This window comes from Bos indicus, chromosome 13 (assembly GCF_029378745.1).
Source record: "Bos indicus isolate NIAB-ARS_2022 breed Sahiwal x Tharparkar chromosome 13, NIAB-ARS_B.indTharparkar_mat_pri_1.0, whole genome shotgun sequence".
Taxonomy (NCBI): domain Eukaryota; kingdom Metazoa; phylum Chordata; class Mammalia; order Artiodactyla; family Bovidae; genus Bos; species Bos indicus.
The window spans coordinates 40,907,538-40,979,626 of record NC_091772.1 but is presented as its reverse complement, the minus strand read 5'-3'; the positions used below and the strand labels follow the sequence as shown (position 1 = coordinate 40,979,626).

At 46.1% G+C, this 72,089-nt stretch overlaps 1 protein-coding gene across 1 annotated transcript; it reads right to left on the bottom strand.

Annotated features, from left to right (window-relative positions):
* Positions 1-26,840: 26,840 nt before the first annotated feature.
* On the bottom strand, positions 26,841-35,983 carry PAX1 (paired box 1). The gene is made up of 5 exons (XM_070801061.1): positions 35,701-35,983; positions 34,648-35,277; positions 32,975-33,117; positions 32,225-32,447; positions 26,841-27,080 (listed from the first exon to the last, which is right to left on the bottom strand). The coding sequence occupies exons 1-5, from the start codon at positions 35,969-35,971 to the stop codon at positions 26,989-26,991; spliced, it is 1,359 nt and encodes a 452-aa protein (XP_070657162.1). The 5' UTR covers positions 35,972-35,983; the 3' UTR covers positions 26,841-26,988.
* Positions 35,984-72,089: the final 36,106 nt, after the last annotated feature.

Below are 72,089 nucleotides of genomic sequence, written 5' to 3'. Positions count from 1 at the left end.
TTAAGATGGAGGGCCCATCCTGTGACAGTGAGCACAAGTCCTCAGCTTAAGATACAGAACATTAAAAGAAGGGAGCTGAGCACTGACTCCAAGAGGCCCATGCTGGCCCCGGACCACCCACCTCTGCTTTGCTGCTCCTTGAGAAAGTCCTACTCTGATTTACATCTTCTGTTCATGCCACTGAATGGAGTCCCTAATTATTACAGAAAATAGATTCTTTGAGTTTGCATTTTATATTACCAATGTTCCACATATTACAAATAGGGTTTACTGTTTTGAAAAAGTAAACTGGCTCCATAATAATGTGAAAAAATGCTTCTCTCTAAAACAAAAACATCAATTTTAAAAGATATGCATAAAATAAGAAAGATCTTAAACTCAAATTAACAATTACTTTATTTTCATTGCCCCAAAAAAACAACTTTGAAAATGTTCCTTTTAATCTGAATGAAAATTTCATTTCAGGTTAATGTTAATAAAGTATGATAATGACCTCCAGATGAGATGGGTCATGTTTATGGGATTTCTTTGTTAGTTCACTTACTGATCCATAATTAATTTGTAGATAGAATCTTAAAAAAAAAAGACCAAAAAATTTGCAATGAAAAGTGGACGTACAAAGATGACGTTCAAATCAAGATTAAAAATTAATAAAACATTTTCCTAATAAAATTCTTGATTATTTACTGTGACAATATTTGAGTTTTAGTCTCTCTGCTGGAAAAAAAATAGAGTGGATAAAAGAGAATATCATGGACAGCACGGTGACTACAGTTAATAACGTGTGTGTGTGTGTGTGTGTGTGCGCACACACACACGTGCGCTCAGTTGTGTCCGACTCTTTGAGACCCCATGGACTGTAGTCTGCCAGGCTCCTCTATCCATGGAATTTTCCAGGCAAGAATACTGGAGTGGGTCACCATTTCCTACTCCAGGGGATCTTCCCAACCCTGGGATCGAACCCAAGGCTCTTGCGTCTCCTGCATTGGCAGACAGATTCTTTACCATTTGCGCCACCGGGGAAGCCCACAGTTACTAATACTGTACTGCAAGTTTGAAAGTAGCTAACATAGTAAACCTTAAAAGCCCCCATCACGAGAAAAATAAAACAAAAACAACAAAAAAATCTTTGTAACTATGTATGATGACAGGCAGTAACTAGACTTCCTGTGGTCATCAATGTACACAAATATTGAATCATGGTGCTGTCTACCTGAAACTAATATATTTTTATGTGTCAGCTATACCTCAATTAAAAAAACTCAGTACAAAAAACTCATTAAAGCACTTCTCAAATATATAAAAATGTTTTTGTAATAGAAATATAAATAATAAACCAATCATTTTCTTTTAAAAGCTGATTTTCTAAATCATCAGCTGGTTTTTAAACATGCCCATTTTATAATACTGCCTTTGAATATTTTTTAATCTAATAATTTTCATTACTAACAAAATGCAGTGCTTATTAGGCATCTTTTCCAGATCATACACCTTGTACCAGCCTTTCACTGTCTCCTCCAAAGAACTTTGTAGTGAAACCATCTACCTGAAGCATGCAAGACTGACCTATTAATAGAAGATCACAGGACACCTATCGGCTGGTCCCATCCATTTGGTATCATCAAAAAAATATCAGATGCTCAATTGCACTGACCCGCTTCAACCAGTGGTCAGAAGGTCACATTCCAGGGACCAAGGAGGCTTAACCAAAAGATAATGTAACCAGTGGTGGCCAGCACACCAGCCCTTAAGCCTGGATGTCAGCTGCCCCTGTGATGAGCACTTTCTGCCACAAAGGAAATCCAGGTAAGTGTGTTCAGATGGAAGGCTCACTCAGCAGGCGTGTGAAACACTCTCTGTTCTAGTGTGGTCCTCATTCTGCACTTTTTAAAAATTGAAACATGGTAGATTTACAAAATCTAGCTGTGGCAAAAGTGATTCAGCTATATGTATATATATATATATATATATATATATGGGGCTTCCCAGATGGTGCTAGTGGTAAAAAAAAATTCTCCTGCAAATGCAGGAGACACAAGAGATGTGGGTCTAATCCCTGGATTGGGAAGATCCCCTGGAGGAGGAAATGACAACACACTCCAGTATTATTGCTTGGAAAATTCCATGGCCAGAGGAGCCTGGTGAGTCCATGGGGTTGTACAGCGTGAGACACAACTGAGTGACTGAGCATATGTATATATTCTTTTTCAGATTATTTTCCATTATAGGTTATTACAAGATATTGACCACAGTTCCCTGTGCTGTAATAGTAGACCCTTGTTGTTTTAAAATTTTTTTAGATTCCACATATAGGTGATACCATATGATATTTGTCTTTCCCTGTTTGACTTATTTTATTTAGTATGAAAATTTCTGGGTCCATCCATGTTGCTGCCAGTGGCGTTATTTCATTCATTTTTATGGTGGAGTGGTATTCCATTATATAAACGTTCCACATCTTCTTTATCCATTCATCTGTTGACAGGCATTTAGGTTGCTTCCATATCTTAGCTATTGTAAATAGTGCTGCTATGATTATTGGGATGTATGTATCTTTTTGAATTATAGTTTTGTCTGGATATATACCCAAGAGTGGAATTGCTGGATCATGTGGTAGTTCTATTTTTCATTTTTCAAGGAACTTATATACTGTAGTATATATGCATCAGTTTACATTCCATCAGGAATGTAGGAGAGTTCTCTTTACTCCACACACTCTCCAGCATTTATCATTTGTAAACTTTTTAAAGACAGTCAGATGACTGGAGTGAAATGTAGCATCTGCTACAAGTACCCTTCTCCTGGACTATTAGGGAACCGTCTCCCCATCTCTAGGCTCACCTTAGTAAGATTAAGAACCTTAAGAAGATTCACCCTATACACTGCTGCATTCCATGAAGGAAGGAGTCCAACGTAGTCCACACTCAAAGAGAGAGGACTTCAGCTCCATCTTTTGAAGGAACGTCAAAGGATTCGTGGATATACCCTAAACTCGCCTAACAACCATCTTTTGCTTCCACCCTCTTTAACCCTGTACTTCCGTAGTAGCTCAGATGGTAAAGCATCTGCCTGCAATGCAGGAGACCCAGGTTTGATCCCTGGGTCAGGAAGATCCCCTAGAGAAGGAAATGGCAACCCACTGCGGTATTCTTACCTGGAGAATTTCTTGGACATAGGAACCTGGCAGGCTACAGTCCATGGTGTTGCAAAGAGTCAGACATGACTGAGCAACTAACTCACACAGCTTTCTTTAAGCTACCAAACAAACACTTCATTCTCAGCCCACATTCAGATCCCCCAGCCCCGTCATCCCGAACGTACCCACCCCAGCCACTCGTTCATACTCCCTCGTACTACCCCAAGTGATCTGCTTGTGGGTCCCCACATGTGCACAGGGCTTTCCTATCTCTGAACCTTTCTTGCCTCTCTTCTTTAAACAAGAATATTGTGCAGACACTTTGGCATCGTCCATCACCTGCCACCCATCCATCAAACTGAACTTGGCCTTCATCTTCTCCTTGATGCCTTACCAGTGCCCCCATGGAAATCCTAAAGCATGCCATACCCTCTATGGCACTAGTCATTTTCTTATGCTTAAAACTGTATTAATGTCCACGCCTTCTCTTTCACAATTAGACTGTAAGTTCCTTGAGGTAAAGCCCAGGCACATCACAGTATGTTCAAGAGCGACTGTCCCGATAATCTAATCTTTATCAGGTGGACAAGAGCAGGAGTCAGCAAATGCTTTCTGAAAAGAGCCAGGTGGCAAATATTTTAGGCTCTTCATGCCATGTGGTCTCTGTCACAGTTACTCACCTCTGCGGTGTGGTTCCCAAGCAGCCAGAGACAGTCTGTAAACATACTGTTGTATGTTTGTGTTGTGTTTCAATCAAACCTTACCTACAAACAGGCGGCCAGCTGAATTTAGCCCATGGGCCATAGTTTGCCAACTCCTAAACTAAATATTGCCTATGGATTGTTAATTTCTACAATTCTAAAATTCAAATATAGGGATTACTATGACTATTTTTACATAAAATTTTTTAAAATAATTTTTATATTGTGGAATTTTGTATATTCCCTACTGTTTCTATAATCTGGGTATAACTTCTTTCATAACAACAACAAAAAAAAAGATATTTTAACCTTACAAATCTTTCACAGTTTTTGAGAGAATAGAGGCTGGAGGAGGTATGCACACACAATTATATGTTAACCATTTTCTTCCCACTCTTCTAATGCAAAGTCTCTAATTGTTTTATAGTTTTACTATCTCATCTGAAAAGCAACTTTTCATCCCAGTTATAGCAAAACTACAATTCGGCAATGGGTGAACAGTAATTTCTATTTGAACCTGAGTTTTAGATCCTTGTTCTGAAGATTTGTCTTAATTTCATCTTTGACATATATTTAAATTATTAGTTTCCTATGTAAAAAGAGAGATGCATGAATAGCATTCATTTAAGAATTAGTGATTCACAATCACATACATGGATATAATATGATTACTTAAGCAGTGAGGTAGAGCTCAATAAATATATAACACAGAAATAAATAATTGTCAAGTGGTATTGAGACAGCAAGAGGATGTGAAGGGATGCTAGTCTGAAAAGTCTACTTTTGGGTTTTCACGAGAAAGTTACAGAGCTCAAGAGAACCACTCCTAAAAGACTCAGCTCACCTCTACAACAGTGGATATGAAGCTTGGAAACCACCCCAGTGATAAAAGAAATTTGCTGTTTTCAGGGAAATGTCAGGAGGCAAACGTTACTCTTGTTTGAACAGAGCTAAAAGAGAGGCCACTGTGTGTGCTTGACAGTGACAAACGGCTTCCAAAGTAAACGGCACTGTCTGCCCTCTCCCGCCATCCCCGAACCTGTTTTGCCGGCTGTCAAACCTTTGGCCTCCATTCTATCTGTCTCTAGTGATCATGGGAAATGATCATGAATTACTTACTGTCCTAAATGGTAGACAGACCTCTTCATTTCAAATATTTCACATCACCTCAAACTCTGATTACAAGAGGAGACAAATATTGATGTAATTTACAAATAAATGTAAAAGACTTTAAGACCAGCTTTTGACTGTCTTCTCTGCCTTTTCAGAGCACAAGCCTTCTCGAGTTGTCTGCTGAACTTTGAGGAGAATGTTTTTAAGCCTCAGCATTTCAGAAAATACTCAGAAGAAAAAGAAAGTGGAAAAGATCCTTATCTCGCAAGTCAGAAGGTAATACTTAGGGCAGATTCTCTGACCATTTATTTCAAAGGATGGTCCAAATTTGCTGAGTTAGATCTGGAAAATGATGGAAGGATCTAGAAAGTCTTTTTTTATACTGTGCAAAGACCTCTATCTCAATTAATTATGAGACATTATTTATAGGTAATAAGATTTACTAAGTAGTTATTCAAGAATATGCTTGTCCCAATTCAATGATGGTTCAGTGGTTAAGACTGCACTTTCACTGCTGAGGGTTGGGGTTCAATCCCTGATCAGGAAACTAACATCCCACAAGCTGTGTTGTGTGGCCCAAAAAAAAGTTATTGTAAAATGTTGGCCATATTCCCTGTGCTATACATTTATCATTTTATCTTATCTATTCTATAGCTAGTAGCCTGGACATAGGAGGGCAAGTGGGTGGTGCAGTCAGAGGAGGCCGCCTCCCAGGGAGAAGCACCCCTATGGCCCACTGTCCTTTTATCCCTTCAAAATGTAAATTCCCCTTCTTTCCTGCGTATCAACGTAGGTGGCATCTGGTAGGTAAATTGCTCATGCCTTCATTCAGCAAATAGAATTGCGTGCCTGTTACCTGCCAGGTGCCGAGGACTCAGTGCCCAGATAGACCCTTGTGCTCAGCAGAACAGGTAGTAAGCCTCGTATGTGGGCAGAGCTTCAGAATCACTTAGCATCATCAATGAAGAATCCACTCAACCACTACAGTTTAAGTTAGAGGAATGGGGGAACTTCCCTGGTGGCCTTGTGGTTGGGAATCTGCCTTCCAATGCAGGGAATGTGGGTTCAACCCCTAATTAGGGAACTAAGATCCCACACGCCAGAGGGCAACTAAGCCCATGAGCCATGACTAGAAAGAAGCCTGACCACTGCAATGAAAGATCTTATATGCTGTAATGAAGACTCCACGGACTGCAGCTCACACCAATTCAGCCAAATAAATAAATATTTTCTAATTTAGAAATTAAAATAAATTAAAGGAATGCAGTCCAGTTTTCCAAGAACAAGTAATTTCCATTACCATGACTGTAGACATATGTCCCAGGATAAGGTAATGTTTCAAGTCTCTGCCCTAAATGAGGCCATTTGACAACGCTGTGTGCGTGCTCAACTGCTTCAGTCCTATCCGACTCGTTTCAACCCTATAGACCATAGTCCATCAGACTCCTCTGTCCATAGGATTATCCCAGCAAGAATGCTGGAGTGGGGTGCCATTTCCTACTCCAGAGGATCTTCCTGACCCAGGGATCAAACCTCTGTCTCTTGTGTCTCCTGCATTGGAAAGCAGATTCTATGCCACTAATCCACCTGGAAAACCCCTTTGACAAAGATGCAATGTGGCGTATAGTCTTGAAGTTCCTCCTCCATAAACCCCCAAAGTCACTTTCTGAAGTTCCAGTCCTTGGGCCTGATGGAAAAACAAGGTGGTTTTAGGAGATCCCAGGGGATCTGCCCCGAGTTCCCCCAGAGGAACTATTTTCAAGTCTCCCATAATAAAATTTGGTTGAACGGTAACCTAAAGCCCTATACATTTTGTGCCCAAGACCGGAAAAAGGAAATGAGGAGTGTGGGGAAGTTTTCTATTTTTATTTCTATTTCAGGTAGCCCCTTTCTCCAAGGAGCTCCAGCGGCTGCTTGAACCCTGGTCAACTTTATATATGGTGCTTCTGTTCACACATGCTTTCCTAGATTGTCCAGTCTGGCTTCTGCTGTGGTTACCTTTTTTTCCTTTCTTCCTCTTATTGCCACTCACAGTTGTAATGTTCTGGTTTATTCATTTACTTAAGTGACCTGAGACTTCTGTTTTAGAAATCTAGAATACCAAAACGATGTGCTTAAAAATAGAATCGTTTTTACGATCGCAACACGTTGATCCGGGCTTTTATATATTACATGGTGAATAAATGCATCAACACACGAAGAAATATTAACAGCGTGTCCTGCTTCTGTCAAAGGGCCAGTGAATGCATATCCAGCCACGGGAAACAGAGCGCCTGCAAAAGTAGGGACAGATGTTCTTCCTGTGAAGGATTGGGTTCAAGGTGATTCTCCCCAGAGGATGGATCAAAATAATAGCTTTCATAGGAGATTTGGCAGTAGTCAGACAGGAGGCTATAGCTTGGATGTGTGGCCATGGTGGGTTCCTAGGTTTACCATGAAGTGAGAAAACCAACCCACCACAGCTCTGTCATCAGCTCCAGGCGGGGACTGGGTCCCCTGCCCAGGGCTTCAGAAGTGTGGAAGGAGGAGCAGAACTTGTTCTGAGCTGCTCATGACACGGAAAACTGGATGTCCGGGCATGTTTTCCTGATCCATGAGAGGCAGCCCAAGAGACAAGGAGAAGGCGGGGCTTTGGCTTTGTTTTCTTGTTGCTTCTTTTTAAATTTTTATTTATTTCTTAATTGGTGGAAAATTGCTTTACAACTTTGGTTTGATTTCTGCTATACAGCAACACAACTCAGTCGTAATCATGTATATAGATGTAGATAACCCTTCCCTCCTTCTTATTGTTTTGTCAAGTTTTTGCCATTTAGGCCCAGTCACCACACCCTGAGGCCCAGTCACCCCACCCTTGGACAGTGCAGACCTAAAATACCAACAAGCTGTCACCAGTCTTGTGAGCTCCTTCTTTGGGGAAGAGGAAGCAAGACAGAGGCTGAAAGTTTCCTTTCCATGTTGCTCCCCCTGAAAAGTAAGGAGAGAAAATGTGAGGCTAGAAGAAAGGACCCATCTCACATGTGTTGTTCAGAAGACAGGGTCATCAAAAAGACTACTCTGAGTCTGGACGATGCTATTAATAATATTCCTTAATCTCGAGGCTGTGGAGGGAAGGAGCTTGAGCAAGACCCTCACCCCAGCCTCCATCTTGACACCATGAGTCAATTGCCATGGCTTTGAGGAAGAAAGAAGGGAAATAACCATTACTGTGTCATCCCCAGCCTCGAGGCATGCTGCTGCTGCTACTGCTGCTAAGTCGTTTCAGTCGTGTCCGACTCTGTGCGACCTCATAGACAGCAGCCCATTAGGCTCCTCTGTCCCTGGGATTCTCCAGGCAAGAATACTGGAGTGGGTTGCCATTTCCTTCTCCAATGCATTAAAGTAAATAGTGAAAGTGAAGTCGCTCGAGGCATGCAGGGGACACTAAAAGCAGGCTTATACTGTAACCTCCTCCACAGAATAGCAGACTGGCTCCGCTCGTCAGCCCCCTGCTGCCTTCCTATCCACACCAGCCCTGGGTGGCATTTTATGTTCAGTGAGGGTCAGACTTGGAAGCTTCTCAGTGAATCCTGCCAGCTTATTTCCTCCAGAAAGAGAGCTGGTAACTGCGGAGGTTTCTGCCTAGGACTTCCTGGTGTTCTGAATAAAGCAATTTATGCACTCAATTCCTTTGAGGCCAAGCCAACGGTCTTCAGCCCCAAGGTGAGATTGGCCTTGCTACATACATGTCCCTGGGACAATAAAGATCCTTGCCCAGTTCTCTAAATCAGCTGACCACGGGAGACAAACATAGACTGAGAAGCCTTCCTACTGTACGTATCCATGAGGCTGCCAGTTGTAGGCTGTGTCCCTGAACGATGGATGAAGGTGACAGTCTCCATCACAAGTGAGGCTGCAGCCAAGCTCAGGATGAGAAGAGCGACCAGCAAGGTGAGCGGACAAGCTGGCTGACCCTTCACTCTGTTCTTCAGCTCACTTCTTCCCTCCAGCCATGTCCAAACACTCTCTCTAGAGCCTCGACTAAGGTATCAACTCTTAAATGTGGCTGCTACAGGGTGGCATCTTGAGAGGAGCCTGGACAAAGATTGGGCTCAGATCCTGGTTCTTCTCTCAACTAGAGAGTTCACTTTGGGAAATCATTCAGTCCTCTTAGTCCCAGATTTGTGACCAGCAACATGAGGATAAGCAAGAACTTTTTATGAAAATATTATGTATATGTGATTCCAGCTATGGTAGACTAGCTGATGATAAACCAAACCTCTCTCTCAGATGGAATGATTTAAAAGTTTGGATAGAGAATTAAAAATACCTGAACTCAGAGGCATCAGAGAGTTGAGAAGGCAGCAGGAATTTGAGGGGCCATGATCCAAGACAGAAGAAAAATAGAAGTGTGCCTGCATTTGGTCCAGCCGTTCTCCCTGAGAGATTTCTGGTTTCCAAAGCAGAAGTTCTAAGGGCTTGGAAGCCTAGAAACTGGGTGTGGCGTGGGGTGGGATGGGGGAGCGGTGGAAACTAGGAGAAAGTGACTATCTGAGATATGCTAGATGCAGCTTTAAGTGGCCTTGCACAGTCTCATGAAGCTGGATGGAGGGAACACAGATCCCAGCAAAGCGGAGGAGCCCTGGACGAAGACACAGGCTATGGGATGACCCATGTCAGGGGCACACCCCGGAAGTGAAGGCAAACCAGGCACAGACCAGCTGGGACAGATGCTGTGCTCAGCTCCTGCCTGGATGAGGACCGTCTCCACCTCCTTCAGCAACCCGCAGTAAGAGAGGAAGGTAAGACTGTCCAATCCCCCAAATTACCTCTGACGTTTATCAATGTCTGGTATTTAAGAAAAATTACTTAGCACACCAAGGGTCCAGACGACATGACAGGACACACATCTGAAAAAACAGACCCAGACGAAACAGGTAACAGAGTTGCCAGCAAAGGACTTTAAAACAACTGGGATAAATATGTTCCAGAAAATAGAAGAGGGAAATTTTCAGTAGATAATTAAAATCAATTTAAGGAAGAATTAAATGCCGATTCTATACTGAAAAATAACCTGGAAAGAAATACTAAATAGTTGGGTTCAAAAGCAGGTAAGATTTGACATGTTGGAAGAAAGGTTAGTAAAAATTAAGTAAACTGAGGCACAAAGAAGAAAAAGATGGAAAATATGAAAAAGAGCATAGAAATATGGGACACAGGGAAAAAGTGTAACATCATATAATTGGAATCCCAGAAGCAGAGGTGAGAGAGAAGGTGGCAGAAACATTACTTCAAAAAAAAACTAATAATGACCAAAAACTTTCCAAAAGTGATGTAAGACATCGAATCTTAGATTTAGGAAGAGTTATGCACTCTAACGGAGAAGGCAATGGCACCCCACTCCAGTACTTTTGCCTAGAAAATTCTAGACTAGCCCTGGTGGGCTGCCGTCTATGGGGTCGCAGAGAGTCGGACACTACTGAAGTGACTTCGCAGCAGCATGCACTCTAAGGGGCTTTCCTGGTAGCTCAGACGGTAAAGCATCTGCCTACAATGTGGGAGACCTGGGTTCGATCCCTGGGTGGGAAAGATCCCCTGGAGAAGGAAATGGCAACCCACTCCAGTATTCATGCCTGGAAAATCCCATGGACCAAGGAGCCTGGTGGGCTACAGTCCATGGGGTTGCAAAGAGTCGGACATGACTCAGCGACTTCACTTCACTTCATGCACTCCAAGAGAAAAATCGTGCAAATAAAACCACATCTATGCTTATCACAGTGCTGTTAAAGAAAGCAAATAGAAAAAAAAAAAAAAATAGAACAGAGGATACAGAAGTTTCAAATGAGAAAATTAGCAAACTTAACTTATTCAGTATATACAGAACACTGCAGGATATGCACTCTTTCTGAGCCCTTGTGGAAAGCAGAAAAGTAAATGTAAATGCGAAAGGAAGTATGGGATCTTTAAGAGAAGTTTTAAAGCACTTCAGAGGTTTTATTTTTATTTTTTTTCTTTTTAGCATATACATTTTATTTTTTTTTTGTTTGTTTGTTTTTAATTTTATTTTATTTTTAAACTTTACATAATTGTATTAGTTTGAGAGGGATATGTTCTGATGAGAGTGGAATTAAGCTAATAATCAGTACAGAAAAGACAACTCTCGAAATTCCCTTATGTTTTCAAATTAAGTAATACATTCCTAGGTTCCTTATAGACCAAAGAAGAGGTCACAGTGGAAATCTGAAATTACGTAGAACTGGATAGTCATAAACGTATAACATACTGAAAGTTGCAGGATTTAGCAAAAGTCATAGTCGGAGGAAAATATATGGCCTCAAATGAATATTTTAGAAAAAAAGGAGAAAATTAATGAGCAACTCTGGAAGTTAAGTAAAAAAGAGCAAATTAAACCCCAGAAAAAAGACAGAGCTGGGTGGGAATTAAAAAGGTGATAACAGAAATTGGTCAAATGAACAAATGACACAAAAATCTAGAAACCAAAGAGTTGTTTCTAGAAAAGAGGAAGAAAGAAGGACAGAGAGTACCAATATCAGGAATGAAACAGAGAGCGTAACTGCAGAGCTTAGGACTTTTTTAGAAGTGAGAGGATGGTATAAACAGCAAATTTTCAAACACCTTGCAAATAAAAATCTGAATAGTTTTATAACAATTAAAGAAAATATTAAATAAATTGACTACATAATAACAAATTTCCTCAGGGAAAATATAGACTGAAACAGCTTCACTGGTGAAATCTACCAAATACTAAATAAAGATATAACATCAATCTTATACAAATGCTTTCAGTACACAGATAAAGAAAGATTTGTTGTTCAGTGGCTCAGTTGTGTCCAACTCTTTGCAACCCCATGGACTGCAGCACTCCAGGCTTCCCTATCCTTCACTATCTCCTGGAGTTTGCTCAAACTCATGTCTATTGAGTCAGTGATGCCATCCAACCATCTCATCCTCTGTCCCTACTTCTCCTCCTGCCCTCAATCTTTCCCAGAATCAGGGACTTTTCCAATGAATCAGCTGTTCACATCAGGTAGCCAAAGTAGTGGAGCTTCAGCTTCAACACAAACGCTATCAATACACAGATAAAGAAATATGAGTCCCTAAATAATTTTATGAAGCCAGGGTAATCTTGATACCAAAATCTGAAAAATCCATTACTAAGAAGGAAATTTTCAGGTCAATTTTACTTGTAAATATCAGTGCAAACTTTTTAACAAAATATCAGAAAACCAATTCAAGTTACATGTAGAGAGAATAATGTATCAAGACAAACTTGCATTTATTTCTGAAATGCAATGTTAATTAACATAGAAAATTTAGCAAATGTAATTCAGCACATTGTGAGAATAAAGGTATAATCATATGACTATACAATAGAAGCAGAAAAAATTCAATACCCTTATGATAGAAAACAAAAATGGTGTGCACATTGGAAATATAAGGCAGATTCTTTTACAGTCTGAGCCACCAGGGAAGCCCCAATAAAAACAGAATATAATATAAAAACAGTACATATGAAAATCTAGAACAAACATGATTCATAATGCTAAAATACTGGACATTTTCACCTGAGATCAGATGCCCATTATTAACTATTATTCTTGGAGCACATGTATACCTGTGATGGATTCATTTTGATATTTGGCAAAACTAATACAATTATGTAAAGTTTAAAAATAAAATAAAATTTAAAAAAAATAAAATAAGATAAAAAAGATTTTAGCTTATCTCTTTGGGCGACACATTTGGGTAACCCATTCCACAACATGCAGGTTTCAGTAAACAAATTTGGTCATTTCCTCTGGGAACTTAAATCTTCCTAAGGAGAAGACAACATTGGTACATTTTTAGGTTTGTTTTCCATGATGTAAATAAGACTTTATGATTTGAAGGGCATATTTCTGGGTTTCGGAGACAGTTTAAGTGCAATACCTGCCCCGTTATGTGGACTGAAAGGGGCCAGTTGAGAGGGGTGCCATGTGGGGGTCTCAAGGACTTTCAGATATGTTATCACTGATGCTAATATCTGTGCTGTAGACTAGAAAGGGAGACTTCCGGAAAGAGAGAAAAGGAGAAAGGAGACTGTAATTGATAGGGTGGGCGACCTAGTCCCACACCCAATCATCCTTTCTCCAGTCCCTGATGCACACATGGGGCTTCTGCAGACAGATTCCCTTTGGAGAAAACAAAAACTGTTCTCCCACTCAAAGCATTTGAAAACCAATGGCTTAGATTGTTGGGAAATTTTTCATCATAGCTAAATTTCTTTCCAACTGGTAATGTTTTTCTTCCCTCTTGTCATCCCAATCAAATTAAGCTGGTCAATTATTTACTTTCTAGTTTAAATTATATTTTCCATCCTGTTGTTTTCTCTATCCTGGGTGAATAAAATGCTATTGTCGTAGGTCCTACTGATGGCAAAATGTTGAATAGTGGAAGACTATAACATTTTGCCTTGATTTTTTTAACAAAAAAATTCTTAAATATACTTCTTTAAAAAAATCAATAACTGACTTTTAAAAATGCAAATTCCAGAGTTGATTAAAACGTTACTAACATTGATGTGTGAAATTCTTTGATTCACTTTCTTTCTCATTCTAAATACCTTCTCAATAACTTTAGCCTTCAAAGATAACCTTCTGTTTCACAGAAGAAAAATTGTATTAATAAAGAAAGTTATTCTTCTCAACATAATTCTCTATATACTTTCTTTTTCTTATTTCACCTTTTTTATATCCTCCTTTATTCTTTTGCTGATCTCTTCTATCACAGTTGTGCTTCTTTAGTTTTTACTTCCTTTTTGTTGCAGACCTTCTTTATTCTTAATGGCATTATTCCACATTTTTTTAATCTCATAATTTGATTTGGCAATTTTTCTTTATTTCTTAGTACTTCACTTTTGGTAGAAATTAAAATATGTTAATACTTTGTCTTAGTAAATGAACATGATCTTTATTGGAAAATTTTCAAAATGCAAATAAAGATTTCTAAAAAAAACTCCTGGGCTATCACCGTGGACAATGTGCTGTGTGTGCTGACTGACTCTTTGTGACCCCATGGCATGTTAGCCCACCAGGCCCCTGGGTCCATGGAATTTTCCAGGCAAGAATACTGGAGTGGGCTCCATTTCCTACTCCAGGGTATCTTCCTGACCCAAGGATTGCACCCTCATCTCTTGCATCTTCTGCACTGGCAGGCAGAGTCCTTACCACTACACCACATGGGAAGCCCCTTAACCAAGCATGAAGTCCTTCGAAGCACAAGACCCTGTGTGACCACACAGGTCAAAAGCCTATGAACACTCTGCCCAGAACATATAGCCTAGTCCTTCCAAATAAACACCTGTGACCAGTTAGATCAACCAAGTCAGTCCAAAATGTTTCATCATTTCATGAGCTTCTCACTTGAGTTGCTAAATGGTCGTGACTATTTTGGGATTTTTTTTGTTTTTTTTCTTTTTTGGATGTGGACCATTCTTCAGAGTCTTTATTGAATTTGTTACAAATTGTCTCTGTTTCACGGTTTGGTTTTTTGGCTGCAAGTCATGTGGGATCCCGGCCTTCCAACCAGGAATTGAACCCACACCCCCTACATTGGAACGTGAAGTCCCAACTACTGAACCGCCAGAGAAGTTCCATGACTGTGTTCTTTTTGACCAAATTAACTGAATCTACTAGGATGAGGGGGTGGAGAGGTAGGGGGGGTGCGGGGGGAGGGGTGGTGGGCGTTACGTAAGAAGGACAATATCAGGCTAAAATTTACACAGACAATTGGAGGGTTATATCTGAAGTCTGTTGTCTCATGATCTGAAAGACATTGCTCTAAAAATAAATAATAACTGCCAATGATGACCATCCTCTAAGATGCTGGGCATCTCCTTCCAAAGGGCACACTTACAGGGAAAGTCAGTTGTAGGCCTCAAGGCAGCCCCATGGGGTGGGCACTGTACAGACCCAATTTACAGATGAGGAACCAGTCCTGGGGAGAGATAGATGGAGTAAATTCTCCAGGTAATACAGTCTGTTAGCAGTGGTATTGTTAGTTGCTAAGTCATGTCTGACTCTTTGTGACCCCAAGGACTGTGGCCCTCCAGGCTCCTCTGTCCATGGGATTCTCCGGGCAAGAATACTGGAATGGATTGCCATTCCCTTCTCCAGAGGATCTTCCCCACCCAGGGATCAAACCTGGGTCTCCTGCATTGCAGGCAGATTCTTTACCATCTGAGCCACAGCGAACAGGGGCTAAAATCAGGTCTGAATCACCAACCCCCTCTTGGCCTCCACGTGATTCCAGTACCGTGATCCCAGTCCCCATCTTCTAGACACAAGCAAAGATCTGGATTTGGGAAGGCGGTGGGAAGGCTCATGTGGTGGTCCTGCACTTCACTCTCCCTGAAAGTGGGCCTCCTGCTTGTAAAAGACCCCGAACTCTAGAATAAACCTGAACTTGCAAGCCCACATCTCAGGGCTGAGGGAGGTAAAGCTACTCTGTTTTCAGCCACAGACAAGGATTTTTTTTCTCTTCTCTGTATAAACAGCAGGTTGTTTTTCTAGTTCTTAGCTGAATGCCAAGCCTCCATAAAAAAAAAGAAAAGAAAAAGGAAATTCTTGCCTAGAACATGAAGGATTCAGCAAAACGAATCTCAAAAACCTAGGTGTTCAGGCTCTGTGGACATAGCCGGCATTTTGCGGACACACTTAAGCCCTACCTCCACCTGTTTAAAGGCTGGAATTAAGGGCTTTGGAATTTGATGAACCCTCTGTTTTCAGTCCTCCTAGAAACAAAGCTAAAATGACCTGTCTGCAGCACTAGGTGTTCCTTATCTGTTTTCATGGCTGCCTTCAGGCTCAGGGTAAAGTCTGAAAGCAAGAATTGAACTGACTACAAGAGTGAAGTCCAAACCAGGAGGTCTGTGTGTATATAGTCATGTACATATCTATATGACTTCCTCTGTTCTCCAGTTTTGGAGAAGGCAATGGCACCCCACTCCAGTACTCTTGCCTGGAAAATCCCATGGATGGAGGAGCCTAGTAGGCTGCAGTCCATGGGGTCGCTAAGAGTCAGACACGACTGAGCGACTTCACTTTGACTTTTCACTTTGATGCATTGGAGAAGGAAATGGCAACCCACTCCAGTGTTCTTGCCTGGAGAATCCCAGGGACAGGGGAACCCGGTGGGCTGCCGTCTATGGGGTCGCACAAAGTCGCACACGACTGAGGTGACTTAGCAGCAGCAGTAGCAGTTCTCCAGTTTACTGTCTGTATATAGATACTAAGATAAAACACCAAACATCACTAACTTTTCATACTTACCATGTTCCCTCCAGGATTCAGATAACTGGACAGAAGGTTTTTTTAAAAAATTATTTATTCTTCTCATTCAGATTTAATTTGGTTACAATCCAGGTGTGTATTCCCCAATTCCATATCTCATGTTTGTTTTAAACAATCATTATCAACGCTCTTAATGAGAACCCTGCAACATGTCAAAGTGACTTCCAAGTGATTAAAGATAGCATTGCCAGTATAACATTGCAAAACCTATATTTTCTTATCATTACTTAGGAATTGGTAATCCTTTTAATATATAGCATATATTAATATAAGTGGGCTTCCCAGGTGATGCTAGTGGTAAAAAAAAAAAAAAACAAAAAAACCTACTTGCCAACGCAGGACATGTAAGAGATGAGGGTTTGATCCCTGGGTAGGGAGGATCCCCTGAAGGAGGGCTCAGTAACCCACTCCAGTATTCTTGTCTGGAGAATCCTATGGACAGAGGAGCCTCGCATGCTATAGTACATGGGATTGCAAAGAATCAGAAATGACTGGAGTGACTTATCACAGCACATTAATATAAACATATAATATACATTATTTATAATAAATCTTTATGATACATATTACATAAAAGTATTATTATATATAGGCTTCCCTGGTGGCTCAGATGGTAATGAATCTGCCTGCCTACAGATTCATTGGTGGGACCAATATTTACCGCCGTTATAGCAACTGATAACATCACAACCAAAAGCAGAGCTTGCAAGAAAAAAACTTATCAAAGCAGGAGACCCGGTTCGATCTCTGGGTCTGGAAGATCCCCTGGAGAAAGGAATAGCTACCCACTCCAGTATTCTTGCTTGGAGAATTCCATGGACAGAGGAGCCTGGTATGCTGCAGTCCATGGGGTCGAAAAGAGTCAGACATGACTGAAGCAATTTACTATGCATGCATATGTCATAAACATACATGTAATGTATATTGTACATGTAATGACTACATACATAAATATATGTACATAAATGGTGTCTGCTGTGGTAGACTGCAGTAGTTGATCATAAATTGCTCCCACCCAGGTATGCAGGCCCCTTTGCAATTGACTTGGCTGTTCTTAAAGAGGTAGAGACTATTTTATCATCTCGAGTACCTGAGTTGGCCTTGTGACTTGCTTTGACCCATAGAAGGCTATGGAAGTGATATTATTCAACTTTGAAGGCTAGACTTTGAGAGACCTTGCAGTTTCCACTCGTGCTCTCTTGGACTGCTGCCCGGGAACTGCTGGGTAAGGAAGCTGATCAGATGTGCTACATGCTGGCTTTAAAAATTATGGTCTCCACATTAGTGTCATCAATGCTGAGTCTTTCTGTCTCTGCTAGAAAAGCTGGTAACAAACATGGGACTCCATGTTTCCACTTATACCAGAGTGTCCCATTAAAAAATGATGGTTCTTTCAAGACTAGAACTTTTTCTCCCAATACTACCTCTTTTTTTCCCAACCATAATACTTATTTTGAAACAAGAATACTTCCCAGGGTCTGGGAATTTTACTTTTATCCAAGGAACCCTAAGTCTCCACACTGATAAAAACAGATGGAAGTTAACTAGACCATTTACCATTTTCATGTGTATTAAACCTTCAAAAGAAATCTCTTAAGGGACCAATACTTAGCAACGTTACAGCAACTGATAACATCACAACCAAAAGCAGAGCTTGCAAGAAAAAACCTATGCTAATTTGTTTTCATTTAACTCAATGGAATGAAATTCTTGCAGCCAAAATTTCTTCTGATGCTGAGCCTAGGACAACCTGAATAATTCTCAGAGGTTAGGTTATCATGACAATTCAAAATAAACTATGAGCTACATTCTTGACAGAACTGATAGATCTTTGATTCTAAGCCCGACTCAGGTATAAATGTTATTTTACATTCTTGAAAGAATTGATTCCGTGGAACCATAGGAACCCAGATATTGCTTTCTTTCACTTTTTCCCTCGCTCACACCTCTTCTGCCTCAGGGAAAACATGATCAAGAAACCTCAGTTGCTGTGATGATGGTGTTCAGCTCAGTTCAATTCAGTTCAGTCGTGCAGTCATGTCTGACTCTTTGCGACCCCATGAATTGCAGCATGCCAGGCCTCCCTGTCCATCACCAACTCCCGGAGTTCACCCAAACTCATGTCCATCGAGTCAGTGATGCCATCCAGCCATCTCATCCTCTGTCGTCCCCTTCTCCTCCTGCCCCCAATCCCTCCCAGCATCAGAGTCAACTCTTTGCATGAGGTGGCCAAATATTGGAGTTTAAGCTTTAGCATCATTCCTTCCAAAGAACATCCAGGACTGATCTCCTTTAGAATGGACTGGTTGGATCTCCTTGCAGTCCAAGGGACTCTCAAGAGTCTTCTCCAACACCACAGTTCAAAAGCATCAATTCTTCAGTGCTCAGCTTTCTTCACAGTCCAACTCTCATATCTATACATGGCTACTGGAAAAACCATAGCCTTGACTAGACGGACCTTTGTTGGCAAAGTAATGTCTCTGCTTTTCAATATGCTATCTAGGTTGGTCATAACCTTCCTCCCAAGGAGTAAGCGTCTTTTAATTTCATGGCTGCGATTACCATCTGCAGTGATTTTGGAGCCCCCAAAAAATAAAGTCTGACACTGTTTCCACTGTTTCTCCATCTATTTTCCATGAAGTCATGGGACCAGATGCCATGATCTTCGTTTTCTGAATGTTGAGCTTTAAGCCAACTTTTTCACTCTCCTCTTTTACTCTCATCAAGAGGCTTTTAGTTCCTCTTCACTTTCTGCCATAAGGGTGGTGTCATCTGCATATCTGAGGTTATTGATATTTCTCCCGGCAATCTTGATTCCAGCTTGTGCTTCTTCCAGCCCAACGTTTCTCATGGTGTACTCTGCATATAAGTTAAATAAGCAGAGTGACAATATACAGCTTTGATGTACTCCTTTTCCTATTTGGAACCAGTCTGTTGTTCCATGTCCAGTTCTAACTGTTGCTTCCTGACCTGCATATAGGTTTCTCAAGAGGCAGGTCAGGTGGTCTGGTATTCCCATCTCTTTCAGAATTTTCCACAGTTTATTGTGATCCATACAGTCAAAGGCTTTGGCATAGTCAGTAAAGCAGAAATAGATGTTTTTCTGGAACTCTCTTGCTTTTTCCATGATCCAATTTAAAAGAGAGTGACAGTGTGCTGAGCAGAGGAACCCGAAAGTTTGTATAGGAAGAAATGAGTCGAATTCAAATGGCAAGTGCCACTCTGGAGCTTCTTTCAAAAAAGCACTCTTGGCAGGAGGGTGGCCACATTGATCACTATCCCATGGCTCAAATGACATGATAAGATGCAGGCGTATGCTTGGTTTTGAATATTTCAGGCATCTCTGATTATTTTTCAAGTTTCAGTGAGAACTAAAAACACATTGTTACCAGCACATTTTCTTTTAATTTTTATATTCATGCATATTGTAAGAAAAATGAAATCCATACGCTTATAAAAATTAATTTACACTTTGCACTTCACAATGTGTGACCGAGTCTTTTTATAAATCTTTTAATGTCTTTGTTTACTTTGGAAAGCATCCGGTTTGTGAGAAAAAAAAATGTCCAAAGAAACACATCAGAACCCAACTGCTGTATTCCATTCACGTGCACTCTGACACACAACCAATGAGGCTACAGACTTGAGAATCACCCTCTAGAGCAAAAAAGCATTGCTAGGTAAGAAGACCTGGACAGATGGATGGATGGAGGCGAATGTCACTAAAATACTTGATCCTACAGCTACCTTTTAAATATTACTTTGTCACACAAACTTGGTGTGTGTTTTCCTGAGGCTCTGAGCATTTGTGGATTTCCTTTAACTAAACCTCAGCAGTAGATGAAGACTTTACACTTCCAACTCCAAAGTGGACTCCTGAGTTGGACAGGGCATTTCCTCTCCTAAAAGTCTGATGGGATCTTCCAAAGGAGAAGACCTTCCATGTAACTCTTCCTGAAGATACCGAGTTGAAGGCTTTAGTGCTCTTTATGTCCCAGCCCAAAGGATGGAGTCGAGAATGGGGTGACTTTGTCTCCAAATTCATTTACTCAGCAAAGAGCAGGAAGACACAGCCAAAGTCCACCATGGCTGCCATAGTCAGTGTGCCGAAGTGGGCAGCTGAGACAACAGGCTGTATAATCAACCCCTTTGAGGGGAACAGAGTAGGTTGAGGTCTCTCTGCATCAATTTCTAGCTTCCTAACATGAGGACACGTGGTCACATAACATCAACGTAAGTGGACTTGTCACAAAAATCTTCTTCAGTGCAGTCATGATGGCTCCTGGGCTGTCATTGATCCCACAAGTCTAGCTATAGATTCATTAAGTATTTCTAAGGTCTTGGTGAATGTCTCAGGACTGTCGGATTTGATAAGTAGCAGACAACAGTGGCTCCTTCTGAGGTTATATAAAGTTCTGGTCAGTTCAGAGACTTGCGTGAGCAGTCTCAATGGCCTCTGCGCCTTTCACAAACCTGAGAGATAGCAAATATGTTCTGCAGGGCTGTGACGTGATTAAATTCACCCTAGAATGTTGATGGGAAGTGCATGGGGAACAAAGGAGGAAAATGATGATAACAGCCCTAACAACAAATGAGCATGACCCAAATCAAGTCTCTGTTCTTTACATATGATCCAACTGAATCCTCACAACTGCCCAGGGAGGGAGCTACCAGTCCCATTAAACAGACAAGGAAATGAAGGCTGTTGAGTTTTGCCAAAACTTGCCCAAAGTGACACTGCTGCTAAATGGTAAAACCAAGATTTGAACCAAGCCAAATCTGCCAGCTTCTAAGCCCCTGAATACCCCCCATCTCTTCCTAGATCATCTCCTTCAGGAAGCTGTCCCACAGCTTATAGTCTGAATTTAATATCTATAAAAGCACAAGGTAAAGACAGAGACCCCCACCCCCACCTTGTTTAATCTAAGGAAAAAACCCTCTTTACCCCACCTGTAAGGGACCTTTCAGGATTTTATCATAAAACAAATGCAAAAGTGAGGAAACAGTCAATTTCTACCTCTCTACAAAAGATCAGCCCTTCTTTAAATGTGAATCATGATTTTTAAATAATTAAAAAATTCAAAAAGATGACTAAAATGCTTAAAATTGGGAAGATTGAAACCCAAACTAAAGTATCAAAACTACAAAAACACAGATAAAGTTTATTTCCTCAAGACATCAGTTTTGACTAGGTTGCTTTTTAAAACTCTTCTTTGCTCTAGATTTAAAGCATTGAATATATATGTATCTATTTAGAGTCAAAATTAGACGTGAAATTTATCTCTAAGGTGATCTTGAATCTCATCTAATTTATTTGATAATTCCCACATGGATGAGCCGAGAAAATCTGGTTTTCACTCTATGACCAGCCTTTCCTGTTGTTCCAGAATCAATGCATCTGATTATCAAGTACAACAATAATCACAACAGGAAGAGCACTCTTATTGTAAACAGGTGTTTTTCACAACTGGACAGGTTACCACTTGAAAAGAAAGATGAATTTTTTGTATATTTAGTGTTATCTTTGTATTCATCTTTATCTTCCTGGAACAATGCGTGCTCCCCCTCGTGGCCAGAATGATACCTTCACTTCTTAGATCAAGTTAAACCTATTACAACTCTGCCAAAGCAGCTTTTGCTTGTTTTTTTTGTTTTCTGTTTCACAAGCTTCAAGTTCCAATTCAACTCTTTTAAAAAATCAATTTTCTTTAATTCATTCAAATATCTTTCTCATTTTTTTCATCCAAGAGTTTTGTTGTGAAATTAAAACCATCTAGTTAAAGAATTTTGTTTTGTTATTTGTTGTTTGGGGTAAAATTAAATCTTATAAATCTAAAACCACATCCACCAGTGACTGGGAGAACTTCCCCAAAGGGAAAATTGTATGGCTAATATAAGACACTGGAGATAATCCATTCAGTCAATATATCTCACTAGAGAAAAAGGAAATAGAATGTTACAGGATGGAAATGTAATTTAATAGCTGAGTGAGCACTTGATCAGCTTATTTTATCCTCAAGAAGAAAAAGAGTGAAGGGAACCCAGGTGGTTAAATTGTAAGGCAGTTGAAATTCCATCACCCATGAAAACTGTAATTGGGATTCCACTTTTGGACTTGGCCAGCCCAGAAACAGATGTGTGTTCCAACGAGGATCACAGAATGCTCTCCTGGAGAAGAGCTCTTTAGAGTGAAACAGGGGTTTCAACTGGTTTCAACTCCAAAGAAGAGACTAGACTAAATTGAGTATAATTGTTCCAAGTGTTTATAATTCCCAAGTTGGATTGTTACTAAATGTGTGGTTTTCCTTTTATTGCCTTGGAAAAAGAAGACAGTGCGATTCCTCCTTGCTCTGTCCTTTAAAAAAAAATCCAAAAACAGAAGAATTTTTTTTAAGTTGAGATCTAACAGTTTGGCTAGAAATATCTCAGCCACAGTGAATGAAGGTATAGTTCAAACAGCAAGGTCAAGGTCAAGACCAAATACCATTTGGTGCATAATTCCCGCCCATTAAAAGAAGAGAATCAAACGTTTCTCATTACACAGCTCGCCTGGATGCACAGTCCTTTAGGCGGAGTTCCTTGGGCATTTTCTGGCAAGATTCTAAATTCATATTATCCAAGCCTCACATGGAGCAGGTAGAGTTTCTTTTGGAAAAAAAAAAAAAAACAACCAATGTAATTTTAGCTAGAAAAACTGATGCCAGAAAATCTATAGCAGGCTTTAACCCAGACCACCACTCCATTAAATAAATCTCACCCTCCTTAACAGGAGTCAAGAAACAAGCAAACAGGGAAACACAGTTGTCAGTAAATGGGGTCCACCCAGCAGGAGATTAATGCCACGTAGATTTTGAATTACTTGGGGGAGAAGTAAAAACAATGCCCAGGCCAGTGTTGGATGTTTACATTTTATTGTTATCCAGTATTTCTTCAAACAAGGGTCTTCCCCACTGCTTTGCCTCCATCTCTCTTTTCTGACCTAGAGAGACAGTCTCCTTTAGAAGGAAAGGAAAAGTGCATTCTTCAACTCCTGGCAAGTTTAAGCATCCTTCGGTGACCCGCAGGACAAACCAGAATGTGTTTAGGAAGGATAAAATTCTGTGTCTCCTGCCCTTTTGTTGGCTTTTCTTCTTCCTTGCCCCAAAGCAGCCACCTTTCCCAGGGAAGTTCCATCCATTTTAAGCCCATCCTCCAATCAAGAATGCCACAAAATTCCATCTTTATTCATTTAAAGCACGGAGCTGGCCCTTTTTAAAAATACTCTGTTTCTAATAAAACCCTGTTGATATGCATCCTTTCACAAGAATCAAGTAGATATGCTGGAGCTGGTGATGTGCAAAGATCAGACCTGCAGACCCCACCCGTGTGCACCCAGCACAGCACTAGATGAACCAAGAAAGCACATACACAGAAACAGAGTTCTGTTGTCTGCATTTTTTTTTTCCTGGAAGGAATCATTAAAAAAAAAAAAAAACTGTAACAATGTTGACGTTTAAGGACAGGGATGAGGACTGGAAGAAGCTTTCCCTTTTCATTTCAGTGTTTATGTGCTGCTAGACTTTTCTAACAATGTGCGTGTGTGTATATATATATATATGTATATATATATAACTTTCATTCTTTCGACAAATCAAAGGGTGACTTGAGTGACTGCATATCTTGCTTATTTTATTTTTCAGTACTTCTCTTCATTTAAAAAAATTTTATTCTTAAATTAAAAAATAATAAAAGGCAGGTACTAGTGCAAATTGCCTCCGAGGAGTGATTCTTTCTCAAATTATTCTATCTGATACAGTACTCTGTAATCTTACCATGAGTCCCCAGTACCTCCACAGAGCCATGTGGACAGAGAACAAAAAAAAAAACAAAAATCCAATCCTTAATGGGCTCTTTTGAAAAGCGTTTCAATTCTGGGTCCTTCCATCATTCATAAAAATGACTCTCCTGCCCTTTGGTAACAGTGAAAAGAATAATCATCTTCAAACAGGTGAAGCAACGCCAGGGCCGGGCTTCCAGTGATGTCCCGACCCAACCTGGGAGGGTACATTTCACACTCAGGACAACGAGGCTTGGCAAGGGTACAGGCCCCCTCCCTACCCGGTGAAGTAGAGGCTTCACTTTAGCCCTCTGGGACTTCCCAGGACCCACAGCCTCCAGGAAGGAGACAGGATGGATGTTATAGAGCACACTGGCCCTGCACCTGGATGCTGCGCATCTCCCGTGAATGTGCCCTCAGAGTCAGAGACCCTGGAAGACCCTCCTCCAGCAACACCACAGGAGGAACCACAGGGGACAGACTTGGAAAATGCCACCCTTTGCACGGGGCATCCTCCAGCCTTCCTGGGCTGCATTTTCCAGCTCTTCTCACCCATGATCCCAGTCAACCCAAACACAGAGTGAGAAGTGGCAGAGCGGGGGCGGGGGTGGGGGGTGTGGGGAAAGGATGACAGCAATGAGAGATGGATTCTTCTCATTTCTTCGAAAAAGGTAAGGTGCCTTCTTCCTGGCCCGAGGCAGCCAGTCCTCCAGGCAACAAGGAGGGGTGTGTGAGATGCTTGGATGACTGAGCACATAAGCTCATCTAAATGCTTTATTCCTGTTACCATTATGAGCAGCCTCTCTGCAGAAAATGCTGGTACAGAAGGCTGAGGACCCCAGGCTCCAAGTTCGAACCCCAATCTTGGTTCTCTGATGAGATAATGTCACCCAGTTTCCTTGTCCAGACCTTGTGATCCATAGCTTGCTGCATGTGGTCCCGAGAAATAAACTAGGTCTCTAATCCTTAATACTCCTGTCTATAAAATGGAACTTTTTGTAATAGGCAAGAGACTTTGAAGACCTAGCAATAAAAGCCTCTATATGAAAAAAGGCAGATACTCTTTTCATTGATTTTGATGAATACCTCCAGCACGTACTATTGAAGTAAGACGCATTGAAAATAATTTCCCCACCAGTTCCCTCCAAACAGACAGCTCCTCTTACAAGCAAAACCTTCAATTCAAAAATCTCTGCTGTCAGTTTTAGAGAACCAGGGAGGAAAAATAAAACAAGTAGCGGAGACTTCTCTGCACTGAGAAATCCCTGGGTTATTTGATAGTGTCTTATAATTTTCTTTAGCTTTAGAACTTTTTTTAAAGTGTTCTGAAAAAGTCATTACTGCCTTCTTCCCATTTTTTTTCCCTCCATTCTGCCTTGCTACCTTGAGTTTTCAGGGACCATCCCTGAAAACGGTTGTCTCCTCTTCCTTTCTCTTCTACCTCAATCTAGGTGGCAAGTGCTAAGGAATAAACCAGTAAAAACAATTCCCTCTTAATACTGTTGATGCTGGAAACCCAGAGGCTAAGTCAGTGAGACATACCTACACAATACTCCAGGCTGGACACAGACTGGCTTGCCCTTACAAAGCAGACTTTTAGATGCCTTCCTTTATTCAAAGGTAGCCATGGTTAACAGGTGATGTCAGACTCTCACCAGTGACATTTTTCTGACCACAAAGATTGCAATTTTATGTCCAGGGTCCTGCCTCCAGAGTGCCTGAACTTGGAAGCAGTCAACAGAGCTTGTGTTCTGCTCTAGAGGACACTTTCTGGGTTTTTCCAACCCCATCCCTTTGCAAATCAGAAGTCAGATTGCACCTTTGTACCCAGAAGCAGTTTGTGGTTTAAATTAACAAATGGGCTGACTCCTGAATACAAAAATAAAAAACAAAAAAACAAAAACAAAAACAGTGCAGACATGTCTACCATGTGCTGGACTCCCTCCTGTTGGGTGTGGAGGAGTGGGAGGGGACACTTCCAGGGTAGGAATGGTTTTCTAACCACAGAAAACACCAGTGGCCGCAGGTGCCCCCCTGCCCTCAACCTTATTTGGGGTGACATCACCTCAGAGGAAGCAAAGAGAAACCCAGTCCTTAGGCACTGAGAAGATATCCAGACAAGAATACTTCCAGATAATGTCCTTGGGGGAGGGAGGAGAAGGGACAGTTCACCGAGGCTTTGTTTTGGGTTCATTGTGATAAAATGTGAAATAAATGCTGCAGCTTCTCCAATTCCCAGGTTCGAGCCCCCGCCTCGAGTAGGCATGGGGGCCCCTGAGAGGTGGGGGCTAAAGACCAAAGGATCTGCCCTATTCACCTGTCCAGCGGGTGGTTGGGGGGGGGGGGAGGGGAGCTCTTGGCAAGGTGATAGGGCTGGGGGGAGCAGGGCCAACGAAGAGAGGCGGAGTAGTGACTAAAGGCCCAGGAGACGAGGTGGCCGATGGGGCCGGACACAGGAAAAAGGGACCACGTAGACGGGGAAGACGCAGGGAGAAAAGGAGACGAGAGAGAGGAACATAAAGAGGGCGAAGGTGAGGGAAGAAAGGAGGGTCGATAGGAAGAATTGAAAAGGGAGGGAGAAAGGAGGCGCGGGAGAGCAGGCACGAGGGGGGAGGGAGGCAGGGTGCCGATAGGCCTGGGACGAAGTCGAAAAGACGCTGGAGGCCGGCGGGCGAGGGAGGCCACGTCGGTCGAAAGGTCGAGACGAGGATGTAACACTCCGAAGCCTAAGTTCAGAGAAGCCGAAACCCCGGGAGAATGGAGGACGCGCGGCCTCCGAGCGCGGGGCAGAGCGAGGCCAGGCTGATGGGCACCTCGGCGGCGGCGAATCCTCGGGTGCGCGCTCCGCCGCTGCCTCCGGGCTCGAGCTCGGGCTCGGCTCGCGGAGGCGCAGCCCTAGGAGGTCGAGGCCGGGATGGGTAGTCCGTGTAAGCTCCCGAGGCCGTCTGGGGCCTTGCCGCCGGGGCTGGGCGGCTTCCGGTCGGCCACTGCGGGAGGAAGCACAGGGCGTGGGGTCACTGTCGGGCGCGGCGCGGAGCAGGAGACCCGCGGACCGCGTGCCCAGCTACGCGGTGGGTAGCGCGGGGTCTCGGGGGGAAGGAGCGGCGCGCGCTCCACAGCCGGGCACTGCAAGGAGGCAACGAGACTGAGCATCCCCTGTGCCCTCGACGGCCACCCGCGGGAGCCCCTCGCCCGCCCAGCCCGGGCCGCGGCTCTCCGCTCAGGGCACTCCGGCAGATGCTCCATAACGCAGACCCCCTGCCCTCCGCGAAATGGCCTGGTCCCCGCGCTGCTCAGGAAAAGTGGGCCCGGGGCGCAAGGAAACGCTGCCGAGCGGGACGGCCCCGGCGAGGCGGCTCTCGGATCCCACACGTCGCGGGGAGGGAGCGGGGAGTTGAGATGCTCGCACGCCGCCTCCCAACATTCCCCGCCCCCCAACCCATCCCAGACCCCAGCCGTCACACCGGCTGGAGGGGCTGCCCGCGGCCAGGTCACTATCCTCCAAACAGTGCAGAGCTCGCGATGGGCCGGGGGAAGCGAGTCGGGGCGGGTCACCAAAACGCCCCTCGAGGAGGTCCCGGGCGGCCTGGACCGACGTGGGCGGTGGTTGCGCATGAGGCGGGCGGCAGACCTCGTTCTACCCTCGCGGCCCGGGGACCCAGCTGCGCTCGCCACGGTAGGCACACCGCGTCCTGGGCCGTGGGGCCTCCGGAGTCAGTGACTGTGGTCTTGCCGGATCAGGCGGCATTTTGCTCGTTGCTCTGTTGCTTAGGGTTTTGGGCAGGGACCCAAGTTTTGCTACTGGAAGCCAGAAGAGTGACGCCACTATTGTGCAACCCCTGTTTTTCCTTTTCCCGACGCCCGGCCGCTCGGCTTCTGCACAAGGAGGCACAGGATTGTTTACACCTAAAGACGCCTATTCTCAACTTTCTTTTCCACTCCCCCCCCCCATGTCTTCCTTTAAAGGGGGGACCTGGGGGCGCCTCATTTTGGGGTGAAGGGGAACTCCCCATTATTTACGCCCGCAGCAGCCGTCGCCCGGCGGCAGGCGCACTGCGCCTTTAGCGCGCGGAGCCGGGCCCATACTTCTGCGCGAGGGGCGCGTTCGCGCACCGCTTTGCTCTGAGGTGGCGAAAGGACCTGAAGATCTTTCCAGGACAGAACCCTTGCTTCCCCCTGCCTCTCAGCTCTCTTTCCTAAACACAGTTGCGGCCGCTCAGCCGACTGAGTTTTCAGACTTTTTCATTCCACTCACTACACACACTTGGAGGTGAGGGCCGGTTTAGAAAACATCTCCGGAGTAGGTTTCTCAGCCAAGGGCCGGTTGCCTGAGAGACAAGCGAAAAAAAATGAACTCGTGAAAAACAAACACCCGGGAGGCCAGAGACAGATTGCACTCCACTCTACGGGGGTCGATCCTGCTGAGGTGTTTTTAGCTCTTCCCCGACCAGTCCCTCCCCATAAGACCTCTCCTCCCCTCCGTCCCCACCTCCTGGACCCCGGGCGCCAAGAGCGCGTACGGCGTGCTGGCTTCGCAAGCTCGGGCCGGCGTTAGGCGCGCTGCAAGCTCATTTAATCATAACGGGCAGGATGGAGACAAGCTTTTTTAAAAAATATTGGGACTTCGATTCCAAGGCTACCGGGACCCTGGGGCGGGGCGGGGAGGAGGAGATGTCAAGGGGATTCTGGAAAAGGGTCTCCCAGGTCTGCTGCATCAAAGGAGACGCCGGTTGGCGGCGGTGGCAGGCTCTCAGGCCGATGTCTGCGCCCTAATATTCCTGGCAAAGTTAGCTTTTAGGATCCTTCAAGAACTAATCCGGAGCAGAGATGACTGGGACAAGCGTCGAATTGTCTCTAACAAATACAAAAGACACATTTTCTTTGAGCCTATGCAGTATCTTATAAATGTGATTTCCAAATCTTTAGTCTTTCCAAAAACTGGCTGGGAAGGACCTCAGAGCCGGGAAACTGAGTTTCTGCAAACCCTGTAAATACCATTTGTCTAGTGGGGTCTGTCACCTGTCTGGAGAGGGAAGGAGACGGTCTTGTCTGGATAAGGTGGAGGTTCCTACACAGAATGTCGTCGCCCATTCACATGAGATGAAGTGGAACTTTCCTATGCTCACAGCCCTCAAGAATTAACGTTCCCTTTCACCAATGAGAAATGTTAATCACACATTCTTACCTAAATAATAGGGAACCTAGACCCCCAACCCTTTACCAAGATAAAGTTAATCAATTGCAATCCATAATTTGACATCTGAGTAATCTTATCTTAGCATAATAGCTAATGTTCACCTGTACCTGATTTGAAGGACATACTGAAATATATGTATATACATATATAAAATATAATATATATTATTATGTGTATATTGTCCATGTATGGACTAGATGATCAAATGTATTTGTTTTTTACTGAGCATTCATGACTTTCAGCTAAAAAACTGCTTTCTTACTGAAGAAGTTCAATAAATGTTATTCCTACTGTTCTTATGAACTGAACAATGAATGGTAGTAAACTGTTTTCTGGGATAGATTTCTTTGAAGCTAATTTTGTAAGCTATGATTAGAAAATTAAAGGCAGTGATTTGCATTACTTTGTAATTTTTAAAAGGCCACTTGGAGGATGGGGGGCAATTTTTCAAGGTCCGTTTTTTTCTGCCAATGAGAAGAATAAAAATCCATAACCCAAGTCGGTATGTAATTCTCATTATATGTTCCTGTTCAAACGCAAACACTTGTATGTCAGCTAAAGAAATCATTCTTAATGATGGACCTGATTTATTCGATGACCCTTTACCTGGATCTTTAAAGAACTGTCAGGATCAGGAAATTGTTATTAATTTAATAACGAATGTAGCTGATTATTGCTGCAGATTTGGAAAATGGCTGGGATGCTCCATGATAGGAAGTAAAAATAATGGTTACAGGGACAGGAATGCCAGGGTCAATGGCTCTGGGTTTTTTGTTTGTGTTTGTTTTTGTTTTTCTGGCTGCTCCATGTGGGATCCTTCATGTTTCAATTCTCCAAGCAGGGATTGAACCCATGCCTCCTGCAGTGGAAGTGTGGCATCTTAACCAGGAAAGTCCCGGCGCTGTATTTCTGAAAGGAAGGTATCTTCTAAAGAAAATCAACATCAATGAGTTCCCCCTTCCACTTCAAATTAACTGGATTTAGCAGCTTCCCCTCTGGACTATTACCTACATTTCATAACTTGTTTCTAATGTAGTGCTTGACATGCTCTGCGACAGAGAGGCTCTGTTAGAAAAGGACCTCATTGTTCTGAAGTTAGTGAATCCTTTTTCTAAGTCTTCCTGCTCCTTGGGGTCACTCCAGAGGAGATCATTTAAATTTTTGGCTACACTTTTCTAAATCAAATGAACTTACTTAAATGTTTAATCTCATTAATGTAATTAATGTAATTTGGAGAAGGAAATGGCAATCCACTCCAGTACTATTGCCTGGAAAATCCCATGGACACAGGAGCCTGGTAGGCTACAGTCCATGGGGTCTCAAAGAGTCTGACACGACTGAGCAAAGGCAATTTTGATTTCTAATTCAGCAGAGAACCTCAGGTGTCAAGAAAACAGTGGACTGGAGTCCAAGGACAAGGCTCTGAGCAAAACATTCCCCTGAGACCCTTCATCTGTCCTTAAAGGGAAAGCTTGGAGGAGTTCTGAGTCTGGACTTTTAAAATTCCCTTTACTTGGATCTTCCTGTAAATGAACAGATGGAATTTAAATTATTTAAATTAAATTCAAAACTTAAAGGAGTTCTCATTCTCAATATCTGTAAATTGATATCCCAGAATTTTTGTGCTCCAAGAAAGGTGAAAATATTTTTTAAAAAACTTTTGTTCCTCTGCGTGACTGTTAACAGTGACATCTAGTCTCTGCCCCTTCTCTTTCATGGATTGTGCTATTATGTCTCAATGAAACTATGAAACTACTTGGAAATAAAACTTTTTGCCTGGGTGTCACCAGACACGCCTGTCCTCTACCTATGGATGCCACCTGTCCCCACTTCTGCCTGGGTGAGTATGAGGCAAGTCAGCTGCTAAAGGTCCCTTCGGTCATCTGGAACATCCCTGTGGCCCATGCTGCCCCCAGGTTTGTCTTCAGCCTCCTCTACAGGGAGGCTGGCACACCCCCTCCTGGGGATGACTGCTTCCTTTCTCTAGAGGAGCCGAAGTTGCAATTTTCTGGTGCCCAGAACCTGGAAGAGGCAGCTTCAAAATTGGCAAATCCTGTCATTCTTTTCAGGGTGAGGAAAATGCAGACTCAAGGGCAGGTGTGTTTTTCCCAAGTTGTAGGAAAAACTAGAACCCAAAGATCAGTGTAAGAAGAGGCCCCTCACACTGTTGACTGTCAAATACCTCAAATCTGTTAGTTGGCTTATCAGAGAGCAGATTTATGGAGGAGGGGGAGGGCGAGATGGCAGCAGCAAAAGAGGTAGAAACCCCCAGCCACATTTCCTGCAGAAAAATGGATCCCCAAAACCACCACAGAGTTCAGAGTCTAGCCTGTCTAGCCTTAGAGACTTGTAATTGAAATGCTGTCTCCTTTCCCAAAGGATGTGTTTAAGGAGAGACCAGGGCCTGCTTGGGGGGAAAAAATTAAAAAAAAAAAAAAAAAAAAAACTCGGACCTGGAGGAAAACATGGGCAGGACATGGAAGAGGCCCAGAGCAGGTCCAACCCACCTGCGGGGCTCAGGTGCCACTGGCAGATCCACAGAAAGTACAGCCCTGCAGGCCACAGGAAGCTGCCCCTGGAGGGTGCCTTCTAGACCTTTCTAGGGACAGAGAAATGACACCCAGAGAGGGGTTCCTTTTTTCCTCCATACAAGTTGGGGAGACAGTCCTAGCTCCTCTCCCAACCTCCTCCTGCCTTTCTAGGGACACAGTTTACACCTGTTTAATCTACTCTAAGAAGTTAGAAGTTAACAGACTGAAAGCATAAACCGAGCGAAGAATCTAGGCCAGTACCCACTCCAGCCTCTCGCTGTCGGTCTCGCTGTCTGTCTCCCCCTCCGTCTCCGTCTGTCTCCCCGCTTTTCTTCCAGGAACACTTCCTAGCGCTCCTGCTCCCCGCCCTCCTGCCCGCCGCCCGCCCGGCCGCACCCCTCACCTTCTCGGTTGGGATGCTTGAAGGTCACGGCTGCCGCGAGCTCCCCGCCGTGCACGGTGACGCTGGCGCCGGGGGGCGACAGGGGGGGACCCTGCGCCGGCGGCCACGGCGGGCCCGGAGCGAGGTAGCCGCCGGCCGGCGAGCTGTACACGCCGTGCTGGCTGGAGGCCGGGTAGGCGCAAGCCGGGAGGAAGCCGCCCACCGCGGAAAGGCCGGAGGCCGACTGCGGGGAGAGAGCGCGACAGCCTGTCACCAGCAGGCGACCCCTCAGGCTTCCCCAGCACAGGCAGTTACGGGGGGTCGCGGGGGGATCCTCATTCCCCCTGCTGTCCCAGCCATGACTCCCACACGAAGCCTGGCCTCTAACTGTCCTGGAAAGAACTCCGGCAAAGTGATGCCCACGCCAACTCTTTAAAAGTGCTCATAAAAGGTGAAGGGGTCAAGGTAGTCATCATCCGGAATTTAGAGAAAGGGAGTCAGTCCTCAATCTTTTGTGTTAACTCGTCCCAGCTTTTTTAGCAAAAAATCTTGGCCAAAATGCAAGTCAATCCCCTTGAAAGCCAGCGCTCCTAGGAAAGAGAGAAATTTGCCCGCAGATGCCGGGCCAAACAGCCAGACCCTGACTGTCTCCCCAGCTCGCTTCCCCCAACCCCGGATTGGGTGGGGGGGGTCTGTTTTCTTTCTCTCTAACCAGCCCCCAACTCCTCCGCTCCCCTGATGAAGGACGGCTCCTTCCCCGCGCTCGGTTACCTGCGTGTATTTAATGTCCGTGTCTAAGGCAGGTTTCTCGAGCCCGTTCACAGCGGGACTGGCGGGGAAGGCCGCGCGGTTCACTCCCGCCCAGTCTTCCATCTTCGGGGAGTAGGCGGCGCCTTCGCTCCCCGCCAGGGCCCCTGCGGGGACAGAGGACGAATTAGAAGGACACGTGGGCAGCCCTCCGCCCGAACAGGCGCACTCGGGCCTTCAGGTGACCACCTGGGATCCAAGGGCGAGTCCAGGGCTCCTCTGAACCCCCAAGGGTCAGATGCTCCGAGGCCCCAGGTTTCGCTTTTGCTCCCAGCGGCGCAGAAGGAGGGCGGATGGGCCTACTCCTCCCTCCCCTCAGCCTTCAACCCGCTTCCCGCGAAACAAGGGATCTCCAGCAGGTAGACAGCTGGCAGCCAGAGCTGGCGACCTCGGCCCAGGCAGCCTTTCCGCTGTCCAGAGATGGTGCCCCAAAAGGTCCAAGTTCAAATCCACAGAAGGCTCAAGAAAATTACACGGGGTTTCTCAATGTCTCAAAAAGCGTCTGGAAGGCTAGAAGCTGTTTCTGTGCAGAACTCCCTGCAGAGACATCCTGGGTGTCCCGAAATAAGTGTCAACTCAGCCACCCAAGAGCGTCGGGGCACAGGTCTGCTCCTGGCGCAGAAACGAAACCGAGAGAAAGCTCCAGAACTGAGCTCAGGCCTGGCCAGCTCACCTCCCTGCCAGTTGCCCGTGGGCTGCTCCATACAAAGCTTTGGCCTGAGCCTGAGGCCCAGGCTGAGTTTGAGCCACAAGGAGAAACAAAGCCTGTGCACAGGCCTGGAGATGTGGCCCAAGGCCGCTGGAGCTAAGCCTTCAGTTTTCATCCAGGACGCCCCTCCTCTCTCTCAGGCTACAGTGAATTTTGCCTCTTACCCTCCTGCTGAGTCTGCTCACCTAGGAACACACCATTCTGCTAGGGGCAGGGGACAGTGCAAAGAAACTCAGGGCCCAGTTCTGGCCCCCACCCACTCTCCCGAGCCCCCATGAAAGCTTCCCCTAACCCATCTCCTCTCCTGGTCTCCTCCCTCCACACCCCGACAGATTGCTGACAGATTACTTAGAGTCTCGTTGTAGGTCGAGGGCAAATCCATTGGCGCTTCCACCCTAAGGATGGCCACAGCCTGTAGGCGCCTGTGACCCGAGGACTCAGTCTCAGAACCTGCAAGGCTGTGGGGCCTACTGGAGACTCAAGTCACTGGGCCAGGTGGCCCTTTCACCCTTTACTCAAAGAGTCTTTGGGCCTGGGAGGGACAGAGCCCTTTCAGGAAGAAACTAGTCTTAAAGAAAAGGTCACAGAATTGACTTTGCGGTTTGTTTGGCTTAGATCTGGCGATAGGGGTTTGCATACTTTTTGCAAGAATGAAAAAGCGCAATTTCAGGGCTCTGAATTTGTGGTCGGCGATTGCTCTTCCATTTGGGAAAATATTTTCCATATTTGTCATAAAAAGTTCAAGATGTCCGAGGACTCCCACAGAAGGCCCCAGGACCCTCAGCCTCCCTGGCCAGCCCGGAGCCCTCCCCTGAGCCAAAAGCGGTTGGAGGAGGCCCGGCGAGAGTGACCCCCTCACCCACACTCCTGCCCCCCTCACTCCATTCCGCCCCTTCCATGAAAGCTACCGAAGGCCGGCGCCACTGACCTGTTTGCTCCATAAACGTCCGGATGCCCAAGATGTTGCTGACCGAATGAGCCGAGGGCCATGAACGGGGGATGCTGACGTGGCTGGCTGTGCCCGGGACCCCGTGGTGGCTGCCCATCTTGGCGCCCGTGGACGACACGGGGCTGGGGTAGGGGTACTGGTAGATGTGGTTGTAGGGGAGCGCCGGCTGCGGCGGCGGCTGCTTGCTCGCCTCGTAGGGCCCGGGCTGCGCCAGGCTACCAATCTTATTGCGCAGAATACGGCTGATGGAGCTCACCGAGGGCACGTTGTACTTGTCGCAGACGCCGTCGGCCAGCAGCCGGTCGCGGATCTCCCAGGCGAAGATGCCGGGGTCGCCCTGCTTGTAGTCCCGGATATGCTTGACCACGTTGGGGGTGGTGACGCGGGGTTTGCTGCCCCCGATAGCGCCGGGCAGGATGGAGCCCGTCTCGTTGTAGCGCGCCAGGATCTTGCTCACGCAGCCGTGGGACACACGAAGCTGCCGGCTGATGTCACAGGGTCGGATGCCCAGCTGCGCCAGCTCCACGATGCGCAGGCGGATGGCGTTGGGCAGTGGCCGGCCGTTGACGAACACACCGCCCAGCTGGTTCACCTCGCCGTAGGTCTGCTCTGCGGACGCACCCGGCCAGAGTGAGGGGAGAGGAGAGAACACCGGCGGGTGAGCCGAGAGTGGCCGCGCGGGGACAGGGGCCGCACCCGGGGCGCCTCCGACGGTGACCGGCGGCTCCTCAGAATCCCGGCGAGCGGATCCCGTCCGGTCCCGGGAGTCGGCATGCGCGCAGGGGCAGCGGAGGGGAACGCCGTGCGCTCCAGCCCTCCACGCCCTTTTGCGATCTCTGGCGCGTCTACTTGAAACATCCCCTCCCGATACTAGCCGAGCGCCCCCTCCACTCCCGGGACTGGGGGCGTGTGGAGAACGCGGCCGGTCCGGGATCCCGGACCAGGTCTCCCCGGGAAACCTCGGACACGAGGGAAGGGAGGCGCCGGGACACCGCCGCCCCCGCGCCCCCGCCTCGTCCGCCCGCCCCTTACCCATGGCGCGCGGGCCAGCCGGCTGCCTGGCGCCGAGGCGGCCGGGGCTGGGCCCGGCGCGGTCCGGGAGAGCTGGGGCGCCGCCGCCGCGGGAGAGGCATAGAGGGAGGGCGCGCGCGAGCCGAGAGCCGCGGCGGCCGGGCCGCGGACTGGAAGAGCGTCGTGCGCCGCCGCCGAGCGCGCCGCCGCCCGCCCCCGGGCCCGCCGCCGCCGCCGCCCGCTCCCAGGACACTCTCCACGCCCGCGACCCCAGGCCTAGGGTGAACTTCATCCGATTAGGAGAAATTCGTCTGACCGGGAGGCTGCGGAGTGCGGGGATCAATTTGACGTGTCCTCCACGTCAATCTCGGCAGTCACGCCGGAGACTCGCGAGTTGGCAGCTCATTGGTTCCCGTCACTGCGCCCCGGCGCCCCCTTCCCCGCCCTGAAACTCTACCCCTCCTTCCGTCCTCCCCACTCGGCCCTCCCTTGGAACCCATCCCCCTACACACACACACACACACACACACACACACACACACGCACACACACACACACGCAGTCCTAACCCCCGCCAGGCCTGAGTCCTTCCACTTGTTCCAGTTCCCTGGAAGCCCCTTACCACTAGAGTTTTGAGAATGATGGGATGGGCTAGTCATTTCAAATTGATGAGTATTTATTAGCAGTAGTACTAGTCTTGGTTTTAGTTGTGTTACTAACCTCCCCAGCCATTACTACTAAGGTAGCCGGGGATTAAAGTTGATGGTGGCAGGGTGCTCAGTGTGGGGCTACCCCTCGTTTCCCTTTCCCTGGGCAGCCGCTAGTGCCCCAGCCCGGGTCACGAGGGCGCCCCAGTAAAAGCAGCAGGCTAGTGCAGGGCGCCTGGTCAGCGGACCTGAGGCATTTGGGATGGAGTGACTCTAGAGTGTCCCATTTCTGGCTAACACCTCAATCTCGCTCTCAGAAAATCTTTACCATGTTTGACAGTTACCCACTCCTTGTGGGTAGTGTGATTTCAGTGACGTGAGAGACACGCATTCTAGACTCTGTCTCCCTGCGGACTGGCCCACCCACTTGAATTCTGACCTACGGCCTCCAGAACAAGGTCCTGGTGCTGTGGAGACCCCAGGGGCAGCCTGGTGGCCCACTAGAGAACACAGGCATAGCTCCCATTCTAGGCCGCTTCCTTTCTTCCCAGCCAGAATCCAGCATCTTTCCATGCTGAGGCGGCCTGGCCTCACCGTTCACTCTGCATCTGCAGCTTCCAGGGGGTCTTTGTTAAACCACTGAGTGGTCCTTTCCCTGTCAGGTAAGTGGGGTTTGTGCAGCCCTGAATTCTGTCCTTAGCATTAACGGTCATCTCCTTTCTTTCTCTATCCTAAATCGTAGATTTTCCAGCCTGTGTCGCTAACTGTGGCAGTCCCAAAGGGAGCCTAGAGGTGGGGACCAGGAGAGAGGAGGTGGAGGAAAAGACCAGTCCTGGGAGTTCTGAGCTTGGGGCCCTGCAAGTTCAAGGGCACTGAGCTGAAGAGGGGGAGGGGGGTTGGAGGGAGCCTAGGAAAAGTTCCGGTTCCCAGGGATTCCCATGGACTACCAGCTCTCCTGAGGAGGAGAAAAGAGTCTCCCACCCCCTTGGTCCCAAGAGTCCAGTGCTTGGGAGCTGGTGGAAAGCTGCACACAGCTGCAGTGGTGCTACTGGAGGCGCAGACAGACCTGATCAGCGCATCCTGGGGAGCAGCAAAGACTGAGTCCCTGGGAGACCAGAAAGCCTGCTGGCTCCTAACCCAACTGTCTGAATATGTCAGTTAGGAGGGGTTGAATTCATCCTGGCTCTGAGAAAGCAGTGCGCAGGCCCCGGCAGGTGATTTCAAGAACCGTCTTTGGAAAAAGAAAAGCTAGGTTCAGAAGAGGTGAGGACTCTTCCTTCCCGGAGCACAGAAATCGTAGTGCAGCCTTGGGTTCCGGTACTTCAGGGAGGACACCGGACCGGGCAGAGGAGCGTCAGAGTACACTGGTGAGAGGTGGGGTGGGACTATTTTAGAAGATCAGGCCCCTCCACGACCGTACAGGGTCGAGTTCGGAGGAGAAAAGGTGATTTGGTTGAAGGTGGGTAACCGAAGCCAGGAGCTCTGAAAAGGCATCGAGCGAAGAGGACTGAGCACGCAAGAGACCTGGGGCCCTCCGAAGCCACCAGCAGTGGGACAGCCCCGCTCAGATATCTGCAAGTGGTTTTGGAACCTGTTAGCCCCCTGATCTAGACTTTTGTTGCCTGAATTTCAAGACGGGCGCCGCGGAAGACCGAAATCGTTTTATCCCTAAACCCAGGAAACGCAGCACCCATCACCCGGTGCGCCCTCAAGACAAGGTGAAGCAGCTAAAGCCATTTCTAACCCCTGCCCGCGGCAGGCGCACTCAGAGAACAAATAAAGCTGGGTACCCAAGTGAGAGCCGGTTCTCCCCAATCGTCCCATCAAGGGAGCATCAACCTCCACTCCTGTGCCAGTAGACCGCGAACCCGGGAGGGCATCTTGTCCCCACTCCCGTTGGAGAAGACCTTTGGGGCTCGAGGAGACGCCAGGAGGATTGAGCCCGGGGGCTCTATGGAGTGTCGGAGCCTCCCACCCGGACCCTCACTTCACATTCCACATCTCTTGCACCCCCACCCCTCCAGCCGCCGGCCGCCTGCTGGGGACCTCACAGCGCTCCCCACGGCCCGCTCCCGGCCCACCGCCGAAAAGCTTACAGTTTGTCGCCCCCTGACGGCAGGCAGCACTGCTCCACCGGCTCCCGCCGCGGCAGCCGGGACTGGGGCGAGGGGGCCCCAAGGTGGGCTCACGGAAGGAAAGGAAAAGACTCTTCCCATCTCTCGGGATGCAGCCTGGTCTCCTCGGTGGCAGGCGGCGGCGACGTGGTCGGCGCTGAGAGCGCAGAGGTAGAAAATAACAAGGCTTGTGCGGATTCCCACGTCGCCGCTGGGCTGGGCTTGGCTCTGTTGTTTCGAGAGCCCGGGATGCCGAGTGGAACAAAGTCAAGAGAGGCTAGGCTCCGGGGCCGCGGGGCCGCCGCCGAGCACCGGGCGCCCGCTGGGACCAGGGAGCCGACGCGCCCTTCCGGGCGCGGACGCCCTCCTGGCGGAGTACGGCTTCGAGGATCGCCGAGTGGCCTTGGGGACTGACTCGGGTTTCTTGGGCCAGAAGAAGGAGAGGCAGCCGCGTGCCAAAAGATTGAAGCAAACAGGAGGCTGCCGGTCTTCCCAGGAGGCAGGAAGGGCGGCGGGTGAGTACCCCTGCGCTTTGCCGCCTGAGCCCAGAACATGAAAGGTAAGGCTGCGAGAGTCAGAGGTTCGGTGCCAAGGTCGTCCTTGGAGCCACAATCACCCCGTTTCATGTCTCCTGAGCCGCTTTGATATTTTCGTGGGGCTGTTTCGGAGAGCTATTGGGGTGTGCCAACGAAATGTGCCAGTCACAATAGAACCGGGTGTTTCCCGGGGCCCGTGCATCGCAAAAGCTTCAGGGAAAACCTAAACCTGAAGAAGGAAGTCCCGCTCGGCTCCCGCGAGGCTGAAGGAGCGACCGGGCGCCCTTCGGTTAGGCGACCGCGACGGAACAGAGCGTAGAAGATAGAGGCGGCATCCCCGGAGGACCCCGGGCCGAGCCCGCGGACTAACAGCGGACGCCAGTACCCGGCCGCCGCCCGGCTGAGCCGCCGGACCAGCGCCCGCTCCGAGGGAGCGAAGAACGGATCCCAGGGCCTCCCTCCGGCGCGCGCGCCCCAGGCCTGCGAACTCGAGAGCGCTCCGGGAGAGTCTGGGCTCCAGGCACGCCTCGCGCTTTTGCTGGGATTTTAAGAACACTGTGCCGGGAGTCGCGTGGTTTGGAAAGCAAAGTCAACAAACCGACTCTTTTCGCTTTCTTTTTAAATTTGCTTAAAAAAAAAAAAAAAGACAAGGCAAGCGACACACGTGCTTTATGCACCAGGTTATAGTGTGCCCCACCTCGGCACAGACACGGTTTTGCAAAGGCGATCCCGCGCACCACACTTAAAAACAGGAAGGAGCAAGATGTGGTCAGCTGCACCGAGACGTCAGGGAGGAAGAGCGAAGCCAGGTCAGGGAACTGCAAACCCCAGGGAACGCGCTCACAGCGCACTAGCTCGCTGGATAAGGGACTGTGAGATAAATCAACGGAACCCCACACAGAGTGACCGCGGCGTTAGGGACCTGGGGGCGGGTAGGAGGGAGGAGGACTCGCGGCTGAATTGGCCCCTTTGCCGGCAGCCGTGCGGCCTCACAGGTAACGGGGGCGGGTGCGTCTCTCCCTGCACCTGCTACTCCACACTGGAACACACACACACACCCCAGACCCCACATGGAAGGTGTTGAAGATGGTGCCAATTGGCAATAAAATAGAGCTACAAGGACAAGAAATATCGACGGCTTCCATTGGGCCTGCTAGTGACCGCGCTGGCCTGAAGTTGGTTCAGTCGCCAGCTTGGAACTGGGTCGAGCTGGCAGTGATGGAAAGAAGTGCCATATCCCTGGGGGCTGACGGCGGGGGTGTCCTTGGAAATGCAAGGGGAGAGGAGCAAAGAAATGTCTTTTTCATTTTCCCCAAATGAAATGAACAGACAAGAATACGATGAATACTGTCCGGTGAATAACAAAACAGTTCCCCGATTCCGTTCAGAGGCGGAGGGAAAAAAGTCAAAAAAACAAGACCTGCCCTGAAATCCTCATTAGAAACACATAGAGGGAAATTGAACTTTGCGAAGGAAGATCTGAGGTACTTCCTACCCTAAAATGCAAGGATCTGCCTTCTACATTTATAACATTTCTTTTGGAGTAGAGACATTTTAAATGTTGCATTTGGGTGATAAAAACTAACTACAAGAAGCCGGTGCCCCGTGGGAAAAGATGGTTTCTTTGAGCTTTCTGAAAGAGCAGCATCTCTGCGATTCTTGTATGCAAAATCCAGGATTTCCCTCCTTTCCCTGGCAATGGGCATGCCAAATAAGTTTCAATTTCCACTTAAATAAAATTATCTTAGATCTATTTCATTTCATTCCAGCAACCAAAAGCCTCCAAGGAGTTCTCCAGGCACTGGACAAAATTCCACCTCTGCAGTGAGCTCTCAAAAAATGTTTATATGGCAGTGCTAAGAGCCTAAACAGCACTATTAAAATGGAAATATTTGGGAAATTTAAAATGTCCATGGGGCATATCTCCTGTACTGGGTCTGGGCACTTGGAGAAGGAGAGATCTAAGAGTGGCCACAGGGATAGAGGACAGAGATGGCATTTTCAAAGGGGACCGAGAGGGTGATGGCCGCTCTGCCACAGGATGACTCGCACAGGTGGCAGTGGGTGGGTGAGGGTCTCTCACTGCCTGGTGGACGCCCCTGTGGATCAGACTTGATCTGCTACAAATATTGACATGTGTGAGACATCCATGCTGGCCAGCCTAATTGGAACCAGCTTGAAGTGTGCTGCCCCTTGAATGCTTTGGAAATTTGTGATCCTCCATGGACATGAAACCAGCAGAATGCATGGAGGACCTAGAAATTAAAGGACGTGCAGAGCCTTTTTCTTGAACTAAAAAAAAAAAAAAAAAAAAAATGCCCATTCAGTTGTGATTTACCTGTATTTGTCTGATTTCTTATTAAAGATCAGTCCTCTCCAATCTTAAACACACACACACAGACACACACAAACACAAACCATAATTCAAGCGCTGGAAACAGGGCAGTTAGGAGGTTTGCTCTAAAGAACTCTGAAACCTGCTGGTAGAGGGTTTCCACCTTCTCAGACAGACAGTGAAGCAGGCATCCTGCTCCCATTTTCTGTTATCCGTTTCTTGCAAGCTTAAAATTATCATTCATTATTTATGGTAATGATTTTACTTGTTGAACCCAGCATACTACTTGGAAATATTGCTGTTTTGGAATAAAGGCTTTGTTCCAGGCTTGTGGATTGATTTGTTTAGTGTATGCTTAGAAGTCTTGAAGGCCTCTGGAATTGCATGTTCTCCTCAAAGTAGGGTCTCCTTCGCGTTCATTTCACATTTCATAGGCACATCCCTATGTTATCTCTCCCTGCAGTGCCATTTACATCATTTTCTTGCCAGAAGTCAAGTCTTTTATGATGAACTTTCTTTTGGGCACAAATGAAATTTTAACCTGTAACTTACTTTTCACTGCCAGGCTACTTGATCACTTTTAACTAGTTATTGCTTGATATCTTTTTCTCTGTAATTGCTGCAATATCTCAATGCCTGCTATATATACATATATATATATGTGTGTGTGTGTATATATATATATATATATATATATACATATATATAACATGTCCGCAGCTCGGTGATGGTTTTAATTTTCTCCCCCTCCCCCTTGCGTATGGGCGATGGAGTTTTATTGAAGACCCGTAATGCCTCCGGTTTTGATTTAGTGTTTTGGAGTTTGTGATCTCATTGCCTGGTATGGAAAATATTAGACAGGGTCTGCAGATTGCATGCAGGAAAAGACCCGCATCACCACAGTGGGCTGAGCATTCGTCCCCAGTGCCCCAGTGCCCCAATAAGCCAAAAGTGCAGCCATTGAAATCAATGCTGAGATTTGTGCCTTGGATAGAGGCCCCCTCAGCCAGCCCTGCCGAAGCAAGTCTTCTTGAAGACACTGATTCTCCCCAAGGCTGCACTTTGGTCACCAAAGGAGCCTTAGAATGTTCTGACACCCGGGTCCCACTCATAGAGATTCTAGCTGAATTTTTCAGGGAGCAGACTGGAGTTTTTAAGAGCTGCCCAGGTGATTCCAATGTGCATTAAAGGGTTGAAAATCTCCACTTTAGGGAAGGGATGATGTAATTCGATGCTTCCCGCTTTGCAACTGTTTTCCAGGATGTAGGACTGGCCGGCAACTGACCTGCCTCGCTTACCTCCGCGGGTACTTTTAACATGACACATGAAAACGTGTTTAACTCCATGGAGCAAACGTCTTTCCTGTGCATTTTTGCACTGTGCCACTTTGGCCCCTCTCAGAACGGGCTGAAGAGGGGGAAGGCTGCCTTCTCAGACTTGCTGGGCTTCTGCAGGTTTGCTGTCTTTAAAAGCAAGAACCCTGTCTCTCTGTGCTCATACAGGTGATCGCAGCCTCCTGTTTAAGCGTAACCATCTCTACAGGGAACTGTGGTGGGGAGGGATCATGGAGACAGAGATTGACTTAACCCTTGGCCCGATGAAGAGGGACTTGGAGACAAGTGGCAACGAATTTAAGCACTGCCCAACGGGGAGCTGGAGAAACTGCATTGTCCAAGGAGGTGGGAAATGAACTGCCCTTTTTAACAGGGTTAGTTAACTCTGCCCTTTTGCCATGTAAGGTAGCAGGGCAGGAATAACCCTCCAGGTTCTGGTAGCATCCAAGCCTGAATCTTCTTAAGGGCTCAGTGTAGCTTAGTATTCTTATGACTGTTTCCATTTGTCACATTATTTAATGGCCACGCACATTGTCAGGGGAAAACTTTTTCTGAGTGGCTGCTGCAGGGTTGCATTTTAGATCTTAGAGCTTCTTGCCCCCCTAGATGGCTGGCTTGTTGTGATAATGACTAAAGTGTCAATTCGTAGAGAGGGTAAGGGGGGAGGAAATAGAAAAATGTTTCACTTATCCTCTTCAAAGTCTCTGAAGTCATTAAAAGGAAACTCCTTCTCTTCATTTTTAATTAGCCCTGTCTTGCTAATAAGGGTGAAGATTTGGACTGCTTTATTTGATCTAGATTGTTTTCTAAGTTTGTGCATATAATATGAACTGCATTTCATTTTTAAACAAGTTCCAAGAAAATCTGAGGTTAACTCTGTTGCTGCAGGGCCTCCAGGTCCTCAACCTTTAAGGTACATGTTTTTAAGATCCAGTTTAGCCATAACATTTGTGTCTAAGTCACTACAAGATCAAGAGGACAAATACACATTCTGGTGGGGCTTTTAGATCTAGTTCATTTTTTAAGATCTTACGTGGGCACCTCTTGAGAAGATCTTAAAATATCTATTTTAGGAATCACATCCATTTTTTAAAGTGTCTTGTAAAAACTTTTTTGTGTTCATGTATTTTAATAAAATGATACTGTTTCTGTTATGTTCTAAGGTAATTTTAAAATACCTTAAAGGTACAGGGAAATTAATCATAATAATAACAATAAAAATTAGAATGCCTTCAAAATGATTCGGCATTTCTCAGCAACAACCAGAAGCTTAAGGTTTAGAGAGTTGTACCCAAGGCAATACCAGATGTAGAACTCGGCAACAGGACACAGGCCTTTCAAATGGATGTGCTGAGAAAACAAGTTTTGACAGGGTTTCTTAGCATTGAGATGTTGGCAAAGTGGATACATGAATTAATATCCATCCAACTGGGAAATGCTCAGCATTGGGAATATTGCCTCTTGACAGGCCATCCAGGGAGAGGTTGCCTCCCCTGTGACCTGGCAGCATAGAGGTGCTGTCCATTTCACTTTCCGTAATAACACCTCCAGCTGAGCTAAGACTCTGCTGGGTCTAATCTCCTTCTGTAATTGTATCTCACAAAATACAAGCCAGGCCGTGATATGAGAGGCTGGTCTTTGCATGTGTGGGACATGTGTTCGCGTTTGCCATGTCAGCCGACTGATGTGGGCAGAACGAATCTGGCACTTTCATCTTGGTTTCTCTTTAAGCTGGGGCATAAGGTAACTGGAAGGGGTTGGCTGGGGCTCAGGGCACAGCGGAGCTTCAGTCTGAACAAGTGGCGGTCCGTGAGGTGGATGGTGGTTTAATTTCCTCTGGGTCCCATGTCCTCCTGGCTTCTTAGGCTGGCTTCCTGCTGCCCCCCCCATTACGGAGAGACTGGGATTTCATCGGAGGGTCTTCTGTTCTCATTGTGCCTCTGGAGCTTCTCTTTGTGTAGTAGTATTGAAGCTGCTGGGAGGTTGGAGGAATTTATGATCAGATGGGAGCCGAGCCGAGCTGCTATCCACAGCGAGAACACATGTGTGAGTGCCATCGTGAAAATAGCACACGGAAGTGGACACGACCTCTTCATTTTTATCTTTTTTTCATTGGAGTATAGTTGCTTCACACTGCTGTGTTTGCTGGGTAGCAAAGTGAATCGGCCATACAAATCCATATCCCCTCTTTTCTGGATTCTCTTCCCAGTTAGATCACCATGGAGTATGGAGTAGAGTTCCCTGAACTATACAGAAGGTTCTCATTCATTATCTATTGTGTATATAGTAGTGTATGTATATCAATCCCAGTCTCTCAACTCATCCCACCCCGTCCTTTCCCCCTCGGTATCCATATGTTTATTCTCTACATCTATGTCTCTATTTCTGCTTCGCACATAAGATCATCTATACCATATTTCTACATTCCACATATACATGTTAATATACGATATTTGTTTTTCTCCTTCTGACTTACTTCACCCTGTAGACGTGTCCTCCTTAAAGAGGATTCATCTAAAGGTCCAAAGTGCATATGCATCTCAGATTCAGTAAAGGACCTGGCTACAGAAAAGTTCAGTGTGGCTGAGTCGAGCCTTTTTATTCTCTCTGAAGTCTCAGGTTGGAATCCAGGCTCTGCCACTTCCTGAGACCTGTGCTCTCAGTCTCTCCAGGATAGGGTCGTAATAAGGATGCGCAGCCTGACCATGGAAAATGCTTCACAGCAGCAGCTGGCTAATCTGTGGCCCTTATTCCCTTTATATTAGTTTTCTGTATTTTTTATGAAACTCACGCATTTTAATTTTTTGTCTCTTTGATAGGACATCTGTTACACACACAGTGGGTGATTTGCTGATAGAAATGTTTTATAAACCAAGCTGTCTTAAATCAGGTCTGGGGAAGGAAACAGCTTCAAGGTACTTTCCTGAGTTTCTGTTTGTTTGCCACGTGCTTTTCGTGGTTCCTCCTGGGGAAGGGATGCTTCTGGGGAGCCAGGGTCTGCAGTGAAGAGGTGGTGAGTGGTGGCTGTAAACAGTCCAGTCTGTGGAAGCTGAGGAAGAAGGAAACCCATTGATGGTCCACAGTTTTCCTGAGTCCTGGGAGGATAGTGGTTCTTAACCAGGCTGACTTCCTGCAATGCTGGCCCCACACTCCCAGGACTCCAGGCTTGTTCTGGCTTTACCCCTGGAACACCAAGCTCTTCCTTTGTCAGAGAGAAGAAGATCTTATGTCTCTGTTTGTTTTCTTGCTTTTTTTTGTCCTGAGTTTTTCCCTTCCTTGTTTGCCTTCTGAACATGTTCTTTCTGCTTGAGGATGTGCGGGGGGCTCCCTCCAGGGATGGGCCCTGTTCTTTGTGAAAGAAAGCTTGGGCCAGGCTGTCGAGAGACTCTCTCTACGGCTCTCAGTGTTGAGTACCCCAACATAGTGAGAGTGGGGTTTGAGTTCCTGCCTACCACAAATTACCATTCCTCTCCCCCAAATTTGCATCTTTCTCACATTTTAACTTTTCCCCATTCCCTGAAATGCTTCAGCTCCAAGGTGTTGGTGAAATGGCCACTTTGATTCCTGAAAAGTTCACCCCCTTGGGATAACCAGGCTGTTCCTCGTTCCTTATTAATTTGGGCAGTGTGCTTGAGTAACCTGATGGCCTCAGTTGACTCTGGGGCTGGGCACCTTCAGTACAGCCATCCCCCGACCCCCCAACACCATCCCACCCCAGGTCTGAGCCCTCACCCCTCACTGCTGGCAGCAGCCTGGAGCTCCCAGCAGAGGGCCCATGCCCCTGCTTCGACCGATGACAGCCATCCCACGCAAAGAAACACCCCTTCCTGGGGCTAGCTCACAACCCATGACTGTGCATATGAGGACACAGAAACCTCAGTGGGGACAACTGTGAAGGGCTATCCCAGGGCCAGGGCTTGGCATGGAGTCAGCAGAGTCCTTCTCAGCACAGTCCCTTCTCCTCTTCCTGCCCAGTCCTGGCCTGTCACCTCTGAAGATGTTGTTCACAGCAAGAACACCTCACAGCAAACATCCTGCCACAGATCCTGACTCAGCCCACTTCCCAGGGAACCTGGACCGTGACACGCAGTTACCTCCTTTGCCAACCATGTGGGTTTGTTCCAGCCGTGTCCTTGCTCCAGAGAGGAAGCTTGGAGGCATGGAGATAAAATCACGGCCACTGAGTCACATGGCGAGGGAAGCCAGGGTGGCCGCCCCGTCATCCTCCTGGTGAGCTGAAGGAGATGCTCCAAGCAGGTGGGATGTCTACCTGGAGAGGTGACTGGACTCAGGTGCCCTGGCGCCCACAGTGGGCTAGCTGGACTGCAGCAAGACCATCTCAGATTTGCACCAGGGATTGAGAATCTAAGAGGCACAGGGAAGGTAACAAATAGGAAAGTGAGAGGGCTCCTTCCCTCCCACCTTCAAACGCAGTGATTTTAAAATGTGGTCTGGCTCTGTTTCCAGCACATGTGAATTTCTGGAATGGAAATACAACAGAACCTCCTAAGGATGCCACAAATTAGAACTCGGGAACATGAACTGTGTTGGTGGGCTAGTGCCAGCTCTAAAAAATAGCTTCATTGAGCAAATTAATCAAGTAGCTTCAATTACAACGGAAACATATCTACTGAGAAAGAAATTATTTTCAGACTTTTAGGAGCTTATGTTAACATGTAATTCATGCGAGCAAATGTGAAGTTCTTTCTACAATCAACACACGGTGGTAATTCAAGGATTGGGAACAAGATGCAGTTTTCACTCGTTATGGACTTTATGTTCTGGTTACAATTTCTGAAATTTGGGTGTGTATCCTCTGCTGGGGCTGGGCAGTGAGAGAGAAGGCGCTCCCAGCCAGGCAAAATCATGTCTTCCTAGAGACTTTGCTTTCCAATGCAGAGGGTAAAGGTCCAACCCCTGGTCGGAGAACTAAGATCCCACAGGGAGCAAGGCCAGAACAAAGCAAAACAAAAAACTAGGGGGGGGGGGGGAAAGCACATCTTTCTAAAATGTCAATCTCACCCAATGATTTTGGAAAATAACATGATTTTGATATCCAAACAAGCATGAGTGGTTCATGGCATAGGAAACAAGATTGTTACCCTTTTTAAGAAAAACAGAAGATATCAAAAATGCAGCCTTGGCTCCCTGGAGCCTGTGGCCAGGCAGGGTTCTGGCCAGGGGCATCAAGACAGATGCTGTGGAGGAAACCTTGGAGCCCCACTGCAGGCAGAGCAATCAGAGGTGAAGCCATGGTTTCAAACCAAAAAAGGTCACGTATGGTCAGTGTTCCGGCGGGGAGTCAACATCTGAGATGTACCTGGAAAAGTGGGTTTTGACAAGTGGAGGCCCAGAGGGTGAAGGAGGGGCAGGAAGGGCCCTTCCAGGAAAGAGAAGGTGAGCAAAGGAAGGTCACAGGAAGGCAGGGGTGAAGAGAAAAGAGTTTGGCTGAGACAGGAGCAGGGCCCCAGCCAGAGAGTGGGGGCAGAGAAAGCAGGAAAGAGGGTTAAGGCTATGCAGTGTTGAGCCTGCAAGTTAAAGGACAGCTATGGAAGCGGGCATGCCAGGGGGTGGAGGCTGAGGAGTTCAAGCCCGTGTCCTGCGGGGAGTCCTGCAGGGACTTTAGAACACAGGGTGCAGACCAAAGACATCACCTACTCAACCACTGTCACCCTGGGACACGTCATTGAACCTCAGTCTTTCCATCTGGGGAATGGAGACATAAGAGAATGCATTTCTTTTTTTTTTTTCCCCATAATATTTATTTGGCTGCTCTGGGTCTTAGTTGTGGCATGAAGGATCTTTAGTTGCATCTCTAGTCCCTTCTCAACCAGGGATTGAACCCACGGCCCCTTCATTGGGACCATGGAGTCTTAGCCCCTGGACCACCAGGGAAGTCCCAAGAACGCATTTCTTGAAGTCAAGAGGCTTAAATGAGACCAGGAAGACAAGGCAGGCTCTTGGGTTGGTGTCAGCTGCATAGGAAGAGCTCGATAAATGATTTTTGTTATAATAATAATCATTAATGATTATAATCACATATAACAATTTTACTATACTTGTCATCATGGGTCTCAACATGGATCAGAGAAATAGTGAGAAATCAGGAGGAAGCTAGGTGAGCTGTGACCTGGGAATGCTGAAAGGGAAAGACGCCCAGGCAGGCATTTTGCTCTGCTAATTGTAAAATGATCTCAGTTATGCATGAAGGCAGAATTTCTGCAAGCCATGGCCTGCTGGCCTCCGATGTATTTTTTCCTGGAAAACAACAGAACTTCATTCCTAAGACTCCTCACAGTCAGGTGTGTTTTCCCAGCATTCTCCTCCCCAAATCCTGCCCCCACCCACCCAATTCCCACCCACTTGACTCAGTACTGGGAGCAGCCACTGGGAAAAAGGGGTAGCTTTGAGCTTCACCTTCAGGGGCCAAGAGAGAAAGAAAGGCACCCTGTGTGGGACTTCCCTGGGATCCTGGGATGGATGGTCAAGGTCTATGGGTCTTGACAGCCAGCCACACCTACCAATAACTGGACATCTCTTCCCAGAAGTGACCATGGACCTTTGGGACCATGGACCACTCTTTTTAGAATTTCATTCGTTTTGTCAATAGGTAATACATTCATGTGACTCAAGTTCCCAAAAGATTTAAAGTGGTCTCCTTTAAGTAGTCTGGTTCTCACCCACATCCTGCCCTGTTCCCTCCTGAAATATACAGAGTCCCACTTTTCCCCACTGTTTTTGTCTCCTTTGATGCAAATAAATGCAAACACATGGTCTTTTCTACCTTTTCTTTCACAAAAGGAAGCATGCCAGTCTCCCTATCCTGCACTCAGCTGTTTTCACGCATCCTAGAGAACTTTCCATATCAGAGCAGACAGCACCTCACGACCTTCTTTTATTAGCTGCATAGTATTCCGCCATCTGAGTTCAGCATTTATTCAGCCTCTTAATTGTGTCTAATCTTTTGCAGTTTTGTGGCCACACTGGTACACCTCTGTGGGGTCAATTCCAGAAGTGCCAAAGGCTACATACATTTGTCACCCTGATAAATGTTGCCAAATGGTCCTCTACAGGAGTCCTACCATTTTGCACTCCCAAGAGCAACTTTTTCAGCCTGTCTTTTAGGGGCTGGTTGGGAGTATTATGTGGAGAAGGATATGGCAATCCACTCTAATATTCTTGCCTGGAAAATCCCCATAGACAGAGGAGCCTGGCAGGTTCCAGTCTACGGGGTCATGAAGAGTCGGACACAATTGAGCGACTAACACTGGGGGGTATTATGATAGTTATAGTTGGCGTTTCTCTTTGTAGGAATGAAATGGAACATTTTTTCATATTTCAGGCCTTTTCATGTTGTTTTTTTTTTAATTTGAAATGGCTTTACCCATTTTTTTCTATTGGATCTTTTCTCAGTTTCTAGAATATCTTCACATACTGGGGAGATTCACACTTTCTCTGCAATGTGTTTTTTCCCAGTTTCTCACTTATCTTTTTTGACTTTGCTTATAGTGATATTTTTCATCCAGAAATCCTTGACTCTTAAGAGTCCGATTACTCTTGCTTTGTTTTAATTTTCTGGATTTGGGCACCAGAACATTTGGCACTCTTAGAAAAGTTTTCCTTGTTCCATAATGTGCAGAATTCCTTCATGTTTCCATCTGGTACTTTCCTAGTTTCGCTTTCTTAAATTTAATCTGTGACCCATGGGCATGAACTCAAGTGTATGGGGGGAGGTGTGGTTCTGACTTTCTCCAGAGGGTTACCAGGTAAAGGAACCCCTCATAAGAACCCAGGCAATTCTTAGCCTGACAATAACTGAAGCCGTTTACCTGCACACAGCCTCCTGTCACTCCCTGTGTATAAACGATTGCCCAGGACTCGTTCTAAACTACCTCTCTGACCACACTATTCTCCAGTCTGAACCAGCCAGCACTTTGCCATTCCTGCTCTGCAGCCCCCGCGTTTGACCCACCAGTCCCTTCCACAGATGGCCCAGCTCTGGGTCACCAAAGAAAGAGGTTCCCCTTTCACAGTTCTTGCTCCCCAAGTCATTCTGCCCCCCAGGGGTGGTGTCCTCCAGGGGTGCCCTCTCTGTCCCTGGATCACCAGACTCTTGGAGGGAGACACAGAAGGAATAGAATAAAGTGGTTCAAACAAACAGCAGCAATAATATAATTTATTATGCAATCTCGTTAAGCCCAAGACACTGCTCTTGACACCTTGCATGCATCCATGCATTCAGCACAGGGCCTAGGCTCTGTGTATTCAAAAAACATCATCTACACTTCTGGCTTCCTCCAGCCTTTCATCCTCCATGAGGTCTCAGTCTCTCTCTTTTTCTTTTTTTTGGCTGCACTGCATGGCATGTGGGATCCTAGTTCCCCAACCAGGGATCAAACCCTCGTCCGCTGCAGTAGAAGCACTGAGTCTTAACCTCTGGACTTCCAGGAAGTCTCTGAGGTCTCTGTTTTTGTTATTGGTCTATTAGCTCTTTCTGGAACAAGATGGAATTAAAAAATTGTCTTCGAGTCTTTTATAGCTCTAATGAAAATCTGTCCATTAATAAGACTGGCAACATCTGAACCTAGTAGTCAATCTTCACAGAAGAGGAGCAGCCAGACCTGTGTGCCCCCCTGGGATGCAATAGGAGGCCCTGGGCCCTAGGAGTGAACCGGACTCTGATCCAGACTCTAGATCTCATCACCAGCCTACTGTAGCTAGAAGATGAAGGTTGTTTCATCTTCTTATGGGGACCTTATGGGGATGTAATTAGCCCAATCTAAAATGTGGGAAAATCTACAAAGCAAGGACTCGGTTTACTCAATAAATAAATGACAAAAGAGAAAGAAGGAGGGGCACATAATAGACAAAAACAAAATTAAAATGCACAAAGGCGACCTAAGAGATGTACCAACCAGTGGAAAGGGTTGACTTTGTTAGAATCATAATTCAAACAAAACAACTGCAAATACTCGTTTTTTTAATCAATCCTGGAAATGTGAACACTGAAAAAATATTAGAAGATGCTAAGAAATCGTTGTTAGATGTTTAGGTGTAAATGGTGTTATGATTTTTTTTTTAGAAAAATTCTCATCTCTTAACTCTACATTCCTACTTACATACTTATATACTCTTACATAAATACTTAAATGCATTCTCTTAACTCTACATACTAAAATATTTACTAAATATTACTAAAATATTTACCAATCCAATGGTATCTGGGATTGGCTTTTACATAATCCAGCAAATACATTTGGTGTGTTCCAGGACACCTCTTAACCCATGCCTGCTAGGTCCCAAGCTGCTCATGGGCAGGGACCAAGTCCTATACCTTTGTCCAGGGCTGGCATTTCTGGAAGGTATTTGCTGAATTTCCTGAGCGTGGAGCCACTTGAGCACAGGAGCTTAGTAAGAGCTATCAACTCCCCGTAAGTGTCTGGAAAATAAAAAACTAATGTGATCCACTTCAAATGGTCCTTAAGTTTTTTACTATCTCATTCCCAGACATGGCTGAACTCAGACAGCTCTCCAAAGACGAGCCAAAGCCAACTGCTCTGCTCTCTTCCTAAATGTCCACTTCCTGCTCACCTGTCACGTATAGATCTACAGTTCTTGCTCTTGTACAGCATATAGATCTAAATTGGAAGGCAATGTACATGTAATGTGCAGCACTCTTTTCTCATTTTGACTTTATTACCAAATCACCATGGAGAGCCTGAAAGCCTCGTCCGCCAGTTTTCTCCAGATGAGACCCTGGGGAGAATTTCTCGGGGACCCTCCTCTCCCATTTGTATTTCTCAAAGAACTGGTCTGCTTTCTCTTCAGATGCAGAGCTGTTTAACCCGTCATGTTTTCCCCAAATCTTAATGTCCAACTGCAATAATTATATTTGTATATTATTGCCAGGGCATTTCCCTCATGATCCTTCTGTGATCTTCCTGTTTTATTGGTCTTATTGATATGCAACCTTATTGATAGGTTGTGTGTGCATGCTAAGTCACTTCAGTCGTATCCGATTCTTTGTGTTCCTAGGGACTGTAGCCCTCCAGGCTCTTCTGTCCATGGGATTCTCCAAGCAAGAATGCTGGAGTGGGTTGCCATGCCCTTCTCCAGGGGATCTCCCTGACCTAGGGATCGAACCCATGTCTCTTACATCTCCTGCATTGGCAAGAGGGTTCATTACCACCAGCACCACCTGGGAAGCTATCAATAGGATACCTTGATATAAAATAAAACAGATATTTTGAATTTTCAAGGCAGCCTAACAATTTCCATAGTTGCAGATTCTACTGGGTGTGATGGTGACAAAGTCAGGTTTTGACATTACGGAGGTTTGGCGCCTAGAGGGGAAGTCCTCCCACTGTTGATAATGGTCTCATATCAAACAGCTCTAACTATGGGTAGTTTTTTTCAGCCACCAGGAAATAAACCTCATGTGTTTTCTTCATTTCCAAGATCATACTTTTTTGTGGGTCATTATGGACAGCAAAGTGATCACCATGTTATTTGCAATAACCACTAGCAGATTCTGCTCCTGGCTCCACAGTGAAGGCAGAAAACAGAGCGTAGCATGGAGCTCAGATACAGCAATGATGCCATGCACCATACTGTTCAGTGACCTCAGCCCTAGGACTCCTCTTTTGTTTAATTTTGCTTTTTTTTTATTATAGTTGATTTACAATGTGTTATTAATAATTTCCACTGTCTAGCAAAGTGATTCAGTTATATATATATATATTTCCTTTTATTCTTTTTCATGATGGTTTATCACAGGATATTGAATATGTCTCTCTGTGCTCTACAGTAGGACCTTGTTATTTATCTATTCTATGTGTAAAAGTTTGTATCTGTTAATCCCAACCTTCCACTCCATCCCTCTGCCACTTCCTCCCCACTGGCAACCCCCAATGTGTTCTCTATGCCTAGGACTTCTTCTTGATCTTGGCTTCACCTTTATGTGGCCCCACAGAGACATCTGTGGATGTAAGTCTTCCTAAGCCCTGTGGCTCCTGGCAGTTCGAGAAGGTCTGAGTCCCCCCACCACCAGTGGGACCAGCTTGCACGTGAACTGTCCTACACCAGAGCTTCCCCAGACAAGAACAGCTCCTGAGATACGGCAGCCCCAGCCAGGGTGTCAGCGATGCCCAATGACAAAGGAGGCTCCCATAGTCTCTGGAGCACTGCGGGGGGAAAAAAATTATTTACTATTTCCAGCTAGGAATAATCTGCATTGCGTTACACTCACAATTCAGTTCATGGAAACCTACAGTTCTGTTCCAAAACAGAACTGGAACCCTAAGAATTGGAAGCCTTCCTGTATTGGAAAGAATACAGCAAATTAGAAAATGAAGAAGAGATGCTTTGAAATCCAAAGAAAAGTGCTCAGAGGAAACATTCCATTTATGCTTAGAAATAGAAGCTGCTTCAGGAGCTGAACTTCTGAGGAGAGGATAGTTATACTCAGGTGCCCAGCCCTTGAGGAATGTGGCATTAAATACCAGGAGGTACAGACACAAAGCAAATAAACTGCTGCAGGGGGCTAAGAGGAGGCAACGTGGGTGCTTTTTGATGAAACAATCTTTACCTAAGCAGATTTGGGGGAATGGATGCCAACTCACATGGAAGAAATACTAACTTGGGGGTTTAGCTCCACAAGGTCCACAGCTCATGGATGACCCTTTTGGTCAGCTCCCCCGGGCCGCTGCAAGCAATCAAGGCAGCTGGCCCACCGTGACAGTGTCCTACTCCGGTACCACATGGCCCGGAACCGATGTGCTCTTTCCTGGCATTGATAGTGAGAGCTTCCCACATGCCTGCTTCAGGCCAGGCATTGTTCAAAGCTTTTGTACATATATTTTGCATGAGACCAAACTGACGTCACATCGTCCCCATTGTACAGATGAGGGAATTGAAGTACAAAGAGGACAGCTCGCGCCTGGCCACACAAACCAGAAAGTGGCTGAGTCCGGATCTGAACCTGGCATCTGCCTTCATAGTGCACACGAGGGCACAGACACTGTTCTCAGTTCAGGAGTCTTCCGCGTTCCTCTGAGACCTAACACACAGCCCACTTGAAATTCCCCAGAACTGATTTCTGGGCAGTGGGCTCTCCAAGTACTGAAGGTCTCCCGCCCATCCCTCACTCCCCACCTAGCCAAGTGTTGACTGCTCATCAGGCAGTGGCTGGTAGGAGGGGAGGTAATGAAAGACAATTCATTGCCAAAGGAAATTTGGCAAAGCCTGGTTTCAAAAATGTCTGGTAGAGGAGACTCTCAGAGATGATTTATAAAGTGAAGACTTGGGGGTAATTTGAAGGCTTCAATTATCTGTCCATTCCTTTTTAACTGGAGGTCCCAGGTCCCATGGGCTACAGGTCCCCAATCCCTTAAAATGGATTGTAAAACTTTGCCTCTGTATATTTTCTCAGGAGAGCATCCTTTGTTTTCATCATATTTCCAAAGAGTTTAGCTAAAGATCTCAAATCATCAGGGTCTTTGTTACTCAAACTTGTGGATAAATGAAAAGTTCATTGTGAAACAGGCTACATGATGGCAAACCAAACAACCACTAAGGGCAGCACAATTAATTTTATTGTTTTCTATCAAGGTCAATACAGGCTTTTATAAAACACAGGGAACATGGAATCAGAAGACCTCAGTTCTCAAACCAGCTCAGCCACTGACCAGCTGTGCACCCTAAGGAAAGTCTTGAATTTCTTGAAATCTCAGCTGGCTTATCTGTAGAAGGAGCATAACAAAATGTGACAGTCTATGAAGTTGGGCCTTTTTAGCCCTGTAAAGTGTCCATGGTATTTTCCTAAGCTTCCAAGAGAGATCTGGAAGACCTGCCATCATCTCACCTGCCCGAACCCACCCCAGACCTTTCGCCTCCCTGAGAGACGGGCATGGGGATGAAGGGCCAGCTCTTGTCAATTCTTGAGTTGAAAGTGGGGAGATACTGCGGGTTTTCTCTGGCTGCATGGGGCTCCTGAGCGGGCCCAGGGCCATGGTGAAGGCCTACACAGAGAGGAGCCTCCAGGGCTGCAGGTGGGAGGCCAGCAATGATGAACACCTCAGGGCCGCCTTCACCCTCATACGGGGTCGGCTTGAGTGGCCGCAGCTCTGGCTCAGGCCCTGGTCCACACTGACCTCTGTGGACTGGGCTGGAGCCACAGCATCCCCAGATTACCTGTCTGCTTTTCTCAGTTTCCAAGGTCCTAAACTCCAGCTGTCACTCCAAACCCTGTTGCAGAGCCCCTCTCAGACCCCAGAATGCTCTTCAGGGGTCTTCATTTGAAATAATTTATATTCTTTAGTCTGGTGGCTTTGTATCGCTGAGCCTAATGACTGTTTCTACTTAATTCTCAGATGCTTAATTATAGTGGAACACTTCAACACCATTAAATTAAAACAAGCTACCAGCTCACTCTTGATTATGGCCTGGCACCCTTCCCAATGACGTTTGCAGCAATATCAGACATTTAATTCATACCACACATTTTGCTAACTTCAGACCAAAATGGGAAAAATGCCTTCTGCAAAGGCACTTCTGAGCCGAGGATGTGTCCACTGGGGAGAGGGTTTGGGCAGGACATCTCATCTGCTAATGGGTATTCAGTGTTTTGAGGTGACCAGAGTCCCTTGTCTTGGAATATAATTTTTCCAATTTGGTTTGAATAAGGACTGCTTATATTACATTTTGTGAAAGCTAATGGAATTACACATTTCTTGTAATCATGCTCTTGTTTACACAGCCATGTGACACTGAGCCTATTATATGGACTTGGCAAATGAGCAGACATTAAGCCCCAGCCTTTTGGTGTGGAAAGTAAACTTTTTAGGTGCCACGAAACCCAGCCACACAGGTACACATGTTTGAAGGGAGCTGAGGGCAACCGAATGCCCCTGTAAGATAATATTCTTTGGGAATGGATGTTAAGAGTTAGCTTGTGTCTTTACAACATCAGTCATATGAGTATTGTTTGCATCTGACAGTTTTTCTTTTAAGATTAATGTGCTTATGAAAACCTTGTGCGTTCCTCTACGAGGCAAGCTTGAAATCCATCAGCATTACCATCGGAATGACACAAAGCTGGGAGAGCAAACCAAATGACAAACAGAATCTGGTTTTCAGAGGCCAGTGTGTGTTGAAGAGAAATGATCTGAAGCCAAATTTGGCCTCCTTCCAGAAATTCCTCCTGCTGCACTGTTGGCACGGCCCACAGGAGAGGGAGTGGGGAGGTGGGCAGATGAACACAGGAGGAGGGACAGGACCGCAGGGAGAGGGGAGTCAGAGAGGAAGCATGATTGATCGAAAGGCTTAGTCTTTACAGCAAACAATAGTCATATGTAAAACCAAGTCATGGAGAAAAGCTTTGTGGAAAATGGGCTTTTTCTGGATCATTAAGGAAAGTCATTTCAAACACCAACGTTTGACATGCAGTTGCTGATGTGCAGTTGAAATGCAAGATGGTTGGATTTGAGAAGAACTGTGAAGGGGAGAGAATCAAGGACATCAACATTCTGCAAAGGGATGCTTGAGCTCAAGGGCAGGGGAGGTGAAACATGGCTTGGTCTCTTGGGTGAAAGGAAGTCAAATCGGAGTCAAGCTCAAGAAATCAGGGTGATGTCTGTGAAAGCAGGAGGTGTGTTGGGCACTTGCAGGACTCAGGACGGATCATCATCAAGACAGAGAACTGAGGCTAGGCCAGGCAGACAGAAAGGTAGGCAGCGGGAGCTGGCAGGGAGCTCTCCCGCCACCCACAACTAGGCATCTGGGTTGAGCTGAGAAGGAAGGAGAGATCTCTCACCCTGTCTGTCTGTCCTATGGGCTACCACCTTTCCTGACCTCAGATCGATTCACTTCGCATCATCTGGGCCAGATCCCACTTTCTCGGCTCAGAAAGTGGGTGGCCAGAAATAGCAGAGAACGACGCGGCCGAGTTCCCTCGATTGCAGCCTTTTTAAGTCCCAAATCACTTCCAAATGCAGCAGCCAGTGGAACGCCAAGAGATCGCACTGCCTGCGGCAACGGCACACTGAGATGTGATGAATCGATGAAGCGGTGGGACTCCGGGGCAGCCGTGCCAGCAGAGCCGGCCAGGAGGCTGTCACTGCCCCGGGGAGTCGGGATGCCTTCGTTGGGGGCGGGGTGGTGGTGGATACCGGGTTTTCACACCCTCCCAGCCTGGGCCTGCACTCTTGGCAGGGGTTGCTTCCAACAAGCGAGGCCTGGCGTCTGGCTTGGGAGAAGCTGCAGAAGACCCAGCGTCTGAAACAGACACAGAGCCAAGAGCGAGGAAGATGGAAGTGACAGAGAGCGAATCCCGTCAGCTGCCTAGGACCTGTTCCTAGACATCGCATCTGGGGACCCCTGGCAGCTTCGGGCCTCAGAGAAGCTTGTGTGAGCACTTCCAAGCCCCGCTGTCCAAGAAGGCTGCATGCACATCTCCGATGCCTTCAAGGAGGGGAGAGAGGCTAGGGGCCAAGGCTGCAGCCGCTGGTGCCCAAGGGCCTCCCCAACCTCCCTCATCTGTGGCTAGATGAGGACCATCCTGTGTGCATTCACTGGGTGGGCTACTTAGCGTGTCCCGGGATGTTTGAAAGCAGAAATTTCTATAATGCAAAAACATGTCTTCACCTTGCCTTCTCTGGATGCTGGGCGGATTCCTCTGACCCCATGCCCCCTCCATGATTTCTTTCCTGTGGAGGTGGCCCTATTCAAAGCCATCGCTGTGGGAAGATGTAATGGTCCGGAACTGGGTGAAACCTCTGTTGGGCTCTTTTTATTTTAATCTACACGTTCTGTAGGAGGGAGGTGGCCAGGCAAGTGTAGCCTTCCAGTCTCAGTCCTGTCACTCACTCCCAAGGCTGCCTGGAACAGAGCATTAACAACCCGACACCGTGACCCTCACCTGTGAAACAGGAGTAACAGGGACCACGGTGCAGGAAACAGTGGCCGTGAGAAATTTATGGGTCACTGGGTTTTTAAGTCATCATCATAGACCTTGGCTATGATTTTTTTCAGACTGAAGCTCAAACTCTTGAAAGATAAATAAATGGAGGGCATTTAAACATAGTTAAAAGGAGCATCTTTCTTGTGATGGTGATATGCATCTATCTATTCCATTTGGTGACCTAAAGCTCCTGAAAATCCAATATTTCTTTCATTCTCAGTAAATAAATCCAGTTTTCTTTCTCTCCCCCATAACCATGCCCATAAACCAGCCCATTCCTTTGTTGTGCCATGAAGAGGTCCAGAGGGGACTTGATTGTACAAGCTTATGAGAACTTACTTAATACATCACTTCTTTTTTCCCTGCTCCCTGGTGGATTTTGGAAATGTTTGCAATCCATGGGAATGGACGGTGCCTCCATCCTTGAGGGTGCTTGGTGACCCCCACCCCTTCAATAGGTGAGAAATGGTAGGTCCTCAAAGGCTCTCACAGATGCAAACATAACTTGCACACACTGCTATTGCTATGAACGACTGATGAAGACATTCATCATATTTTCCGGTCTGACTCTTCTAAGAAGACTGAACATTCCTTGTCTCCTTTTGAATTACTGGTGCATATACTTATACCCTCTCATTTAAATTTTTTAACCGTTTTAACTTACATATGGTAAAATTCAATTTTTGGCGTACGGTGGTATGGATTTTGACAAATGCACAGCCGTGTAACCACAACCTAATCGGGACACCCCTTCTTTTCTTTCAGGGGGCACTCATAAACGTGGCAGGTCTCTGGCTATACTCATTCTTTAGAATAGTCTCTTTCAGTTCATCTTGAGCCTGGAGAAATAGAGGCTACATGAAGGTCATGGAACTTTTTTTGCTAGGAAAAAAACAGTTTTTGATGTATTGTCTCATGAGTGTTTCTTGTCTTCATGAAACAAAGTAGATTCCAGGGAAAGAAGTTAATTAAGGTGTGGAGTGGGGGAAAAGCTGTGGGGTCAGCAAATGAAATTATCTTTTCACATGAGTTCAAAATCTAACTGTTATGCACAGCTGGATGGTGTTGTCAGGCTACACGGATGCTGGCTAGGGCATGGACGCTACAACCAAACGCCCTGGGCTCAAGTTTTTCTTTTTCTTTCTTCTTTCAGCTTTATTGAGGTATAGTGGCTATACAAAAAACCTGCATGTGTTTAATGTATACAATCTGATCATTTATCTGGGTTCAAACTTAGCTGCCACTGTGTGACCTTGGACAAAATGCTTAACTTCTCTGTGCCCCAGTGTTCTCGTCTGTAAAATAGATTATAATTGCATCCGCCTTATAAAGGCAATGTAAGGATTAAATAAGGACTAAGGCACACGGAGAAGGAAATGGCAACCCACTCCAGTATTCTTGCCTGGAAAATCCCATGGACAGAGGAACCTGGTGGGCTACAGTCCATGGGGTCGCAAAGAGTCGGACACGACTGAGCGACTTCACTTTCACTTTCAAGGCACGTGTAGGCAGTTAATAAACATTAGCTATTATTATCCTCATTACGACTGTCAAGAAATCTTATTTTCATGCATACAATTCTATTTCAGATGCCTATGTCTGGATCCAGTCACAGTGAAAATAAAGCCAAAGGTCAGGAAAAGGGAGTTTGTTTCTGACTTCAGGCAGCTTTTTAATAAAAATCTACCCAGTGAGAGGACTGGTGGAGAAAAATCACAAAACTTTCACCCCAGGGCAGACAAGATGTCAGAACACAGTCCCCCTGGAGGCACATTCCACCCATTCCTGCACTGCAGTGGGGGGTGGGGCAGGAGGGTGCCTTGGAGGCAGGGGTGCTCTGTGCTACCGAAGATGCTGGCTTTGGACAGAAGGCAGGGCCCCCTGGGCATAGATGCCTCACAGTCCTATTCAGGACCTCAGATCTGCTGGCCACAGGGTCCACTGCTCTATTATCTGTTGCAATGTAACAGACTAGACACTCTTAGTGCTGTGAAGCAATGTGTGCTTGGTCCTGTGTGATTTGTGTGCCCAGAGCCTGGACGGGGCAGAGGGCCGGAGCCTGGTGTCTGCCCCTCTGCATCCGATGAGTGACTCCAGCAGCAGGAGGCTGGGATCCCCCAGAAGCATCTCTGCTCCCTTGTGTGGCCTGGGCTTCCTCACAGCATGGAGTCCTTGGGACGTCTGGACTTCCGGCGTGTGGCTCAAGGCTCAGTGATCCCATGGATGAGTTGGAAGCTGAAGGCCTGTTGTGACCTCATCTCAGGAGGCCTGTGGCATCACTGCCCCACCCCCGTGGATCAGGGGTGAGATCACTGGACCACAAGCCCACCTGGGTTCATGGGGAAGAGACATAGACCCCCACCTCTCTGTGGGAGGAGGGTTAGAAATCTGTGGCCACATTTGAAAATCTCCATACCAACCCCTGGGCTTCCCAGATGGTGCTGGTGGTAAAGAACCTGCCTGCCAATGCAGGTTAGACGTAAGATACACGGGTTCTATCCCTGGGTCGGGAAGATGCCCTGGAGGAGTGCACGGCAACCCACTCCAGTATTCTTGCCTGGAGAATTCCATGGACAGAGGAGCCTAGAGGGCTACATTCCACGGAGTCACATAGAGTCAGACACAACTGAAGTGTCTAAGCATGCACACCTGTCCTTAACGAGATTTACACTAAAGAGGAATTAGCCAATAAATGTTTTGATCACACAGCTCAGCTTGCAGGATCTTAGTTCCCTGACCCAAGAATTGAACCCAGGCCCTTAGCAGTGATCATACCAGGTCCTAATCACAGGACCACCAAGGAAGTCCCAGTAAATAATTTTTAAAATGAAAGCTAATTTAAAAAATCATTTTAAAAAAGTGCTACACGGGAAGAACATATGGAAAGTGTTCTTTGCTGGCATGTATCACTCCACATTCACTCCGCTCAGATGTGAATAAAGAGCTCAGCTGCCTTATCTCCTGTACTGGATCCATCAGTCATGGCCCCCATCCCAGCAGGGAGACCCAGGTTGCTACTTTGTGGTGTGTCAGGCTCCTCTGGTTTCATTCATCACTTTTTAGTTAAAATTGTCTCTGCCAGAGACATACATAATAGAGTCCAAACTTGGTCTCCCGACTGCCTTCCCTGCCTCCTCCTCAAGATGGAGCAGGACAGCTGATGCAATGGGTGGGGGGCCTCCCTCTAGCCCTGCCCACCCTCCTGTGCAGCTGAAGGGCAGTGGGTCTGCTCCCCCTGTGGGGGCTGGCTGGGTTCGAAGAATCTCCACTGTGGGGTAGTTCCTGTTCACCACCCCCCAGGAGCTATGCAGGTATTCTGGGACCCTCTCTGTGCTTGGAGAACCAACCTCCCCCAACTTCCCCAACCCTCTAAGGGGCAGGGATCTCACCTCATTGACTCCAGCCCCTCTGTCCCTTCTTACTAGCTCTGAGGGCACCCTGGCCTCCAGTTTCCAGTTGGTCTTCAGCCTCATCTCTTGCCCTGTGGTTCCCCATCTCTGGAGATTTCCCCTGGCTAACTGTAAGCTCCCACCATACACTTAGCTACATTCTTGCGACATTTTTACAACAAAGCTACACATTCTTTCACACTCTTTCCATTGAGAGGTGGTGCCTCCATCCTTCTCCCTTGAATCTGGGCAGATTTGTGTCTCCTTTGATCAATGGATTGTGGCTGAAATGAGGTTATTTGACTTCCAAGGACAAAATATAAAAGACTATGAGAGGTTTCGCTTTTGCTGGAACGTTCCCTGTTATAACCATGCAGTGCTGTGTTAGAAGTCAGCTGCACCGCAGGCAGCCATATTGTGAGGAAGCCCAAGCCACACGGAGACAGCACATGTAGGTGCTCCAGGCAGCAGTTCCTATCCTCCAGCCCAGGACCAGACATGAGAGTGGAGATGCCTTAAGATGATTCCAGGCCTGAGAAATCTGAATTCCTAGCTGAGAACTCAAACAGCATAGAACAGAGACATGTCATTGTCCCCCCCCACCCCATCTTGTGCCCTTCTGTACTCCTGACCCAAGAGTCACGGAGCGTAATACAATGATTGGTATTTTATGTAGGACTGAAACAGGTAATTGGAACAACTGTCACACAACCCCCTCCTCCACCCTCAGGCATGCGAGGACTGTGGTTCCTTCTGTGCCACACAGGAAGACTGGGGAAGTGAACTCTGGGCCACCTGTTGGCTGCCCTCACCTTCCACGGCTGTACTTTTCTTGCAGCCACCGAGTCACCCTGCAGGGTGGTCTTCATCTAGCATACACAGCACACTGCAAAAGGTTAGCTTCAACCCTTCAAATTATCCAACTCACTCTTGCGGGATTTGGACTTGGAAGAGGATAACGGGAACACGTGAATATCTATCTGCCTCTCCTCTCCATCCCCAGACTGAAACACGTACCATCTCTTTATCTTCTCTCTGTGGCATGGACTTCCCTTGTATCCAGTCTCAGGCTTCCCGCCGCCCCTGATTTACAGTAAAACTTCATGATGTGGCCACAGAGCTAAGATCCTGATATGCTAAGGCAGCTAAGGAAATTTAGAACACACGTTTGTCTCTCCCCAAAGCCTGCTTCTCAGTGTCAGTGTCGGGAACTCCAAATCATCTTCCTTCATACATCAAAACCCCAAATCTTGTCTCACATCCTTGTTGTAACAATTTGAACCCTCCCTCAGGCAAATGGACCCTTGCAGATCTGGGAGGAAACCAGAGCTGATATATTCACACTTTTTACCCCTATTCCCTGAGTGAGGTTTTCAACGTAGATATTGTTGAGATATCTCCAATAGTAATAATAATTCCTTACGTCATGAATTGTGCAACTTGAAATGAGACTTCCCTACAATGACTCATTTCTTTTTCTACAGCCATCCTGTGGCGGAGTAGGGGTGATCCTTGTTACTGACCAAGAAAGCAAGGTTCAGAGAGTTTCAAAGGCTTACCTGGGGCCACAGAGCAGACAAGTGAGCAAGGGAGAGTCAAGCCTTTTGCTCTTTCTAATATATCATAAAAGGAGGATTTCCCTGGTGGTCCAATGCTTAAGATTTCACCTTCTCAATGCTGGGGATGTGGGTTTGATTCCTGGTCAGGGAGCTAAGATCCCACATACCTTGTTACCAAAAAACCAAAACATATAACAGGAGCATTATTGTAACAAATTCAATAAAAGAATAAAGACTCAGTTCTCCAGCCCCGCACGGTCAGCCACAATGGCACGTCACTTAGAAATGAAAGCTGTGGGTCATCGGTTGTGTGATACTGAACAGTGCAAGTTTGGTTCCACTGACATTTCATCTTAGAACTCTAGCACTATGGAAGATAATGCCAACATCATTAAAAAGGGAAAATAGGTATAAATACCCACAAGACCAGTCCTCACTTGACTCACATCCAGAACTCACACGTCAGGCCTGGACCTTCCTGATACCCCAAGAGCTGGAGGGGTGGAGCCTGCTGAAGCTGGCTTTTGATCACACGATTTGCCACCTAGTGAGTTTTGACACCTCTCTCTGACGTCTCCCCTTCCTTGGAGATGCGACAGCAAGAAGAGAAGATGCAGGCTCTTCCAGAGAAGGGGGGATGTCCCCAAGTGACTTTTTGGGTATGCTTTCATCCTCTGGGCTCATGAGTCATTCTTACACTTGTTGTCAATATTAAGGAAGAACAAGATGTTAAGTGCTGTGAAAAACACAGAATATGTTTGCTTGTGTCACTCTATTGGGTTTGCTGCTAAGTCGCTTCAGTCGTGTCCAACTCTACGCAGTCCCATAGACGGCAGGTCACCAGACTCCCCTGTCCCTGGGATTCTCCAGGCAAGAACGCTGGAGTGGGTTGCCATTTCCTTCTCCAATGCAGGAAAGTGAAAAGTGAAAGTGAAGTCGCTCATTCATGTCCGACTCGTAGCGACCCATGGACTACAGCCTACTAGGCTCCTCCGTCCATGGGATTTTCCAGGCGAGAGTACTGGAGTGGGGTGCCATTGCCTTCTCTGCTATTGGGTTTACTAATTTCCAAAATATAAAACATATATAGGGCTTCCCAGCAGCTTAGCTATAAAGATTCCTCCTGCAATGCAGAAGATGCACCTAGACGCTGGGTCTAGCCCTGGATCAGGAATATTCGCTGGAGGAGGGCATGGCAACCCACTCCAATATTCTTGCCTGGAGAATCCCATGGATGAGAGGAACCTGGCAGGCTAAAGTCCAGAGGGTCACAAAGAGTCAGACATGACTGAGCAACTTTCACTTTCAATGTCATGTAATAGTACCCCTGGAAAATATTTATCAACCTAGAAAGATGCTCCCTATAGTACATGATTGAAAAGACATCTAGTTTAGTAACTAGATCCTACAGACTGAGAGCTTATTAGAGATTAAAGAAAAGACAAATGAAATACCCTAGAATCTTGCAGTCCTAGGCACTTACTCAGAGAAAACTTGAGGCCCTGAGCAGCTTTTTTTAACACAAAGAAAACTTCTTTCATCTGAGTGATCTAAACTGGGGCTTTCTTACTTTTTCTGGAAAAAAACATTTTTACTTTTTTATGCTTTGCCTGTGTTGGGGTTTTCTTGTGGTGAAGAATAGCTTATAGATTCTTACAGGAACTTGATGGTGACTTGGATGAGATTTTCTGGAAGAGGTGGTATCTTAAATGAGCCCTACATAAATAAATGTCTTCAAAAAGCCTTTGACTCCTGGTCCACTGACCTGTGAATGGGTCAGAATTTGGGCCAGCAGTTTCATCCTCGGGAGGTGTCACCAACCATACAAAGCAACAGCTTGGAGAAAGAAAATAAAGAACATTGATCCAAAGACAAGCAGAGGAAACTCAAGTTCTTCAAAGCTGCTAGCCTGGCTCATGGGGTAAATTCCCAGATGAAGATAAACAGGATCACTAAACAAATAACAGACAGGATCAGGAGTGAACTTGTCATTTTGAAATGAGTTCCACTCTTTATGGAGACCACATGACATTATCGTGGATAAAAAATAGAGCCAGACCCTAATCCCATCTTTTCTGGAGCTGTTCTTACGTCACCCCAGACCCACAATTTGAAACCCACCCCTCCTGCCATCTCTCACCTTCTCGGAGTTTGGCGCTTCTAATCATCTGGTGGTTCCAGCAAAAAGCCCAGAAGTCATTCTTGATTCCTCTCTTCTCTTCAGTCCCCACACACAATCCAATCCATTATCAAAGCCACACAATTCTACCTTCAGAACATATCCTGAATTTGACCACTTCTCATCACCTCCTTGGCTGCCACCCTAGGCCAAGCCAGCAGCATCCCACACGTGGACCACAGCAGCACTCCTAACTGGTCTTCCTAATACAGCGATCAGAGTTAGCTTTTTAAACTATAAATCACACCATGTCACCAAACTCAAAACCTATCAGCAGCTTCCTGTAGCACTTAGGGTTGTAGTCAAGCCCGTAGTATGGCCCCAAGGCCTTTGGGGTCTCATCCACACCTCCCTCCCCAACCCTGGCTCTCACCACTCTCACTCGCACCATCCTGTCCCTCTTACCAGCTTTGCCCCTCACGTCCCAGTGCCCCAGCCACATTAGCCTTCGTTCCTGCCATCCTAGACAAACCAATCTGGTCCCACTGTTCCACCTGTAGAGAATCTGGCTCACTTCTTCACATCATTCAAATGTCCCCTGTTCAGAGAGCCCTCCTCAAATTTCTTGTATTAGCTAGGAATAGCTTATAGATTCTAAAATAACTATTTAAAATAACTTCCTGTTTTAGTTAGGTTACATTCAGGTACAAGTAACAATACAAACATTAAACAACTCAGTTATCAAGAATACCAGAGGTAGACAGTCCCAAGTCTGATTTGGTAGCTTAGCAACACTCTCAAGAGTCAGGCTCTTTTCAACTCTCTGTTCTGCCATCCCAAGAATTGGGCTTTTTATCCTCCTAAGTGGTGATGCATGATCACAAGATGGTTGCCACATTTCCAGCTTTCACATCCTTTTACAATGAAGTTCAAGGCAGAAAGCAGGAGTCATCAAAGCAGAGACTCCTACTCAGACCCTTTCCTTTAATCAATGAAGGATTGGGGGTTGGGGATGCTTCCGTAGAAGCAAACACACTAGGCTTCCCCCTCACATTTCTTTGGCTGGATCTTAGTCCAACAGCTACCCCTAGACCAATCCCTAAAAAGGAGAATGGAATTTTCATGCTTGTCTTAAAATTAATCACATTTCTTTGGCAGGAGGATTCACCTCCACTGAGCCATATTGCCACCTTAACAAAATTCATTTGTTAAACTGAGAAAGAACAGGAGTGGATGTTAATCAGGAAACCATGGTGTCTGAACCCACCCAGCCCCCATTTTCTTTATCGTCATCCTCTGCTTTGTGTTTCTCACGGCACCAATCATGACCTGAAGCACACTCTGTATTTATCTGTTGCTCATTGGGAGTCCCTCTCACTAAAACGGGACTTTGGGGAATTTTCTGGCTTTCCATGGTTAAGACGTGGCACTTTTGCTGCCAGGGCCCAGGTTTGATCACTGGTCAGGAAACTAAGATCTTGCAAGTTGCACAGTGCAACCAAAAACAAAAAAATTTTTGTAAGGGAGTATTTTTAAAAAATAAAATGGGACTTTGCCCACCTTGTTCACTGATGAACCCCCAGAATCCCTGACAGTACCTAGGAATCAATAAATATTCACCAAATGAGAGTGCGCTGTGTGAGTAAATGGGTAAAACTTGGGATCTTTACATAACCATTTTACTCATTTTTTTTATGAGCCTTATTTTACTCATTTTAAAAATGAGGACAATTCATCTACCTCTCCCATGAGAGCGGAAGGAGCTAATGCTGGAAAAACTCTTTATACCACGCCTGGCACATGGAAAAGTGTTCAATACCCTCAACTGTCAGCATCACTGGGGTGCAACACCAGCAAACAAGCTCAGGAAAAGCATGAACAATAAATACTAATTTCATACACTTTTTCTGACTAGGAAAGAGTGCATTAAGGAATCAAGCACTGGAGAAATGCATAACTTAGAGAAAGATAATCACTCTTGGGATATATTTTTTCCCAAGAATACACTAGCATAATTTTTATGTAAGTGAGGTAATGCCAGGCATGCTGCTTTGCAACTGAGTTTTTGCACCGAATATCTATTGGACTCTTTCCCATGATTATTCATACAAATATACCTTTCGTATTTGATTATATTTGATAGAAGCTGGAGAGTTATTCTTGCTGGAGACCCTGATCGCCTGCCCAGAGCTTGCCTTCTCTTCAGTCCTGTGCATCTTGGGAGTCTTGAGCGTCCCCGTAAGGCCATGGCCTTCCCTGGTAAGTTGGATCAGAAACTGCTGTTGGTTGCTGTATCAGCATTTTTTACTCTGAGATGCTGCCTTGAAAACGTTCATTATTACACAGTCTTCCCTTCAGGCAGAACCACGAGAGGAATAAAAATAGTTTACATCTCCTATGATCACACATTGTAAATATTTATAAGCAGTCTCTCCCACCCTTTTTCTTATGCAAATATGAATTATTTTAAATCTATTTGGGACCCTCCCGGGAAACCAAGTTTATACCCTTGGCTTTCACTGAACATTAAATTATCAGTGTCTTTCCAAGTCTTATGCAAGTGAGATCATGAATGCTTTGGTCTGTGAGAAACCTTAGAAATTACTTTGTTCTGGCCCATCACGCAAGTTTTATAAGATGAGGCACCTGAGGGCTAAGCTGTTTTGAGTTTCTCCAAAGTGTCTTAATACCTTGGCGATCTGCGATCTGATTAAGGCCATGCATGGCCGGCAAGGCCAGGCCCCTTGGTCGGCTTGTATATGAATCAACCGAAAGCATGTGTATCTTCACACTGCAGAAACTGGCTGCCAGCGCGCTCTCCTCGCCCCTGGGTGACTCTGCTGACAACTATGCTATCGCTCCACACCTTCCTGTCATCACCACTCCCTCAGGAGGGTTCAAGGCCTAGATAGGATCTGGGCACCAAAGCAAATCTGTCAGAGCGGCGTGCCTCTCAAGAAAAGACTCCTCAGGGATCCAGGTGTTTAGTCAAGCTGGCATATTTGTACTGTGGAGACAGGAGGGGCACTGGAGTAGGTGCCCGCCCGGAAGAAAGCACGGCCACCTCTGGGGCTTGATCCACAGTCATGGAACGGGGCACCTGCGTCCTCCATGGAAGGCCATCACTAGGTTCTGCTTTGGAAACAGGGCTGCATGGTGCCGTCTGAAAAACTCCTGTGTTCACCACCAAGATTGCTGCTCCGTAGCTTTGGGACATGGAGTCCGTCTCTCACTGGGTACTAGTTACCTCCTCCGTACCAAGACATCCCTGGTGGCCCACTGGTAGTGTAACGCCCCCAGCATGCGTATCAGCACTGAATAAATAGGAGCTGCTATTTTGTAAAGCAGGGAAATCCTTTTTTCTTAGTTTCATCTACTTATGTATTTTCTATTTTGGCTGTGCTGGGTCCTCCTTGCTGGGCAGGGGCTGTTCTCCAGCTGTGGTGTTCGGACTTCTCACTGCGGGGGCTTCTCTTGTCACAGAGCATGGGCTCTTGGGCAGGCAGGCTTCGGTCGTTGTGGCACACTGGCTTAGTTGCCCTGGGGCATGTGGGATCTTCCTGGACCAGGGATCAAACCCATGTCCCCTGAGTTGGCAGGCAGACTCTTAACCACTGGACCACCAGGGAAGCCCAGGAGCTGTTGTTAACAAACTTCCCCTTTTTCCTCTGTCAACAGTTCAAGACACGTAGTAGGAGCTCAATAAATACTTAGGTCATGAATACAGGACCAGAGCAAATAACATCACACAGTCTGAGGCTAAAGAATTGAGTCTATAGCAATAACAATAACAACTGCTTACACAGGACTGTGGAAAAACATGACATAGAAAATATCAGATTATCTTATTCTATCATGGTTTCCATTTTTTTTTAATTCAAAAAGAATCATTTTGGTTTCCTTTTTTTTACTTCAAAAAAATTATTTTGTACTTCAAAAACCTTATTCCTTATTCAATTGGGTTCTTCCATGATTCTACCTAAAAATTTATTTTTTACAATCATCTTGTAAAATACATTTTACTATCATGGTTTCCATTTTCTTTGCTTCAAAAACAAATTATGTTTTACTTCAAAAATCTGATTCAATTAGGTTCTCCATGATTTTACCTAAACACTTATTTTTTTATAACTTTCTTATAAAATACATGACAGATAATGCATAACTCTCAGCATCATGAATGATAAGCAAATATCCAATAGCTATCACAAAAGTCAAGAAAGAGGGCAGTGTAAGAGCTCTGGAAGTCCCCATCACTATATATAAAATAGGTAACTAACAAGGACCTGCTGTATAGCACAGGGAACTCTGCTCAATATTCTGTGATAACTTATATGGGAAAAGAATCTGAAAAAGAATGGATAGTATAGACAGACAGATAGACCTGATTCAGTTTACTGCACACCTGAAACTAACACAACACTGTAAATCAACTAGACTCCAATAAAAAAAATTTTTTTAATGCTTTCCATTTTTTGCCAAAGGTTTTCAATTGCATTATGAAGAAGTTTGGTTTGACTTTAGTCTCCACCAGGGGATAAGATAAACACTACCATTTCATATACAATCAGCTGCTGTTCTACCTTGTTTTCTTATTATACAATACTATTGGTTAGATTTTCTTCATCACAAAAGTAACAGAGTTCATGATCAACAATTTGGGAGGTAAAAGAGAAAATAGAAAGAAAGAATCAAAGTGTTTCCTCCAAGAGTCAACAGCTATGAACATGGTGTATTTCTATGTGCACTTTGTAGTTAATTGTAACCCTACGCAGTATCCAATTTTACTTCCAGCTTTCTTCCTGAACCTGAGGACCTGGAGCTTTCCAAAAATATCCCCAATTATTTAATCTGTTGCCCATTATTCACAATTTCAAGTAGGGCTGAAATGAGTATAATTGCTCATAAAACATTTTCCGCAGTTAGAAAAACATTTTTTAGGCAACATTCCTTGGAAGTGAACTTGTATTTTTTAAAGCATGAACATTCTTTGGTACACACCAATCAAAAGGCACTCAAAAGTTGTTGGAGAAATTTGCAAACTTTCACCTGTTCTGGATATTCTCGTGACAATTGGCAGGCAATCATTTCAGCTATAGTTTTTTAAATGTTTATCTTATTCACCAGTGAAGCTGAATAATATAAAATATTTATTAAATACCTTTCTCTTTACAGAATTAGCACACTTTGCCCACAAATTCTGCAGTGTGTGGTGTGATTTTTATTAAAACATATGACACTGTAGTTTAAGGACTAACATTTTGTCGAATAGGTATTGAATTTTCAATGTCTTCCTATCAGCATTTCCATTTTGTTTATATGACCTTTTGGGAATTGAAGATGTCTTCATTTATATTTAGACAACCTAAATTCCCCTGTACATGTGATTGCTTTTGATTGTCCAGCTCCTTAAATGTCTGTCTGCCGAAAAGGGGAAAAAGGTGTAAATAAAGGGGAAAACAGAAGCCACTTCAATCAGAGAAGATTGCAACAGTGGAGGTGGGTGTTGCAGCCATGAAGGTACCAGCTTTTGTGCCTGCACTATCACAAGTGGTAATCAGTAACCAGACATAGGCCCCTGATACTGGGAGAACCAAGTCCTGTCGCCCAAGCTGGCTCCTGCAAGCCACAGTCAAGCTCTTCCAGGAGCAAGTGTGTAGCTGCCTGCCATGTGGCCAAGACATCAAGCCACCAGTTCAAGCTGAAATTGCCTGAAATTAACCAAGACTTACCATCCAAGCCTTTTCCTGGAAACTGAGAACCTTTCCAGGGAAACTGAGATTCCAAAATTTCAAGATAGTTACCTGACAGTTTCTGCCACCGTTGTCTAGGTGCAGAGATGGAGTCCTGGTACTTCCTTCTTTGCTCCCTTCCCTGGTGTCCCTTGATAGTGTCTTTTGATGTATACAAATCTTTCATTCTGATAAAGTCTAATTTTCCTGTATTTTCTTTTGTTGTCTCTGCCTTTGATTTTTTTTTTTAAGAAACCATTGTCAAATCCAAGGTCAAGTTGGGAGGAGTGATACAAGAAATAGAGATCTCAGAGATGAGATTATGGTCATAATCCAGGCAAGGAGCAGTGTGGGCCTTGACAAGGTGTGAGAGTGGGGGAGAGGGCAGGTGTGTGAGATACCTAGGAAGTGATGGATCACCTCTAGCAGGTGTGAGACAGAGGGATGAAACCGTGATGCCTGGACAAACCCTGGCCCGGCTCCTAACACCCTAAACTCTACATATGACAGCGAAACCCAGAAAAATAACCCAAGTGGGCTCAACCAGAGCATCTCACGAGAGGCAAATTCTTACTGCACAGAGCCCCCAGGTGGAGGTGGGAGACACCTATGGGACACGCATTTAAGTGTGCCCTAATCTCAGGAGTCTTGGAAAACAACACTGCATGCTTTGGGGGGAGGGGGGGT

Coding starts and splice junctions, on each gene's coding strand:
- PAX1 (XM_070801061.1), bottom strand. CDS start 35,971: ATGAAGTTCACCCTAGGCCTGGGGTCGCGGGCGTGGAGAGTGTCCTGG. Junction 32,448..32,974: donor CGGACATTAAATACACGCAG/GTAACCGAGCGC, acceptor CTCTCCCCGCAG/TCGGCCTCCGGCCTTTCCGC. Junction 27,081..32,224: donor CAAGCATCCCAACCGAGAAG/GTGAGGGGTGCG, acceptor TTCCTCCCGCAG/TGGCCGACCGGAAGCCGCCC.